General features: G+C 39.6%; 1 pseudogene; it reads left to right on the plus strand.

The window, feature by feature from the left end:
* The first annotated feature begins 334 nt into the window (after positions 1-334).
* On the plus strand, positions 335-32,034 carry LOC141546337 (RNA polymerase-associated protein RTF1 homolog pseudogene; annotated as a pseudogene).
* Positions 32,035-55,421: the final 23,387 nt, after the last annotated feature.

Below are 55,421 nucleotides of genomic sequence, written 5' to 3' on the forward strand. Positions count from 1 at the left end.
CCCCCGCCGCCTTGTAGAGCCCCTCAAGCTCCTCATCCCCCTCAGACGTTCTGGCCCCTTCCCTCTCACATCGGCCTGGGCTGCCCAGGGACAGCGGTGTCCGCGCTGCTCCGCCGGAAGGCCCGCCACCTCTAGAGCGCATGACTGGCGTCCCCCGCGTCCCTACTCCGGCTTCCCCCTTTCAGGTCCCGCTGAAATTTTCCCTTCTACCAAAAATCTGCTCCCACTCCTCAAAGCTCATGCTACTGATTGTATCCCACTTATCCCGTGCGGGCGCGCGCGCGCGCACACACACACACACACACACGGGATATGCGTGTGTGTCACTCAGGAGATGCGCCAGTTTTCCTGTTGTCTCCGCCTCTTTTTGAGGTTCCCCCCATCTCACCCCAGCACCCCCACAGCGGCCCTCGGCGGAGCCGGCTCCCCCCCTCTGGAGCCCGTGGGCGAGTGTGGCTCCTGCCAGATGGCCCGGGTGCAAGTTTCCTCTCTTTGGGCCCTTCTTTCCCGCGGGCAGCGCCAGTCACTTCCTCTTCTGTCCAGGAGCCAACAGAAAGCTAAGGGGGGCGTGGATAAGGGTCTTCCCGCCGCCATTCAGAGTCACGCGGGCCGCAGGATCCCCCTGGTGCCCGGGGACAATAACTCAGTGCGGAAATTCGGCTCCTGTCGCCACCCTCACAAACCAGTGGTCGCCACCGGGCCACTTGCCACGCCGGCCCCTCCGTTTGGTTTTGGGCTTTCCCTGGGAAATCATATTTGTGCGTGTGTGATTTTTAAAAATCAACTTAAAAAATAAACGAACACCTCCAGAATCGCCTGCTGCAGGGAGGGACTGTCACAGGAGAAGCCGCTGCTTGTGCCTAACCTACGGGCGACGCGAATGAACGTAAAAGCCAGACGCTCTCAGGAGATGCCGAGACTCCTGTTTCCGGCGCAGAAGATGGCAGGATGGAAGGGACAAATGCTCTTGGCAGCAAAGTCTCAACTGAAGGCTGACTTAAAAGTGCAGCATTCGCTGGGGGACCCTGGGCAAGAGAAAAAAAAAGTGCAGCCTTCACCCCAACCCAAAGCACTAAAACCCAAGACTGGGAAGAGCAAAAGCCCGCAGTCCTCCGCATTAGTCACTTTAATAATAATAATAAATAATTAGATCGCACCTTTCTTCCGTGTGGCTGCAAGCTCTTCATAAATGCCCTCTCATTTAGGCTCCTAATCTCCCTGGAAGGCAGACGCCAGGGGGTCTGAGCTCTGTGCTTCCCAGGGGAAAACAGCCAAGTGTCAGAGCTCTTCCGGCGAGGGTCTTTGCTCAATCGCTATTGCTCTCACTCAGGTGGACTCGGGCTCTTCTTCTCTGTCCTGGGCGTGTGATTATCCCCACTTTACAGGTGGAACAAACAAGGCTCGGAGGGTTTAAGAAATTTCCCCAGATTTAGGAGTGCAGGACTTGAAGCCAAGTCTTTTGACTGTTAGTCAAGCTACCCCTTATCACCACCTTCTAGTTATATTAACAATCCCCTCAATTTACAGGTGAGACCGAAGGGGAGGGACTCAGAGCCCTAGGCCACCCTGATAATAAGTACTAGAGATAATAAGTATTCTGAGATGTGGCCCCAGGTGCTTAGGTAACAGTGCTCATTCCACTGCTCCCCCAGTCCAGCTTCTCCCCTGGACCTGGAAGCCATCCCCGGCCTCCCTCCTGAGCCCCTGGACACCCGGACATTAGGAACCGGAAGCCCCAGGAGCATCTTTGCCTGTGTGAGTGGGAGAGGCTCCTCCTTGGAAAGACAGAATGGGGCACAATTTGGGAGCATGGATTTCTCATACATACAAAACTCTGAGATTCCAGGAGATGCCAAGTGATGCTCCCACAGCCATACACCAGGTACCCAAGGCAGAGTTCAGAGCAGGTCTCCTGACTTGGAGTAGGGGCCTCTTGGGTGTCCAGAGCCACTTGCAGGCTATTTCCCCATAACAACTTTTTTTTTTTTTTTTAATAACTTTCTTTTTTTTTTGGCAGTACATATGCATGGGTAATTTTACCCCATAACAACCTAACAAAAGGTTTCTCCATATTTCCAATGCATAGTCCTCGGCATGCAGTAAGTGCTTAATACATGCTCACTGCTGATGATGGTGATGGTAAGGGAGCTGAGCTCCTAAGCTCTGTCTGGAGCCCCTCTTTTCTCTCCCTTGTTTGCAATTTCCGAGCACTCATCTCTATGTAGTTGCTGCCCAGGTGGGAATCTAGCTCCAGCTTCCCTCCTGAGATCCGGGCCTTCATCTCTAACAGACAACTGTATGTTTTGAACTCGGAGATAAAGGTATACGAGTGTGAGGGACTTGACCTTGGCAAAGGAGAGCAGGGCTTGACAAAGATATTGTGCATCACAATAAAGTCTTGTTGGGCCAGATTGTGATCCCAGAAATGCACACAAATCTATGGCCTTTTGGGAATCGCAGGTCCACCTCCCTTGCTCTGAAAGTGCTTCCCTGTGCCATTGTTCAGCGCCAGTAGCAAAGGGCCAAGATGAGTGCCCCGTTAACCCTCCCCAGGAACAGCCGAGAAAAGTGGTGCAGTACAGTAGGGAGAACAGCAGCCTGAAAATCCACAAATACGGATTCGATGCTGCACTTGGACACTAGCTCTGAGACTCATTAACTTCTTTGGACCTCAGTCTCCTCATCTGTAAATCCAACCCAGTACATGTTCCCTATGGCACCACAGACTGCTCACACAAAGACTAGAACAACCAGCTCCTTCCTTCCAGGTGCTTGCATTCTAAAGGCAGCCACAACAGTGATCCAGATCCACAAAACATCTGTGATCTGGTCAGCCCCAGGAACTTCCCATACCGGAACTACTCCCCCCCCCCCCACAGCAGATTTCATTCTTTCGGACTTGGGAGAAGAGGTGGAAGAGGGGGAAAAAGCCCAGTAACTTACTCAGAATTGTGCAGTTGATAGGTATCAAAGGTATGATATAAGGCGCAGTAATAACATATACAAAGAGAAGATAATACAGGAGAAATTGGGGAGGGAGGGAACACTCATAATCAAGGGAGATGGGGAAAAGCTTCCTGTGAGAAGTGTCACATGAGAGTCCCAGGGGAAGAGAGAGGAAGCATTTTAGCCACAAGGGGTGGAGACCAGAGGCACAATTCCTTCCTGCTCTGACAATCAATTCTCCACTGGCTGAGAATAAAATGCGATTCTTCCAATGACTTCTTAGTTGTTCCTTGGTTTTCAAATCAATCAGAACTTCCTTAAACAATTTAATTTAGAAATGTCTTCAGAGGGTCAGGGAAGGTGGCACTATAGTGGACAGAGCGCTGGCCCTGGAGTCAGGAGGGCCTGAATTCAAAGATACTTTCCCATGACAGAACAGAAGTAGAAAGTCCTTAAAGGCAATGACTGTTTTTGTTTTTTCCACATATAACTAGCACGGAACAGTGCTTGGAGGGTGGTGGTTAATCAATGTTTGGTAAAATTGCTTAGAATAACATGGCTAATATCTAGCAGTGTTAAGACTCAACCTCAGGGCTTCCAACTTCAAATCCAGGACTCACTTTTCAATACTCTATTGCAGCACCCGTAAGGTATAGTGAATTGGAGTAATAACTGTCTCAATATTCACACTGGGCAATGATTCAGGGAAGTAGCTGGAGGACCAGTAGGACTTGGGACTAACTGATTCATGTAATTTAAAAAAAAATTTAATTTTTAAAAAGACCTGAAGCCTCTATTTTCAATAAACCAATAAACACACACACACACACACACACACACACACACACACACACACACACACACACATACACAGAGTGCAGAGTTTTCCTCATGGCATTAGACCAGCCTTTTCTGGAAAGCAATGTGGAACTATGGCCCAAAAGTCACTGAACTGTATATACCCTTTGACCCAGCAATATCACTACTACATTTATGCTCCAAAGAGATCACAGAAAGAAGAAAAGAAGTCATTTGTACAAAAATATTTCCGACAGTTCTTTTTTGTAATGGCAAAGAACTGAAAGTGGATGGCCATCATTTGGAGAATTGCGACAAATTCTGGAACATAAATGTCATGACATATCCTTAAACTATAAGAAATGATAAACTGGACATTTTCACAGAAAACTAGAAAAACTTTATGAACTGAGGCAGAGTAAAGTGGCAGGACCAAGAGAACAACTTTTACAATGACATTATAGATTAAAAATAACTTTAAAAGATTTAAGAATTCTGATCACTTCATAGGAGAAGGATTGAAGATAAAGACTTCCTCTCAGAGACATGATAGAGTCAAGATGCAGAATGAGAACCACATTTTGGGGCATGGCCAATGTGGGAAATTGCTTTACATGGATATACCTATTTTTTAGGAGGATTTTATTTTTCTTTTCATGTTGATTTCATTGGAGAAATGAGGAAATAAAATAAATTCTGAGCTTGGAATCGTGTAGACCTGAATTCAAATCCAGTGTCAGACCCATACTAGCTATGTGATCTGGGGCAAACCAGTTGTCCTCCATTTGCCTCAGTCTCCTCATCTGTATAATGGAGATATTAATGGCATCCACCTCCTAGCGTTGTTATGAAAAGCAAATAAGCTAAAAATTATAACATTCTTATCTCAGTGCTTGGCCCATAGTAAATGTTAGCTCTCATCATCATCATTATTATTATTAAAGTTGGTTACCTTCTTGGTAGTTTCATTGGGACGAGCACCAATTTTCCTGGTTTTAACTCCGTCAAAGTTTTGGTTCTTGACATTTCTCTCTCTTTAGACAAAAAAGGGAAGCCTCTAGCTTTCTTGTGAGAGCCTCATTTAAGTATGAGCCATTTAGAAACATTCAGCAGAGCTATAACAAGGGCAGGGCAAGCGTGGCACTTGCCTTGGGTACACCCAAGTGAGGGGCACAGAAAAACATCTGAAAGTTGCACTTACTATCGGAAGCAGTCGATGGCTTTAGGCCAGAAGGCAAAGAGGATGCAATTTTAGAATTCTTACCTTGGGTACCAAATTAGCTAGTAACTGTCTCTGAATCCTGGACACCAGCTACGGGGCTTAGGCCATTTTTATCAAATTACCTAAAGCCAGATAAAAATCATGCATTACAGTGGGTCATGATTGGGCTCGGCTTTTTCCTGAGTTTTATTTGTCCCTTCCTGTAAAGGGCTAGAACTGAGCAATGCACTTGGATAATGAAGCAGGTGAGACTAATTGCCAATTGGACGTTCCCTATTAACTTGTTTAAGGTTGACCCTCCCCAGCTGTTCTGTGCTGACTTGATTGGTGGGACAAAGAGAAGGAAGTGACTTGTGTGGGAGGAGTAAGAAAAACTTGGGTGGTGGAACTCAAGCTCACTTGCACTCATGACCTGGCGTTGGAGGTGAAGGTAAAGATCTGGAATAAAGACATTTAGTGATCCTGACTCCCGCTGATTTCTGGAAAGATAGAGTTCCAGCTTTTGGCGTCCAACGTGTGGCTGGCACCCTACTTCCACCGAAGTCCTCCTGTGACCAGGAGATTAGGTGAGTATTCTAATAGAAATAAGGAACTTACCTTGTTAAGGACTAAATCAGCAATCTCTAGTAACTGAGATGGGGCAGATGTTAGGTAAATCCTGGGCCTCAGCTGACCCTGCTCCAACCCCAGCCCCTGCCTCATCTAGCAATGCTATAGAGGATATAATTAAGATAATTGATGAGAAAAGTTTACTTGTTCCCATCCCACAAATGAATAATCTCTTACACTCATTGAGTCCCCTTGGTTCTTAAATGAAGAAAAACTACGTATAGATAAATGGAAGCAAGTGGGACTTGAAAGAATTTTATTCAAAAAATGGGATTTGTCAAAATTTCCCCGAGGTATTTTATCTATACAACTTGATTCTATTAGACTTTAGCTATGGAGAAGAGTTTAGAAGAAGGAAAAGTTCTAAAAAGGCACAGAGGAGGAAGCATGAGGAACTAAAGATAGAAGATAGGCAAACTCAGGACATTGCCAGAGGGCAAGGGGATTTGAATGAGGAATCTGAGGGTGTAGACTCTGATTGTCTGGAAGAAATTTCAACCCCACCTAGAGAGCAGATTATTGATCAACCCACTTCCACTCCACCTTCAGGGAGGGAGGGAGGAGGAGTAGTGGGAGGGGCGGTGACATCATCAGCACCCCCCCTCCCACACAGAGCCCCCCCCCAACAACTGCCCACTCCTGTAACTAGATTAGAAAGAGGGTTTATTGAAGCAATTGAAAATGGAAAAGAAGTAGATAATGATTTCAAACTTCAAATTTTTCCCGTGATTCAACAGTATAATTCTGCAGGTCAAGAGAGTAGAAGATATGCTCCTTTTAATATGGATGTGCTTAAAAACCTGAAAAAATCTTGCACTGTCTTTGGGGCTACATCAGATTATGTTAAGATGTTAATACACAATTTGGCTTATGAAACCTTAACCCCTAGTGACTGGAAAGTCATTGCAAAAGTGTGCTTAGAACCTGGACAAAATTTGTTGTGGCTTTCTGAATTTACTGAGCTCTGTAGAATTCAAGCCCAACAAAATAGTCAAAGTGCAGCTAATACTTCCATCACCTATGACCTACTAATAGGTGTAGGTTCTTATGCAGACGCTTCGGTATAGATTAATTACTCCATAACAGCATTTGAGCAAATTTCTGCTGCTGCTATCAAAGCATGGGCTTCTCTCCCCAGTAAAAACTACAAGGGTGAGACCTACACAAAAATTGTACAGGGACCAAATGAACCTTTTGCCGATTTTGTGGCACGTTTGCAGACAGCTGTCATACAGGCTAATGGTGAAAATGAAGTAACAGACACTTTGGTGAGGCAACTTGCTAGAGACAATGCCAATGAGGTTTGTAGAAGGATTATACTAGGACTACGTAAGGATGCTCCTTTAGAGGAGATCATAAGACGCTGTGCCACAATGGGCACAAATACCTTTTATAGCCAGGCTATGATGCAGACTTCCCAAGATCCCAACATGGGGAGACAGGGTCCCTTTTGGCAAGGGGTTTCCAGAGAGACTCGTCAATGCTTTCAATGCGGTAAAGTAGGCCATTTGAAAGCTCCATGTTGGCATAGAGACAGAGTGAGAAGACAGGCTGGGAGAACAAGACCCAAAACCCCATGTCCAAAATGCAACAGAGGACTCCATTGGGCACTGATTCAGGGAAAGGGGATGAGGGGCCCAGCTCCAGGGCCCCAAGCAAAAAACACTTGGGGCATGATGGCAGCCGATGCCACACCCAGAGAGTGCCTCCAAGTCCAATACCCAGACATGACCAATCAGCCAGGAAGCCATCTGAAGGGAGAAAGGGATTACACAATCAGTCAGCCAGGAAGCAACATGATGGGAGAAAGGGACTACAATTAGGGAGGATAGAGTTGTATGCAGCTGGGACAATTGAGATACCCCCTGGAGAGGTGAAATCTGTTCCTCTCCAACCTATGGATCCCTTGCCTCCAGGCACAGTAGGCTTGACCATTTCACCTCCTGAGAGGACTTACAAGACAGTGTTCATTCATACACTGATGTGGGAAACTGGGGAATGTGTAGATAATATCCCAGTCACTAACACAGGGAGACAATGTGTGACTTATCAACCAGGGGAAGTAGTAGCATCAGGTTTATTGATACAGACTCCTAATAAGCAACCTGGTGACAGTCACCCATGTTCGAACTCCAAGCAGAAAAACCCAGGAATATATTGGACAGCAGCTGTGACAGCTGACCGACCTATGCTCACCATCTATATAAATGGCATAGCATTAGAAGGACTGGTGGACACAGGTGCAGATCGCACAGTCATTAGAGGTGCCAACTGGCCCAATCACTGGCCAAAGAAAAAGGCAGACACCTACATGTCTGGGGTAGGAGGATCAATAGCAGCTGAAGTTAGTGCTACCCCTTTAAGATGGGTATTTGAAGGTGAAACAGGAGTTTTTACTCCTTTTATAGTTGAAAAAATCCCCATCAATCTGTGGGGAAGAGACATTTTACAACAATTAGGGTTAAAAATGAGTACTTCGGTTTTTTAGGCAGGGCTGCTGTTGAAGGCCTGCCAACACTTTCACCTGTTCCTATCCAGTGGAAAACTGATACACCAGTGTGGATAGAACAGTGGCCCTTAGATAACAATAAAATTCAGGTCTTACTAGATATAGTACAGGAACAACTTGACCAAGGACACTTACAACCTTCTCTAAGTCCTTGGAATTCCCCAGTATTTGTTGTAAAAAAGAAATCTGGAAAATGGAGGATGTTGACTGATTTAAGAAAGGTAAATGAACAGATGGAAACTATGGGAACTCTTCAACCTGGACTTCCATCTCCTACTCAGTTGCCTAGAGAATGGCCTCTGTGGGTTATAGACATTAAGGATTGTTTCTATTCTATCCCTCTAGATAAGGAGGATATGAAAAGATTTGCCTTTTCAGTGCCCAGCGTTAACTTAGCTGAGCCTTATAAAAGATATGAATGGACAGTTTTGCCACAGGGAATGAAAAACAGCCCTACTATGTGTCAAATGTATGTTGCTGCTGCTCTTAGTCCAGTAAGAAAAGCATTTCCAAAAGTAATGTTATTACATTACATGGATGATATATTGGGATGTGCACCTGAGGAACAAATGTTAGAAGCATGTCTACAAAAAAACCATAGAAATACTAAGGAATTATAAATTGCACATAGCTTCAGAAAAGATTCAAAGACATGCTCCTTTTCAATATTTAGGATATGAAGTATATCCTAAGGTGCTTACAGTACAAAAACTCTCCTTAAGAACAGAGAAGCTAGAAGGGAGGGCGGAGCCAAGATGGCGGAGAAGAAACACACGACTCAGTGAACGTCCTCACTCCCTCACAACCAATTAGATAAATTAAGTCTCAAAATTAGCTCAGGACTGATAGATACCACAAGGACTGGAAGCACGACTTACCAGCTGAAGAGAATCTGGAGTTTCAACAGGAAAGGTCAGTTCTCAGGGGAGGAATAAGAAAGACCAGCACAGACGGTGGGGTAGGGGCACACTGCGCCCATTGCGCTGGGAAGGGCTCTGGGATCAGAGAAGCCACTGAGGTAAAGGAATCTGGCACAGGCTGTTAGCTCTTCTCTGCTAATTATTTAGCAGTTCAGAAGAGAAAGCCAAAATATTTTAAAACTCAGATTAGATTTTCCCCGATCCTGGGGGGTGACTCAGCAGAGAATCGGCACCAGGGGGTGTGGCCTCAGCTACCTCCTGAGAATAGTTAAGAGACTGACAAGTGGTTGGATACGGCCCAAGGCAACACACACTGCCTAGCTTAGCTGGAGGGAGTGGAACTCAGCTCCAGGAAGTCCCAGAGAAGCGGAACCTTTGAACTAGGGACCGCGGTTTCTGGCAGACACTTCCAGTTTGAGCGCAGGGGCTTCTCACGTCACCTGCTGCAGACATCCACTCCCCACCCGGACACATAGGCTGGGCTTCGTGCTGTCTTCACTATTCTACGCCCTCGAAGCACAGTAGTGCTAATCACCTCTGAGGCACTTCCAGGGAGGGGGTGGGGAACTCTCTCCCAGAGCTCTCTCTTAGCATGGGCGCAGGGGCCGCTGCATCCATCCGGTCTGGGAGGAAGCTGGTAAAGAAGTAAATAATTTCCTACCCCAGGGACAGACCCCAAAACATTTTTTAAGTATGAGCAAAAAAGCTAGAAAAACTATAGATTCCTTCTATACAGAGAAAGAGCGGGTATCCAACCCCGAGGAAGTTAACAGCAAAGATTCAGAAGATAACAACCTAAAGGGGAACGATTCCTGCCCCCCATCACATAACTCTCTCCTAGAAGAAGCTCTTAAAAAATTGAGGGAGATCGAAGAAAAATGGGGAAAAGAAAGGGAAGTTATGATAGAGAATAACAACGTCCTGAAATTGGAGTTGGAAAAAATAAAGAATTCACAGGAGATGCAGGGAAACAAAATTAGTGAATTAGAAAAGGTTAAAAAAACACAGGAAAGTAGGATTTCTGAATTGGAAAAGATAAAAAAGTCTCAAGAAAATAGAATTTCTGAATTGGAAAAAGAAAATAATTCTCAAAAAAAAAAAAATTAGGGAAATGGAAAAAAATTCAATAGAGCAAAATAATTCATTTAAAAACGAAATTGGGCATTTACAAAAAGAACTAAAAACTGTGAAAGAAGAAAATAACTCCTTAAAAGTCAGGATGGAACAAATAGAAATGAATGATTCACAGAGAACCCAAGAATCAGTCAAACAAAACAAAAAAAATGAGAAGCTGGAGAACAACGTCAAATACTTACTGGGAAAATCTATAGACCTGGAAAATAGATCTAGGAGAGATAATCTGCAGATTATTGGACTTCCAGAAAACTATGACCAAAAAAAGAGCCTAGATTCTATTTTACAGGAAATTATTAAACAGAACTGTCCAGAGATAATAGAAACAGAAGGGAAAGTAGATGTGGAAAGAATTCATCGAACTCCTTCTGAAATAGACCCTAAAAAAAGAACACCACGGAATATTGTGGCTAAGCTGCAGAATTACCACACAAAGGAGAAAATCCTGCAAGCAGCTAGAAAAAAACAATTTAAATACCAAGGTGCCACAATAAGGGTCACCCAAGATCTGGCTGCCTCCACATTAAAAGATAGAAGGGCCTGGAACCTGATATTCCGTAAGGCAAAAGATCAAGGACTGCAACCAAGAATGAACTACCCAGCTAAGTTTAGCATCTTTTTCCATGGAAGAAGATGGTCATTCAATGAAACAGAGGAATTCTATATGTTTCTAAGAAAAAAACCAGACTTAAACAAAAAATTTGATCTACATCCACAAGACTGAAGAGAAACAGAAAAAGGTACACAGAACCCTTGAGAACTGTAACTCTGTTGTGGGTATATAAAAAATACTCAAGGATAATTTGATTTTACTGATATAAAAGAAAAAAAGGGGGGTGTAGTAAAGGGAAGGAGGTCGGTTCAGAAAAAGGGGAAGGAGTGATAAAAAGAGGGAAACTACATCCCAGGAAGAGACATAGAAAATACACCATATCTGAGGGAACTTAGTGAGGGGGAGAATCATTGTGTGAATCTTACTCTCATCAGAAGAGGCTCAAAGAGTAAATAATTAACATATTTGTTTTTCAGAGAATTTTCTCTCACCTCATTAAAAGGGGGGAGAGGAAAAGGGAAAAGGAAAAGGAGAATAAGTGAAGGGACTTGGAGGGAGGGGGGAGGGATCCTAAAAAAAAAAAAAAAAAAGAGGGAGGGTTGCGCGTCACAAGGGGGGTCTGTAAATTAAATATCGGGGAGGGGGATCAGGGGGGTCAAGGGAAAAAAGCATAATCTGGGGATAATACGATGGCAGGAAATACAGAATTAGTAATTTTAACTGTAAATGTAAATGGGATGAACGATCCCATCAAACGGAGACGGATAGTAGATTGGATCAAAAAGCAGAACCCTACAATATGTTGCCTACAGGAAACACACTTAAAGCAGGGAGATACATACAGAGTAAAGGTAAAAGGTTGGAACAGAGCCTATTATGCTTCAGGTAAAGCCAAAAAAGCAGGGGTAGCTATCCTTATCTCAGATCAAGCAAAAGCAGAAGTAGATCTCGTTAAAAAAGATAAGGAAGGAAACTATATCCTGCTGAAAGGTAGCATAAATAATGAAGCCATATCAATACTAAACATATATGCACCAAGTGGTATAGCATCTAACTTTCTAAAGGAAAAGTTAAGAGAACTGCAAGAAGAAATAGACAGTAAAACTATAATAGTGGGAGATCTCAACCTTGCACTCTCAGATTTAGACAAATCAAACCACAAAACAAACAAGAAAGAAATTAAAAAAGTAAATAGAACATTAGAAAAACTAGGTATGATAGACCTTTGGAGAAAACTGAATGGCAATAGGAAGGAATATACTTTCTTCTCAGCAGTTCATGGATCCTATACAAAAATTGACCATATACTAGGACATAAAGATCTCAAAATTAAATGTAGGAAGGCAGAAATAATAAATGCCTTCTTCTCAGATCACAATGCAATAAAAGCTACATTCAGTAAAAAGTTAGGGGTAAATAGACCAAAAAGTAATTGGAAACTGAATAATCTCATCTTAAAGAATGACTGGGTGAAAGAGCAAATTATAGAAACAATTAACAATTTCACCCAAGATAATGATAATGATGAGACATCATATCAAAATCTTTGGGATGCAGCTAAAGCGGTAATAAGGGGAAATTTTATATCTTTAGAGGCTTATTTGAAGAAAATTGAGAAAGAGAAGATTAACGAATTGGGCTTACAACTTAAAAGGCTAGAAAAAGACCAAATTATAAACCCCCAACCAAAAATTAAACTCGAAATACAAAAATTAAAAGGAGAAATCAATAAAATTGAAAGTAAAAAAACTATTGAATTAATAAATAAAACCAAGAGTTGGTTTTATGAAAAAGCCAATAAAATAGATAAACCTTTGGTAAATTTGATCAAAAAAAAGAAAGAGGAAAATCAAATTGATAGTCTTACAAATGAAAAGGGGGATCTTTCCACCAATGAAGAGGAAATTAGAGAAATAATAAGGAGTTACTTTGCCCAACTTTATGCCAATAAATTTGATAACTTAAGTGAAATGGATGACTTCCTCCAAAAATATAGGCTCCCTAGATTAACAGAGGAAGAGATAAATTGCTTAAATAGTCCCATTTCAGAAAAAGAAATAGAACAAGCTATTAATCAACTCCCCAGGAAAAAATCCCCAGGGCCAGATGGATTCACATGTGAATTCTACCAAACATTTAAAGAACAATTAGCCCCAATGTTATATAAATTATTTGAAAAAATAGGGGATGAAGGAGTCCTACCAAATTCCTTTTATGACACAGACATGGTACTGATACCTAAACCTGGTAGACCGAAAACTGAGAAAGAAAATTATAGACCAATCTCCTTAATGAATATTGATGCTAAAATCTTAAATAAGATATTAGCAAAAAGACTTCAGAAAATCATCTCCAAGATAATACACTATGATCAAGTAGGATTTATTCCAGGAATGCAGGGCTGGTTTAATATTAGGAAAACTATTAATATAATTGACCATATTAATAATCAAATTAATAAGAACCATATGATCATCTCAATAGATGCAGAAAAAGCATTTGACAAAATCCAACATCCATTCCTACTAAAAACTCTTGAGAGTATAGGAATAAACGGATTATTCCTTAGAATAATCAGGAGTATATTTTTAAGACCGTCAGTAAGCATAATATGCAATAGAAATAAACTGCAACCTTTCCCAGTAAGATCAGGAGTGAAACAAGGTTGCCCACTATCACCATTACTATTCAATATAGTACTAGAAACGCTAGCCTCGGCAATAAGAGCCGAGAAAGAGATTCAAGGAATTAGAGTAGGAAATGAGGAAATTAAACTATCACTTTTTGCAGATGACATGATGGTATACTTAGAGAACCCCAAAGACTCTGCTAAAAAGCTACTAGAAATAATTCAAAATTTCAGCAAAGTGGCAGGATACAAAATAAATCCACATAAATCCTCGGCATTTTTATATATCACTAACAAAATGCAACAGCAAGAGATACAAAGAGAAATTCCATTCCAAACAAATGTTGAGAGTATAAAATATTTGGGAATCCATCTACCAAAGAAAAGTCAGGAATTATATGAGAAAAATTACAAAACACTTGCCACAAAAATAAAATCAGATTTAAATAATTGGAAAGACATTCAGTGCTCTTGGATAGGCCGAGCGAATATAATAAAGATGACAATACTCCCCAAACTAATCTATTTATTTAGTGCTATACAAATCAGACTCCCAAGAAACTATTTTAATGACCTAGAAAAAATAACAACAAAATTCATATGGAAGAATAAAAGGTCAAGAATTGCAAGGGAACTAATGAAAAAAAAACTCAGAGGAAGGTGGTCTAAGTGTACCTGATCTAAAGCTATATTATATAGCAGCAGTCACCAAAACCATTTGGTATTGGCTAAGAAATAGACCGGTAGATCAGTGGAACAGATTAGATACAAAGGACAAAAAAGGGTACATCTATAGCAATCTAATCTTTGACAAACCCAAAGATTCCAACATTAGGGATAAAAATTCATTATTCGGAAAAAACTGTTGGGAAAACTGGAAATTAGTATGGCAGAAATTAGATATGGATCCACACTTAACACCATATACCAAGATAAGATCAAAATGGGTCCATGATTTAGGCATAAAGAGGGAGATAATAAATAGATTAGAGGAACAGAGGATAATCTACCTCTCAGACTTGTGGAGGAGGAAGGAATTTATGACCAGAGGAGAACTAGAGATCATTATTGATCACAAAATAGAAGATTTTGATTACATCAAACTAAAAAGTTTCTGTACAAATAATACTAATGCAAACAAGATTAGAAGGGAAGTAACAAATTGGGAAAATATTTTTAAAAACAAAGGTTCTGACAAAGGTCTCATTTCCAAAATATATAGAGAACTGACCCTAATTTATAAGAAACCAAACCATTCTCCAATTGATAAATGGTCAAAGGATATGAACAGACAATTCTCAGAGGAAGAAATTGAAACTATATCCACTCACATGAAAGAGTGTTCCAAATCACTACTGATCAGAGAAATGCAAATTAAGACCACTCTGAGATACCACTACACACCTGTCAGATTGGCTAAGATGACAGGAACAAATAATGACAAATGTTGGAGGGGATGTGGGGAAACTGGGACACTAATACATTGCTGGTGGAGTTGTGAAAGAATCCAGCCATTCTGGAGAGCAATCTGGAATTATGCCCAAAAAGTTATCAAACTGTGCATACCCTTTGACCCAGCAGCGCTACTACTGGGATTATATCCCAAAGAAATACTAAAGAGCGGAAAGAGACATATATGTGCCAAAATGTTTGTGGCAGCTCTTTTTGTTGTAGCTAGAAACTGGAAGATGAATGGATGTCCATCAGTTGGAGAATGGTTGGGTAAATTGTGGTATATGAAAGTTATGGAATATTATTGCTCAGTAAGAAATGACCAGCAGGAGGAATACAGAGAGGGTTGGAGAGACTTAAATCAACTGATGCTGAGTGAAATGAGCAGAACCAGAAGATCACTGTATACTTCAACAACGATACTGTATGAGGATGTATTCTGATGGAAGTGGAAATCTTCAACATAAAGAAGATCCAACTCACTTCCAGTTGATCAATGATGGACAGAGGTAGATACACCCAGAGAAGAAACACAGGGAGGGAATGTAAATTGTTAGCACTAATATCTGTCTGCCCAGGTTGCATGTACCTTCGGATTCTAATGTTTGTTGTGCAACAAGAAAATGATATTCACACACATGTATTGTACTTAGACTATATTGTAACACATGTAAAATGTATGGTATTGCCTGTTGTCGGGGGGAGGGAATAAGGGAGGGGGGGTAATTTGGAAAAATGAATACAAGGGATAATATTATAAAATATATATATATATATATATATAATAAAAAAAATTAAAAAAAAAAAAAAAAAAAAGAAAATTTAAGCTCATGAAATCAGAAGAAAAACAGATTTTGTTTTACCTATTAAATTATATTGTTTTAGTTGCTTTTAGAGGAAAAGAATGGGTAAAAGTAGAGAATAAGAAATTATAATTATTTTGATTTATTTACTATGGTAACAAACCACTATCATATTAATAAGCTTTTACTTCATGAAAGTCACAAAGAGACACTCCATATTATTTATGTTCTCATAATATATATATGGCCTTTTATATCCTTATTGATATATTTCTGTATTTGTCTTTCCTGAACTGCATTGTAAACATCTCAAGGGCATGGTGCCCCTTAATAAATATTCATTGTTAAAAAAAAAAAAAAAAAAAAAGAATTGCAAGGGAACTAATGAAAAAAAACTCAGAGGAAGGTGGTCTAAGTGTACCTGATCTAAAGCTATATTATATAGCAGCAGTCACCAAAACCATTTGGTATTGGCTAAGAAATAGACCGGTAGATCAGTGGAACAGATTAGATACAAAGGACAAAAAAGGGTACATCTATAGCAATCTAATCTTTGACAAACCCAAAGATTCCAACATTAGGGATAAAAATTCATTATTCGGAAAAAACTGTTGGGAAAACTGGAAATTAGTATGGCAGAAATTAGATATGGATCCACACTTAACACCATATACCAAGATAAGATCAAAATGGGTCCATGATTTAGGCATAAAGAGGGAGATAATAAATAGATTAGAGGAACAGAGGATAATCTACCTCTCAGACTTGTGGAGGAGGAAGGAATTTATGACCAGAGGAGAACTAGAGATCATTATTGATCACAAAATAGAAGATTTTGATTACATCAAACTAAAAAGTTTCTGTACAAATAATACTAATGCAAACAAGATTAGAAGGGAAGTAACAAATTGGGAAAATATTTTTAAAAACAAAGGTTCTGACAAAGGTCTCATTTCCAAAATATATAGAGAACTGACCCTAATTTATAAGAAACCAAACCATTCTCCAATTGATAAATGGTCAAAGGATATGAACAGACAATTCTCAGAGGAAGAAATTGAAACTATATCCACTCACATGAAAGAGTGTTCCAAATCACTACTGATCAGAGAAATGCAAATTAAGACCACTCTGAGATACCACTACACACCTGTCAGATTGGCTAAGATGACAGGAACAAATAATGACAAATGTTGGAGGGGATGTGGGGAAATTGGGACACTAATACATTGCTGGTGGAGTTGTGAAAGAATCCAGCCATTCTGGAGAGCAATCTGGAATTATGCCCAAAAAGTTATCAAACTGTGCATACCCTTTGACCCAGCAGCGCTACTACTGGGATTATATCCCAAAGAAATACTAAAGAGCGGAAAGAGACATATATGTGCCAAAATGTTTGTGGCAGCTCTTTTTGTTGTAGCTAGAAACTGGAAGATGAATGGATGTCCATCAGTTGGAGAATGGTTGGGTAAATTGTGGTATATGAAAGTTATGGAATATTATTGCTCAGTAAGAAATGACCAGCAGGAGGAATACAAAGAGGGTTGGAGAGACTTAAATCAACTGATGCTGAGTGAAATGAGCAGAACCAGAAGATCACTGTATACTTCAACAACAATACTGTATGAGGATGTATTCTGATGGAAGTGGAAATCTTCAACATAAAGAAGAGCCAACTCACTTCCAGTTGATCAATGATGGACAGAGGTAGATACACCCAGAGAAGAAACACTGGGAGGGGAATGTAAATTGTTAGCACTAATATCTGTCTGCCCAGGTTGCATGTACCTTCGGATTCTAATGTTTATTGTGCAACAAGAAAATGATATTCACACACATGTATTGTACTTAGACTATATTGTAACACATGTAAAATGTATGGTATTGCCTGTCGTCGGGGGGAGGGAATAGAGGGAGGGGGGGTAATTTGGAAAAATGAATACAAGGGATAATATTATAAAATATATATATATATAATAAAAAAAAAAAAAAAAGAACAGAGAAGCTAAACACCTTAAATGACTTCCAGAAATTGATAGGAAATATCCAATGGATGCGTCCCGTGCTAGGCTTGACTACCTGTCAATTGCAACCATTATATGACATTTTAAGGGGAGACAGGGCTTTAAATTCACCACGCCAACTTACAAAAGAAGCTCAAGAGGCTTTGAGACAAGTTGAACTGGCTTTATCCAATGTGGTTGAAAGAGTCACTCAAAAACCCTTGGAAATATCAGTTTTTGCTACACAAGAGGCCCCCACAGCAGTCCTTCATCAAGGAGACAGTGTGATAGAGTGGGTGAACCTCCCAGCACAACCAGAACAAAGCCTTATTCCTCACCCAGTGCTTGTGGCTAGAATTTTATTAAAGGCCATTAAACGAGCAGTACAGTTATCTGGGACAAGACCTGACAAGATATATACCTTTTATACTAATGCACAAGTTAATGTGTGCTGCGAAACCATCCCAGAGTGGCAAATTTTATTAACCATGGCTCCAAAATTTTGTACACGGGTCTCCATTAAAGATAACCAGACTGCTACATAATTGGCAATGGATTCTTGAAGAAAAGGTTTCTAAAGTTCCTCTTAAAGGACCAACTATCTTTACAGATGCATCCAAACATAATATTTGCGCTGTGTATTCTCGTGACTTAACTATAAAGAAAGTAATCAGAACCCCTTTTCAGTCCACTCAGCAGAATGAATTGTATGCAATCATTCTTGCTCTTGCTTATTATCCGGGAGACATAAATATAATATCTGATTCAGCCTATTCAGTAGGTGTGGTACAAAGAATTGCCACAGCCCAAATAAAATTTGTAGCCTCCAATATATATCAGCTCTTTAAAGAGCTTCAAGAGCAAGTGAGAAAGCATCCAGGTAAGATTTATATTTTGCATGTCCACTCCCATAGTGGACTTCCAGGTCCTATTTTTGATGGTAATTCAAAGGCAGATAGCCTTCTAACCATGCTGGCTAGTACTCCTTTATTTCAAGAAGCACAAGAGTCTCATTCTCAATATCATCAGGCTGCCCGAGCTTTACGTTTGCAGTTTGGAATAACAAGAGAAGAAGCTAGGAGCAGAGTAAAAGCCTGTACAGCTTGCCTTCCTTTCCATGCTCCTACACTCCCTCCAGGGAAGAACCCTCGTGGTTTGAGACCTAATGAAATTTGGCAAATGGATGTGACCCATTATAAATCTTTTGGTCGTCTATCTTTTATCCATGTCGTGGTAGACACCTTTTCAGGATTCACATTTGCAATGCCAGCAGCAAAAGAGACAGCCCGAGTGGTCACTGAATTCCTTATACAAGCATTTGCAATTATGGGTGTTCCACAAGCAATAAAAACAGACAATGGACCTACATATACATCTAAACATTTTAGACACTTTTGTGCACAGTACAAGATTTTACATACCACGGGCATACCCTTTAATCCTCAAGGGCAGGCAATAGTAGAGAGAAGAAACAGAGATATTAAGACACTCCTCCAAAAACAAAAGAAAGGGGGAGCCACAGGTAGCCCTAGGGAACTTCTAAATTTAGTTCTCTATACCATTAATTTTCTAATTTTTGACAAAGATGCACTGGCTCCGGCAGACAGGTTTTATAACCCACCAGAAGGGCAGTGTCCAGTGCGAGCATCTCCACTGTCCTTAGATAATCGCCAGGTGATGTGGAGAGATCCAGAAAGTGGTGAATGGAAGGGACCAGATAGGTTAACTGCCTGGGGGAGAGGGTTTGCTTGTATCTCTACAGATGGAGAAGGAATCAGATGGGTGCCAACGAGCCGTATTCGCCTTGTCCATCGGAGAGAGACAGAGCAGACCCTTGAAACGAAGGAGAAGGCCCAAGAAACATCGGGTGGTTCTGTTGCTGACTGTGCCCACCACTGAAAGAACCTGGCAGTTATGGCGTTTGACCCATGGACATCAAAAACTGTTGGACTTGAAAATCCTCAGGAATCATTGGATTCTCTGAGACATCATAAGACTATTGTAGGACTGAAAGTCCTCAGGAATCATTGCATTCTCTGAGACATCATAAGACTATTGTAGGACTTGAAAATCCTCAGGAATTATTGGATTCTCTGAGGCATCATAAGACTGTTGCTGGACTTCAAAAACTTGTGGGGATCATTGGATTCCCTAACAGTGAAGCAATGGACAATAGATTGGTTTTGGACTATCTCTTGGTTGCTGAAGAAGGGGTATGTGTGTCTGGTGTTCACATACCCTCCTTCTAGGACTTCTGGAAATCTCTTACAATACCATGTTAATTTATATTGTTTGTTATATCACTCCTTGCATGTACAATTCCTGTTTGTTACACCACATCGAGTCTGCACTGACTGTAGGGAGAGTCACCACTAATAGCCTCTGCGTTATTGCTATGTGCTTGTGTAATAACTCCCATGCTGATGGGTTTGTGCATACTTGTCTCTAATAAGGCCCTTCAATCCAGAAACCCGCTAGCAAATCCCCACTTCTCTTTGGTGCTTTTCATCTCCCTTCCTGAGATGTCAGGGAGGGTGTGATTATCTCCTTTTTAGTGCTTTCATCTCCACTCCTGAGAAGTCAGGGGGGGGCGTGATCACCTCCTTTTTGGGGTTCTCATCTCCCTGAAAAGTCAGGGATGGCGCAACCTCCTGTGGTCTAAAACAAAAGAAAGCCGGAGATGTAAAGGGCTAGAACTGAGCAATGCACTTGGATAATGAAGCACGTGAGACTAATTGCCAATTGGACGGTTCCCTATTAACTTGTTTAAGGTTGACCCTCCCCAGCTGTTCTGTGCTGACTTGATTGGTGGGACAAAGAGAAGGAAGTGACTTGTGTGGGAGGAGTAAGAAAAACTTGGGTGGTGGAACTCACTCTCACTTGCACTCGTGACCTGGCCTTGGAGGTGACGGTAAAGATCTAGAATAAAGACATTTAGTGATCCCGACTCCTGCTGATTTATGGAAAGATAGAGTTCCAGCTCCTTCCTGAAGAAGTCTCGGAAGCAGAGCAAAAGTCTCCCGAATTAACTTGCATTTTCCTAAGGAAGAACCACTTAATAAAATAACCTCTTACAACTGTCACTGTTGTCTGAGTGCTGGTTCCTGGAAGGCGCACTGAACAAAAGGGAGAGGAGGGAGAAGTATTTGCATGAGGAGCACCTCCACACCAGTGCTCATGGCTGACTCCAGTCACTGGTAGATGAGAGGAAAGGTAGAAAGATGATAAACTGGACAAAAATCTAATCACATTCCATGCAAGCCGAACCTTTCACCTCACTTTTCTTGGGGAAAAATGGGGTGGGGGGAGGGAGCAGGAATGCTTTTTTGGATCCTGTTATTGCCAAGTTTGAATCACTACCTCCCCTGTCAGCTCTGAGTTGTGTCTATTAGGTTAGAAGCCTTCGAGGGACTTCTCAGATCATTTATCCCAGTCCTCCGCACCTAGCAAAAAATGCTCTGAACTCCCCCTGTCATAAAGTTATCTGGCCTGATCCTGAATATGCCTAATGATCAGATCATAACTATCTCACCCACAAAGAGGATTCCTTTGGTTGTGTGAATAAAGATTGCTTCCCAACACACAAGCACACACATACACACACACATAACACACATATACACACCCCTTCCATTCAATTTCACCATCTTTTATTCTCAGCTTTAGCATGTCTATGTTAATAATTAATTCCCTTCTCTGCTTTGTATCACTGTTCTTTGGATATATAGCATCATCAAGGGCACTTCAGGGTTCAACAATCAATGCTTTCTCGGTGATGACAAGAATGCTTTTTAGCAGGTGGAATTCTCAGCAGACATTCCCCTTGAGATCAACAGGTAGATGATAAAGTATATAGATAGAACCCTGGCCTCTGAGTCCAGAAGAGCCGACTTCAAATCCTCCCTCGGACTTGACATTAACTAGCTGACACAGACACTGACATTGACTAGCTGACACAGACACTGACTAGCTATGACACACTGACACTGACTAACTATGACAGGTGCTGATATTGACTAGCTGTGACTGACATTGATATTGACATAGCTGTGGTTGACATTGACTAGCTATGACAGGCACTGACATTGACTAGCTGAGACAGACACTGACTAGCTATGATAGACATTGACATTAACTCTGACAGATGCTGATATTGACTAGCTGTGACTGACATTGACATTGACATAGCTGTGATTGACACTGACATTGACATCACTGTGATAGACACTAACATTGAATTGTGTGGCTCCAAGTAAATTACTTAATCTTTTCCACCCTCAATTTCCTCATCTGTAAAATAGGATGATAACATCATATAACTTCACAAGGCTAGGAGGTATGTTGAAGTACTATTATGTTAATTACTATTATATATATTATATAATATATATTAGTTATTATTATATTTTCCCCCTAGTCCTCTCCCTGACATCCAACTCTCACTGATATCCTGGGGAATAATATTCCTCTCTCACCTTTAAGGCTGCATAACAGGAAATGGGAGCAGGAACTTCACCTCTGACCTCATTGTGGTAGAGGGAGAAAGAAAGGGGGAAGAGAACAAACATTTATTAGGCACCTACTATGTGCCAGGTACTGTGCTAAGCACTTTACAAATATCATCTCATATAATCTTCACAACAACCCTCTAAGTGGGTATTATTATTATCCTATTTTACAGATAAAGACACACAGGGAACAAGACTAACACTATGGCAATAGATTTCTTAACTGCTCTTTTTTGCTAAAAATAGAAAATACTGGATTTGTTACCAGAAGAACTGAGTTCAAAATACCAATCTACTTGCTTTTAGGCAGGTCGCTTAACTTTTCGATCTTCAATCTCTTCATCTGTCACTAAGAGCAAAGTTAGATGGGATGACTTGTAAGATTTCATCCAATTACAAATCAATGATACTATGACCTTTTTTTTCCTATGAACTTCCATAAGATAAAGAAAATATGTCTAACAAACAGAGCCGAATCCAGAGCCTTGGACTGAGAGCAAGGAGATGAAGTGGAAAAGGGAGGAGGCATCCAGTCAGGTGGAAGTTTCAAAAGCCTAAAGAAAAAGAAGGATCCTAAGCAGTTTGCCATGTGCACCATCTTATGGCATGTGCCTCTTTTTATAACCATGAGTCTGAAGTTAAACCTCCCCTTCATGAGTTTAGGAGGGACAGCTGCCCACCATTTGCCTTGGTTGGTCATTATCTTTAAAGGAAACTATAGGCTCCCTGTGTGATATTTTTTTTTTTTTTTTTTTTTTTACTATTAGAAACTTCTTTATCTGAAAAACAAAACATACCAGGGATGAAAGAAATAAGTGTGCTTAAAGGATGTCAAGTCCTTCATTAGAAAAGCCATCTTTGTAAAAGAACATGATGGACAAAATTGTTTTAAAAAATTTTTTTATGGATAGGCAAACAATTTAAGAATAAATAAGAAGGAACAGAGTGATGTGTAAGGCAGATAACTTCCATGACATTAACTTAAAAATATTTTTGTACAAGCAAAACATATGTAGCCAAGATCAGAAGGAAACCAGAAAATTGGGGGAAGGGGGATATTTATAGATAGTTTCTCAGGTAATGTTTGTTATCTCAGAAACTTTTGTCTCATATCTCAAATGCAAAATATTTTATCAAATTTATAAAAATATGAATCATTCTTCAATTGATAAATTGTTAAAAGATAGGAACGGGCAGTTTTTAGATAAAGAAATCAAAACAATTTATAGTCATGTGAAAAATGCTCTAAAACATTAATTAGAGAAATGCAAATTAAAACAATCTTGAGATATCTCATTTTACCCCTATCAGAAAATGAAAATGAAATGACTGAAAGGCAAAGTGACAAATCCTAGAGGAGATTGAGACACTAATTGTTAGTGGAATTAAGAACTAATCCAACCATTGTGGAACTTGAGTTATGTGCAGAGTTATTAAATTGACTATAACCTTTGACCAATGCACCATAAGGTCTATTTTCAAAGATAATTGTGGAAAAAGGAAAAAACCTATACATTCTAAAATATTTATAGTAGCTTTCTTTGTAGTGGCAAAGAATTAGAAATTGCAGGGATGCCCATAAGTTGGGAAATGGCTGAACAAGTTGTGGTATATGATTGTGATGGAATACTACCATACTATATGAAATGAGGAGCTCAATGATTTCAGAATGATTTTGAACAAAATAATGAAGAATGAAATGAGCAGAAACAAGAGAAGACTGTATACGCTAACAACAATATTATGGTAAGAATGGTTTTAAGCAAATAAACCATTTTGACTATTATAAATATTGAACTTAACCACAAAGGACGTAGGAAGGAAGATAATATCTGCATCCAGAGAAAGAAATGATAAGTAAATATATAGAGTGATATATATATATATATATATATATATATATAATATTTGTATATAATGGTAGCCATGTATAGGGTAGGGAAGGGATGAAGGAAAGAAAAAAAGGGAAAAAAAATTTCCATGATAACTCTTATATGTTTATAAAGAATAACAAGATGTACATAATAGATTTGTAATTTTATGAAACCAATTTTTATACTACGTAATGGAATTGCTTGTTTCACAAATTTAATTTTTTTAAATTAAAAAGTATTTAAAAGATGACATGAGGGAAAGGGGAGAGCAAGGGAGCACTGAATCAGAAGCCTCTCCAATCCAATCCAAATCAATGCTTCCCCAATATTTTTATGACAGGAAGAAGAGTACAGAGAACACTTCCCTGAACCCTTTAATTCTCTTTCCACACATGATTGATCACTCCCAACATGGAAAAGGTGGAGACTACCACTAAACTAGAATGCTTTGCTCTCATATTTCCTGCTGTTTAAAAAAAGACTTCTTTTAAAAACCTTAAAAAACAAATAAGCATACAACATTCTGAACTTCATAGAATTAAATGTAATTTGTATTTTTCCCAATCCTGTGTGAAAATATATGGAAATGGTTGTTTTGCTATATAAAGTAAAAGTTAAATAAATTTTAATAAAAAATATATATTTATATATATATAATATCAAATAATATATGTAATTATATATTTATATATATAATAATACTTTGACAATAAGAACTGAAAAAAAATTTGAAAATTTTAAAACACTAATACCCAGATCCTAAAACAGAGACAAAAGGGAAACTAGCATTCGAAGCATTTCCAGCAGATTTTATCTTGGCCACTCCCCGATTGATGCCTCCAAGCTAGATGACTTTGGACTCGTCACTCCGGCTCCCCTAGCCCAGTTTCCTTATGTGTTAGCTCGAGTGATTGGAGAACAAGGCTGGGGGTGGAGCTCACTAGGAAGAAGATGGATGGGGGGGTGCCACGAGAGGAAAAGATGAACCTTGTGGTGCTGATGATCAATAATTTATTTACTGATCGCCGAATGAGAAGCTATGTCTACTGACCATGAACCCAGAGTCCTTTGTGTGATGTTACCCCCTTAGGCAACGAGCTTGAGGTCAGCCAGTTAACAATTTTAGTTCATTTCATGCAGTATGGTTTGTGTCACTTCACTTATAAATAAATTAATTACAGAGACTTGAAAAGCTTTTTCTAGTTGGAATCTCATTACAAACAACAATTGACGCCTCATTCATTTTTACACAGTGGGTAAAAGAGGAAAAGGACCAATTTTTCTCTACCATTTTCCACCTGTTATTTTAACATCTTCAGCCCTGCTCTTGTTAGAGTCTTTCACACTGAAGATGGTGAGCGGCTTCTAAGGAATTCACATTTTGATCAGTTTCTGATCCAAAAAAAGTGTATGTAACATACTTTTAAATTTAATCTGCTTTATTAATATTTTATCCATCATTTTCTTAAATTTGGGCAATTAACAAAATCATAAATCAAGATCTGAATCATGATGCTTACCAATTTTTGAGGCATAAACGTTCACACTGAAATTTAACAATTGCTTCTCCTAGGAGCAGGTGTAAACTAGCTCCGAAGCACTTCGGCCCTCCTACTTCAGCCTCTTTGCTCCCCTCCAGGATGCTTTTTCAGGATCAGCTCTCTATCCCCACCCACATGTGGCTCATTCCAAACAAGAGTGCTTATTTACCTAATTATAACCAATCATCTCATACGGACTCACACAGCCATTCGTTCTTATGCCCATAACACTGTATCCAGCCACATATATCTGTGGTTTATCCCCAATACGATGTACTATAACTTACTTGAACATTGTTTTCATTTTTAATATATGTTACACAATATATCTCATTATGGACAGTGCCTCGAAAGCGTCTTACAGCTTTGGAATCAAAGTTGGTAATAGCTGGTACTTGAGATTTATGTCCATTCTTACACTCAATTAACCTGCATAATTCTAACTAACTTTATAACTAACCTTTTGTATCCATATCTAAACCCTTAAGACTTACTGAATCCTTACATTTGGCTTCTAACTAACTGGTTTCGTTAGCTATTTGTCATAATAATATCAGTTGTGAAAATTTTCCTTCTGCTGCCTGGGTTATGATCCTCTACTTGCTCTGAACACCAGTATCCACAAGTCCCCTAGATTAGGACTCATTGTTTTAGCTGACCTTTGACTTGTATGTCCTCTTGTACTCTTGAACTTATGTCTGGTCGCTGCCCCACTGACTACTGGGAGGGTTTTGTTGAGCTGTGGCTCTCTTGGGGACAGCTTCCGAACTCGATTGCCATCTATAAGTTTGGCACGTTTTCACATGTAAAATGTATGGGATTACGTGCCATCGGGGGCAGGGAGTGCAGGGAGGGAGGGGATAATTTGGAAAAATGAATAAATAAATAAAAAAAAAAAAAGAAAAAGAAAAAAGAAATATCCATTATAGCCAAGGCTTCTATTAGATAATGTAGAAAACAGAAAACAGGATTCCCAATTCCTGCTTCCAAAGACCTTTCAGTCTAAAGAAAGCAGAACTGAACCAAGAGACTAAACTTTCATTATGCTACACAGAGAGCCATGAAGGGGTTGTTCCTAGTGTTTTAAATCAGTGAAGGAGAGAGATGATCAACTAAGAAGAACTGCTTTCAGGACTAATCTTATAAAAGTGGTTATTAATAAGAAAAAAGAATAATTAAAAAGAAAACAATAATGAATGCAAAAAGGCCAAAAATACTATGGAAGCTAATGCCTTCATATCAAAGGAATCATGACAAAAATTTGAAGATTAAACAGGGGGCAGCTAGGTGGCGCAGTGGAAAGAGCACCAGCCCTGAATTCAAGAGGACCCGAGTTCAAATGTGGTCTCAGACACTTAACACTTTCTAACTGTGTGACCCTGAGCAAGTCAATTAACCCCAGCCTGGGGGGGGGGGGCGAAGATCAATCAAACAATAAATATTTATTAAGCACCAACTATAAGATAGGCACTATGCTAAGCTCTGGGGATACAAAAAAAAAAAAAAAAAGGTAAAAGACATTTCCTGCCCTCAATGAGCTTACAAATGAGTAAAGAACAAATACAGGGAGAGTAAGATACATGCAAAATAAATAGGAAAGAGTTAAAAGGAAGAGCACAAAAGTGGAAGAATAAAAATCAGACAAGAGAGAGGGAGAACTTAGAGGTGGTATTCTGAATATTGAGTATTTCAGTAGGAGTTTAGATTATAAATTCATAGATCTTTTAACTAGAAATACATAAGTATAATCCCATCATTTTACTCATAAAATAAAGTTAAGGTTCATGGGGGTTACAAAATTTGCTCAATACTCATCCCTTGTTGGTGGAGTTGTGAATCGTCCCAATCACTCTAGAGAACAATGTAGAACTATGCTTAAAGGACTATAGAACTGTGCATACTCTTTAATTCAACAATACCACTAACTCCAAAAGGTCAGAGAAAAGAGGAAAGGACCTATGTGTATAAAAATATTTATAGCAGGTCTTTTTTGTGGTTGCAAAAAGTTGAAAATGGAAGGACTGTCCATCAATTGAGGAATGGCTGAATAAAATGTGTTGTGTGGCTATGATGGAATACTTTAGTGCTATAAGAGATTATGAACAGGATAGTTCAGGAAGGAGGAAGAAAGGAAGGGAGAGAGGGAGGAAAATTGACTAAGATCACACAGAAAGTATGAAAGCAAGGGGAATAGGAAGGTGGACTATCGGAATCTAAAACCAATTTTTTGTTTCCCACCCGTATCACCTTGTCTTCCATTCTAGCATAGAACTAAGACACAAAAAGCGTTAAATAAAATTTGTTTTCTTACCCTATCCCCTTACTCACTGCAGCTGATGGCTTTGCCCATTACCCAATAGCAATTGCCCATTGTTCTTAAATGTCCCTTGGGCAGGCTGTGAACCCCTTCTCAGAATCACATTTTAAATGCATAAAATATAATGCACATGATTATAAGGGAAAACAATTTTACTAAAATACAGCCATCAAAAAATGGAGTCCAGATGAAGAATCTTTATTCTGGGTTAAAAGGGAAGGGAAAGTGATTAGCAGAACAGAAATAAGGATTTTCTTATTTGCAGATATCTCAAATACGCACACACCAATGAGATGGTGTTTCGTCAGGCTTGGGGAAAGGCCAGAAGTGAAGTGGATCCAGACTTCAGCTCAAGGGAAAAGCGAATTTCTCAGTGACCGAAGCTGCCCACCGAGGGCCAGGGGAAAGAACTCTGAGCTTGGAGCCAGAGGGTCTGCTCTCCCCTGTTTGCTACTTGCAAACCTTAACCTCTCAAGCCTCTTTCATCACCTGAAAAGCAAGAGGGTCCACCCAGTAATAAATAAGTAGCCACTTTTGTACCTCAGGCAAAAAACACCGAAGGGCCTCTCCAATCAACTCAAATCAACCAATGTTTGGGTGGCTGTCAGGATGCTGGGAAGATGCCCCTGGGAAGGGGGCCTCCCATGGGATTAGCACAGAGAAGGCCCGGGGAGAAGCTCACAGGGAGCTTGCCAACTTCCTATGTTCACTAATTATCCTCAAAAGTGTTAAGCTCAGAGGTTTCCTTGTTGCTAAAAAACAACTTTTGCTTTCTGAATTTCAGCTGTTTGGAGGAGAATCCCCTCTAGTGGGGCCTTGCTCTAGATACATGAAGGAAGGGGAATGAAAAAAGCTGATTAAACACAGGTGTTGATGAAGCCCCAAACAGAACACAAGCTCCTTGAGGGCAGGGATGGCCTTATTTTTGTGTTTCCATCCCTGTTCCATCCCAGATAGTGTCCCTGGTATAATAAGAAAATGGATGATAAATGTGTGTTGCTTCAACAAGTGATTGAACAGAAGCATTCTTTGGAAAGGAGTTGGTCTTCCTGGCCTTCCCATCCAACCCTGAAAAGCCAGGGGCTCAAATTCTGTGACAACACTGCTCCATGGGGGGTTACAAAGTTGTGTTAGAGGCAGGTCTTCCAGCCCACCCCTGTTAAAAGAAAAAGCCGCCCTTTGCCACTGTTCCCAGATTCTCCTAAAGCCATTGGTGAAGGACCAGTCCCTCCCCAGAGAACCTTTTGATTTAGACTGCAATCCTGGTTACATCGGTGTGAAGAGGAAATGTTTTTCCTGTTGAAAACTGTTTGCATTTTTGTTTTTCTTCCCAGGTTCTTTTTACCTTCTGAATCCAATTCTCCCTATACAACAAGAGAACTGTTCGGTTCTGCACACATATATTGTATCTAAGATAGACTATAACATATTTAACATGTATAAGACTATATGCCATTTAAGGGAGGGAGTGGAGGGAGGGGAAAATTCAGAACAGAAGTGAATACAAGGGATAATGTTGTGAAATTACCCATGCATATGTACTGTCAATAAAAAAGTTATCAAAAGAAAAAAAAAAAAAGAAAGAAAAAAAGGAAAGTGATAAATGTTGGGAAATCAAAGTAAATATATGCACAAATAAGAAAGCATGTTAATGGTTACATAGGAGAAAGAACTTCCCTGAATGCCATGAAGAAAACTGGTTCACTAGAGTTCTATTACACAGGACATACTTCCCCTTTAAAGGAGTTTACACCTTTAGTCTTCTGAAAGGAGTTTACACCTTTAGTCTTCTGAAAGGAGTTTACACCTTTAAAGGAGTTTACACCATTCTCTGGGAGGATAAAAGGAGCCAGGATTCAGGAAGAAGAGGATTCGAGATTCTACCTTCTCTCTGGCTGGAGGTTCCAGAAACCTGCTCACAGAGAAAAGGATTTACAGAAAAGAAACCTTCTCCCAGAGAAGGATCGCAATTGACAGACAACAGGACACTACATTTTGGCTCCAACTCGAGGCAAGGACTGTTGCTTACCCTGACTCTGGCTGATTCGGAGCCCTTCAGAGGGGGCAAGCTTGGACTTTACATTTTGGCACCGGAACAGGGCGTCCGGCGTGGGAGCTGGGGTACCATCATGGACAAGAAGCGGAAAAGCCGCGTTGTGATCCACTCTGACATGGAGGACAGCAGCAGTGATGAGAACCTGGATCAGGAGCTCTTGCCCCTAGCCAAACGGAAACGGAGTGACTCCAAGGAGGAGGAGCAACCTGTTAGTCAGCCTGCCGCTTCTTCAGACTCTAAAACATCAGACAGTGATGATGAGTGCACAGTTGGAGGTGCAACAAATAAGAAAAAAGGAAAAACTAGGAAGATAGAGAAGAAGGGAACCATGAAAAAACAGACAAACAAAGCTGCTTCCTCAGACAGCTCTGACAAAGACATCTCAGCTGAGAGTTCAGCCCCTGAAGAAGGTGAAGTGTCTGACTCCAACAGTAACCGTTCCTCCTCCAGCTCAGATTCAGATTCTTCTTCTGAGGATGAGGAATTCCATCATGGGTATGGAGAAGACCTCACGGGAGATGAAGAAGATAGGGCCCGTTTAGAACAAATGACGGAGAAGGAGAGAGAACAGGAATTGTTTCACAGGATAGAAAAGAGAGAGGTGCTGAAGAGAAGGTCTGAAATGAAGAAGAAATTAAAAATAGCCAAGAAGAAAGAGGAAAAGAAAAAACAAGAAGAACGAGAGAAGAAAAAACTTACACAGATTCAAGAGTCCCAGCTCATGTCCCATAATAAGGAGCGGCATTCCAAGCAGGATAACAAACTAGACAAAAAATCTCAGGCCATGGAAGCAGAGAGAGAAAAGCGGAAGAATAGAACAGCTGAGCTGCTTGCCAAAAAACAACCATTAAAAACAAGTGAAGTTTACTCTGATGAGGACGATAAGTCCAGTGAGAAGACAGATGGTTCATCTAGGATGACATCATCTGATGAAGAAGAGGAAAAGGAAGAGGTTCCTCCCAAATCCCAGCCAGTTTCTCTGCCTGAAGAGTTGAACCGAGCGCGGTTATCCCGGCACAAGCTGGAACAGTGGTGTCACATGCCTTTCTTTGCTAAGGCAGTCCCAGGATGTTTTGTGCGGGTTGGCATCGGGAACCACAACAGTAAACCTGTCTATCGGGTTGCTGAAATCACCGGCGTGGTAGAAACACCCAAGGCTTATCAGTTGGGTGGCACTAGGACAAATAAAGGATTGCAGTTGAGGCATGGCAACGACCAGCGAGTAATCCGCTTGGAGTTTGTCTCAAACCAAGAGTTCACAGAAAGTGAATTTAGGAAATGGAAAGAGGCGATGCTTTCTGCTGGCCTGCAGCTCCCTACCTTGGATGAAATCAACAAGAAGGAAGTGTCCATTCAAGAAACTTTGAATTATCAATTCAATGATCGGGATATCGAAGAGATTGTAAAAGAGAAAGCGAGATTCCGAAAAGCTCCACCCAACTATGCCATGAAAAAAATGCAGCTTCTGAAGGAGAAGGCCATAGCAGAAGATTTGGGAGACCAAGCCAAGGCGAAACACATCCAAGATCAACTGATTGAGTTGGAGAAAAGGGCAGAGGCCCTAGATCGGCAACGAACAAAGAATATTTCTGCCATCAGTGACATCAACCAACGAAATCGGGAGTGGAACATTGTTGAGGCTGAGAAAGCCCGTGTGGCTGAAAGTCACAACATGAAAAATCAACAGATGGACCCCTTCACTAGGCGGCACTGCAAACCGACTATCGTCTCCAATTCCAGAGACCCTGCTGTTCAAGCTGCCATCGTGGCTCAGCTGAACGCACAATATGGCTCGGGGGCATTACCAGATGCTCCTAAGGAGATGAACGAGCACAAAGACATCGACTCTAAGTCAGCCAGTGACCTCTCAGAGGACCTGTTCAAAGCGCATGATTTTGATGTGAACATCGACTTGCAAATTCCCAGTTGGGAATTAAAGACACTGGCCATCACTCCAAAGGCTCCCCCAGCCAACGGTGGTGCCCCCAAAAGATCTCTGAATTTAGAAGATTATAAGAAACAACGAGGACTTATTTGAGCAAGCCCAGCCTGCTGCTTCGGACCCTGCATGCGCCACGAGGATGTTCCTCTTCTCCTCTTCTCCCTCGGTTTGCCCTCTTTGGGCTGGAGCGGCAGGGGTGCTGGGAAGGACTTAGGAACATGTATTAAAGTCCCATTTTGTGATGATTTGAGCGTGTTCTTTGTTACCTACTTCTAACATGTATTAGGATACTATGTCTTTATGGAATCGTGTCATTATGTGTAATATCTAAATCAAAAGAAAGGGGGGATGTTGGGGTCTTACTAGGTGGTAATAATCAAAAAGGCAGCTCTTGATGTTGAGTTGTTGGGTAAGCCACCACTTGTGGCTCAATGGCTAGAAGGCGAGTGGGAAAGACTCATGCTCCTGAGCTCACACGTGGCCCCACACACTTCCCAGAGGCCCCTGGTAATGGGGAACGCTTTCATATTAAACTAGACAAAAAGTCAGCAAAGTAGATAAAAAAAAAACAAAAAACAAAAAAAACAAAAAACAAAAAACAAAAAAAACCAATCGCCCCCAACTAGAGTCTGCGACAGTGCCGTGGGCTAGAAGTCAGCGCTCCCGCGGTGGCCGGGCCAGTGTCACACTTGTATCACAAATGGATCGGACGCTTCGCCTTCGGAACCAAACACAAGCTCTGGGAGACAACGGAAGTCGGAGGGACCGTTAGCAGAAGCGCCGATCGCCCCCTTTCCCCAAACTGTGCCGGAGGCTCAGGGAGCAGCCTGAAACCGCGCTCCAGGCCGCGCGCTTCATTCAGGCTCTCCTCTCGGAGGAGGAGGCCCCGGCGCGGAGCCCGGGTAACCTCCCTCGGGCACGCGGCGGGCAGGCTCAACCCCGGTCCCCCGCCTCGGACCGAGCCGCCTCGATTCTCCGGGAGGAGGCGGAGAGCGCTGGGCCCCGCCCGGCCGCGCGTGGCTGCCCGTCCTGCTTCCGCCTCCTCCAACCTAGGTGGGAGAGAACAGTGTCGGAAGGGCTCGGGATGTAACACCTGGGGACATCCTACAGCCATCTTCCCCGCCATGGGGGAGGGGGGAGATCTGTGGAATCCCGTCGGAAACCTGAGGGCCGCCCGCGCTTTCGCGGGCCGCGAGCCCAGGAAGAGACCGGGCCCAGCCCCTCGGGCGCCCTCTCGGGACGCGTGCGCCGTTATTCCCGGGAGAGAGGTACGGAGCGCTGCCGAGCGCGGCCGGGAGGAAGGAGCGGCGCTCCCGGGCCTTCTCCGGGCCTTCTCCCTCAGCCGAGAAAGGGAGGTCCGTGTCCGGTGCCGGTTAAAATTGCTTAGAATAACATGGCTAATATCTAGCAGTGTTAAGACTCAACCTCAGGGCTTCCAACTTCAAATCCAGGACTCACTTTTCAGTACTCTATTGCAGCACCCGTAAGGTATAGTGAATTGGAGTAATAACTGTCTCAATATTCACGCTGGGCAATGATTCAGGGAAGTAGCTGGAAGACCAGTAGGACTTGGGACTAACTGATTCATGTAATTTTTAAAAAATTTAAATTTTACCCCCAACCAAAAATTAAACTTGAAATACAAAAATTAAAAGGAGAAATCAATAATATTGAAAGTAAAAAAAACTATTGAATTAATAAAGAAAACCAAGAGTTGGTTTTATGAAAAAGCCAATAAAATAGATAAACCTTTGATAAATCTGATCAGAAAAAGAAAGAGGAAAATCAAATTGTTAGTCTTACAGATGAAAAGGGGGATCTTTCCACCAATGAAGAGGAAATTAGAGAAATAATAAGGAGTTACTTTGCCCAACTTTATGCCAATAAATTTGATAACTTAAGTGAAATGGATGACTTCCTCCAAAAATATAGGCTTCCTAGATTAACAGAGGAGGAAATAAATTGCTTAAATAGTCCCATTTCAGAAAAAGAAATAGAACAAGCTATTAATCAACTCCCCAGGAAAAAATCCCCTGGACCAGATGGATTTACATGTGAATTCTTCCAAACATTTAAAGAACAATTAGCCCCAATGCTATATAAACTATTTGAAAAAATAAGGAATGAAGGAGTCCTACCAAACTCCTTTTATGACACAGACATGGTACTGATACCTAAAACAGGTCGATCGAAAACTGAGAAAGAAAATTATAGACCAATTTCCTTAATGAATATTGATGCTAAAATCTTAAATAAGATATTAGCAAAAAGACTTCAGAAAATCATCCCCAGGATAATACACTATGATCAAGTAGGATTCATACCAGGAATGCAGGGCTGGTTTAATATTAGGAAAACGATTAGTATAATTGACCATATTAATAATCAAATTAATAGGAACCATATGATCATCTCCATAGATGCAGAAAAAGCATCTGACAAAATCCAACATCCATTCCTTCTAAAAACTCTTGAGAGTATAGGAATAAATGAATTATTCCTTAGAATAATCAGGAGCATATATTGAAGACCTTCAGTAAGCATCATATGCAATAGAAATAAACTGCAACCTTTCCCAGAAAGATCAGGAGTGAAACAAGGTTGCCCACTATCACCATAACTATTCAATATAGTACTAGAAACTCTAGCCTCAGCAATAAGAGCCGAGAAAGAGATTCAAGGAAGTAGAGTAGGAAATGAGGAAATCAAACCATCACTCTTTGCAGATGACATGATGGTATACTTAGAGAACCCCAAAGACTCTGCTAAAAAGCTCATACCAAAATGTGTGGGATACAGCCAAAGCAGTAATAAGGGGAAGTTTTATATCTCTACAGGCCTACTTGCATAAAATAGAGAAAGAGAGGGCCAACGAATTGGCCTTACAACTAAAATTGCTAGAAAAGGAACAAATTAAAAAACCCCAGACAAACACAAAACTTGAAATTCAAAAAATAAAAGGTGAGATTAATAAAATTGAAAGTAAAAAAACTATTGAATTAATTAATAAAACTAAGAGTTGGTTTTATGAAAAAACCAACAAAATAGACAAACCCTTACTAAACCTGATTAAAAAAAGGAAAGAGAAAAAGCAAATTGATAGTCTTGAAAATGAAAAGGGTGAACTCACCACTAATGAAGTGGAAATTAGAACAATAGTTAGGAGCTACTTTGCTCAACTTTATGCCGATAAATTTGATAACTTAAATGAAATGGAAGAATACCTTCAAAACTATAGCTTGCCCAGATTAACAGAGGAAGAAGTAAGTAGTCTAAATAGTCCCATCTCAGAAAAAGAAATAGACCAAGCTATTAACCAACTTCCTAAGAAAAAGTCCCCAGGACCAGATGGATTTACAGGTGAATTCTACCAAACATTTAAAGAACAACTAACTCCAATGCTATGTAAACTATTTGAAAAAATAGGGATTGAAAGAGTCCTACCAAATTCCTTCTATGACACAGACATGGTACTGATACCTAAACCAGGTAGATCGAAAACTGAGAAAGAAAACTATAGACCAATTTCGTTAATGAATATTGATGCTAAAATCTTAAATAAGATATTAGCAAAAAGACTTCAGAAACTCATCCCCAGGATAATACACTATAACCAAGTGGGATTTATACCAGGAATGCAGGGCTGGTTTAATATTAGGAAAACTATTAGTATAATTGACCATATTAATAATCAAATTAATAAAAACCATATGATCATCTCCATAGATTCAGAAAAAGCATTTGATAAAATCCAACATCCATTCCTACTAAAAACGCTTGAGAGTATAGGAATAAATGGACTATTCCTTAAAATAATAAGGAGCATATATTTAAAACCTTCAGTGAACATCATATGTAATGGTGATAAACTAGAACCTTTCCCTGTGAGATCAGGAGTGAAACAAGGTTGCCCACTATCACCATTACTATTCAATATAGTACTAGAAACTCTAGCCTCGGCAATAAGAGCCGAGAAAGAGATTCAAGGAATTAGAGTAGGAAATGAAGAAATCAAATTGTCACTTTTCGCAGATGACATGATGGTATACTTAGAGAACCCCAAAGACTCTGCTAAAAAGCTATTAGAAATAATTCAGAATTTTAGCAAAGTCGCAGGATACAAAATAAATCCACATAAATCCTCAGCATTCCTCTATATCACCAACAAAATGCAACAGCAAGAGATACAAAGAGAAATTCCATTCCAAACAAATGTTGAGAATATAAAGTTTTGGGGAATCCATCTACCAAAGAATAGTCAGGAATTATAGGAGAAAAATTACAAAACACTTGCCACAAAAATAAAGTCAGATTTAAATAATTGGAAAGACATTCAGTGCTCTTGGATTGGCCGAGTGAATATAATAAAGGTGACAATACTCCCCAAACTAATCTATTTATTTAGTGCTATACCAATCAGACTCCCAAGAAACTATTGTAATGACCTAGAAAAAATAACAACAAAATTCATATGGAAGAATAAAAGGTCGAGAATTGCAAGGGAACTAATGAAAAAAAAAAAGTCAGAGGAAGGTGGTCTAAGTGTACCTGACCTAAAGCTATATTATAAAGCAACAGTCACCAAAACCATTTGGTATTGGCTAAGAAATAGACTAGTTGATCAGTGGCATAGGTTAGGTTCACAGGGCAAGATAGTGAATAAAAATAGAAATCTAATCTTTGACAAACCCAAAGATCCCAACTTTTGGGATAAGAATTCATTATTTGACAAAAACTGCTGGGAAAACTGGAAATTAGCATGGCAGAAACTAGGCATGGACCCACATTTAACACCACATACTAAGATTAGATCAAAATGGGTCCAAGATTTAGACATAAAGAACGAAATCATAAATAAATTGGAGGAACATGGGATGGTTTACCTCTCAGACTTGTGGAGGAGGAAGGAGTTTGTGTCCAAGGGAGAACTAGAGACCATTATTGATCACAAAATAGAACATTTTGATTATGCCAAATTAAAAAGTTTCTGCACAAACAAAACTAATGCAAACAAGATTAGAAGGGAAGTAGCAAATTGGGAAAAAATTTTTACAGTTAAAGGTTCTGATAAAGGCCTCATCTCCAAAATATACAGAGAATTGACTTTTATTTATAAGAAATCAAGCCATTCTCCAATTGATAAATGATCAAAGATATGAACAGACAATTTTCAGATGATGAAATTAAAACTATTTCCACTCATATGAAAGAGTGTTCCAAATCACTATTGATCAGAGAAATGCAAATTAAGACAACTCTGAGGTATCATTACACACCTGTCAGATTGGCTAAGATGACAGGAACAAATAACGATGAATGTTGGAGGGGCTGTGGGAAAACTGGGACACTGATGCATTGTTGGTGGAGTTGTGAAAGAATCCAACCATTCTGGAGAGCAATCTGGAATTATGCCCGAAAAGTTATCAAAATGTGCATACCCTTTGACCCAGCCATACTACTACTGGGCTTATAACCCAAGGAACTACTAAAGAAGGGAAAGGGACCTGTATGTGCCAAAATGTTGGTGGCAGCCCTTTTCATAGTGGCTAGAAGCTGGAAGATGAATGGATGTCCATCCATTGGAGAATGGTTGGGTAAACTATGGTATACGAATGTTATGGAATATTATTGTTCTATAAGAAATGATCAACAGGAGAAATACAGAGAGGCTTGGAGAGACTTACATCAACTGATGCTGAGTGAAACGAGCAGAACCAGAAGATCATTATACACTTCAACAATGATACTGTACGAGGATGTATGCTGATGGAAGTGGATTTCTTCACCATAGAGAAGAGCTAATCCAATTCCAATTGATTAATGATGGACAGAACCAGCCACATCCAGAAAAGGAACACTGGGAAATGAATGTAAACTGTTATTTTTACCTCTGAATCCAATTCTTCCTGTGCAACAAAAAATTCGGTTCTACACACATATATTGTATCTAGAATATACTGTAATATATTTAACATATATAAGACTGCTTGCCATATGGGGGAGGGGGTTGGGGGAGGAAGGGGAAAAATCTGAATAGAAGTAAGTGCAAGGGATAATGTTGTAAAAAATTACCCATGCATATGTACTGTCAAAATAATGTTATACTTATAAAATAAAAAAAAAAAGACTCCGCTAAAAAGCTCTTAGAAATACTTCAGAATTTTAGCAAAGTGGCAGGATACAAAATAAATCCACATAAATCCTCAGCATTCTGATATATCACCAACAAAATGCAACAGCAAGAGATACAAAGAGAAATTCCATTCCAAACAAATGTTGAGAATATAAAGTTTTGGGGAATCCATCTACCAAAGAATAGTCAGGAATTATAGGAGAAAAATTACAAAACACTTGCCACAAAAATAAAGTCAGATTTAAATAATTGGAAAGACATTCAGTGCTCTTGGATAGGCCGAGCGAATATAATAAAGATGACAATACTCCCCAAACTAATCTATTTATTTAGCGCTATACCAATCAGACTCCCAAGAAACTATTGTTATGACCTAGAAAAAATAACAACAAAATTCATATGGAAGAATAAAAGGTCGAGAATTACAAGGGAACTAATGAAAAAAAAGTCAGAGGAAGGTGGTCTAAGTGTACCTGACCTAAAGCTATATTACATAGTAGCAGTCACCAAAACCATTTGGTACTGGCTAAGAAATAGAACGGTAGATCAGTGGAACAGATTAGATACAAAGGACAAAAAAAGGGTACATCTATAGCAATCTAATCTTTGACAGACCCAAAGATACCAACATTAGGGACAAAAATTCATTATTCGGAAGAAACTGTTGGGAAAACTGGAAATTAGTATGGCAGAAATTAGATATGGACCCACACTTAACACCATATACCAAGATAAGATCAAAATGGGTCCATGATTTAGGCATAAAGAATGAGATCATAAATAGATTAGAGGAACAGAGAATAGTCTACCTCTCACACCTGTGGAGGAGGAAGGAATTTATGACCAGAGGAGAATTAGAGATCATTATTGACCACAAAATAGAAGATGTTGATTACATCAAACTAAAAAGTTTCTGTACAAACAATACTAATGCAAACAAGATTAGAAAGGAAGTAACAAATTGGGAACATATTTTTAAAAGGAAAGGTTCTGACAAAGGTCTCATTTCTAAAATATATAGAGAACTAACCCTGATTTACAGGAAACCAAACCATTCTCCAATGGATAAATGGTCAAGGGATATGAACAGACAATTCTCAGATGATGAAATTGAAACTATTTCCACTCATATGAAAGAGTGTTCCAAATCACTACTGATCAGAAAATTAAGACAACTCTGAGATACCACTACACACCTGTCAGATTGGCTAAAATGACAGGAACAAATAATGATGAATGTTGGAGGGGATGTGGGAAAACTGGGACACTGATACATTGTTGGTGGAGTTGTGAAAGAATCCGGCCATTCTGGAGAGCAATTTGGAACTATGCCCAAAAGGTTGTCAAACTGTGCATACCCTTTGACCCAGCATTGCTATTATTGGGATTATATCCCAAAGAAATACTAAAGAGTGGAAAGGGACCTGTATGTGCCAAAATGTTTGTGGCAGCTCTTTTGGTTGTAGCTAGAAACTGGAAGTTGAATGGATGTCCATCCATTGGAGAATGGTTGGGTAAATTGTGGTATATGAAGGTTATGGGATATTATTGCTCTGTAAGAAATGACCAGCAGGAGGCATACAGAAAGGCTTGGAGAGACTTAAATCAACTGTTGCTGAGTGAAATGAGCAGAACCAGAAGATCACTATACACTTCAACAACAATACTGTATGAGGATGTATTCTGATGGAAGTGGAAATCTTCAACATAAAGAAGAGCCAACTCACTTCCAGCTGATCAATGATGGACAGAAATAACTATACCCAGAGAAGGAACACTGGGATGCGAATGTAAATTGTTAGCACTACTGTCTATCTACCCAGGTTACTTAGACCTTCGGAAGCTAATAATTAATGTGCAACAAGAAAATGGTATTTACACTCATATATTGTATCTAGGTTATATTGTAACACATGTAAAATGTATGGGATTACCTGCCATCGGGGGCAGGGAGTGGAGGGAGGGAGGGGATAATTTGGAAAAATGAATAAATAAAAAAAAAAGAAAAAGAAAAAGAAAAAAGAAATATCCATTATAGCCAAGGCTTCTATTAGATAATGTAGAAAACAGAAAACAGGATTCCCAATTCCTGCTTCCAAAGAGCTTTCAGTCTAAAGAAAGCAGAACTGAACCAAGAGACTAAACTTTCATTATGCTACACAGAGAGCCAGGAAGGGGTTGTTCCTAGTGTTTTAAATCAGTGAAGGAGAGAGATGGTCAACTAAGAAGAACTGCTTTCAGGACTAATCTTATAAAAGTGGTTATTAATAAGAAAAAAGAATAATTAAAAAGAAAATAATAATGAATGCAAAAAGGCCAAAAATACTATGGAAGCTAATGCCTTCATATCAAAGGAATCATGACAAAAATTTGAAGATCAAACAGGGGGCAGCTAGGTGGTGCAGTGTATAGAGCACCAGCCCTGAATTCAAGAGGACCCGAGTTCAAATCTAGTCTCAGACACTTAACACTTCCTAGCTGTGTGACCCTGGGCAAGTCAATTAACCCCAGCCTGGGGGCGGGGGGAGATCAATCAAACAATAAATATTTATTAAGCACCAACTATAAGATAGGCACTATGCTAAGCTCTGGGGATACAAAAAAAAAAAAAAAAAAAAAAAAAAAGGTAAAAGACATTTCCTGCCCTCAATGAGCTTACAAATGAATAAAGAACAAATACAGGGAGAGTAAGATACATGCAAAATAAATAGGAAAGAGTTAAAAGGAAGAGCACAACAGTGGAAGAATAAAAATCAGACAAGAGAGAGGGAGAACTTAGAGGTGGTATTCTGAATATTGAGTATTTCAGTAGGAGTTTAGATTATAAATTCATAGATCTTTTAACTAGAAATACATAAGTATAATCCCATCATTTTACTCATAAAATAAAGTTAAGGTTCATGGGGGTTACAAAATTTGCTCAATACTCATCCCTTGTTGGTGGAGTTGTGAATCGTCCCAATCACTCTAGAGAACAATGTAGAACTATGCTTAAAGGACTATAGAACTGTGCATACTCTTTAATTCAACAATACCACTACTAGGTCTAACTCCAAAAGGTCAGAGAAAAGAGGAAAGGACCTATGTGTATAAAAATATTTATAGCAGGTCTTTTTTGTGGTTGCAAAAAGTTGAAAATTGAAGGACTGTCCATCAATTGAGGAATGGCTGAATAAAATGTGTTGTGTGGCTATGATGGAATACTTTAGTGCTATAAGAGATTATGAACAGGATAGTTCAGGAGGGAGGAAGAAAGGAAGGGAGAGAGGGAGGAAAATTGACTAAGATCACACAGAAAGTATGAAAGCAAGGGGAATAGGAAGGTGGACTATCGGAATCTAAAACCAATTTTTTGTTTCCCACCCGTATCACCTTGTCTTCCATTCTAGCATAGAACTAAGACACAAAAAGCGTTAAATAAAATTTGTTTTCTTACCCTATCCCCTTACTCACTGCAGCTGATGGCTTTGCCCATTACCCAATAGCAATTGCCCATTGTTCTTAAATGTCCCTTGGGCAGGCTGTGAACCCCTTCTCAGAATCACATTTTAAATGCATAAAATATAATGCACACGATTATAAGGGAAAACAATTTTACTAAAATACAGCCATCAAAAAATGGAGTCCAGATGAAGAATCTTTATTCTGGGTTAAAAGGGAAGGGAAAGTTATTAGCAGAACAGAAATAAGGATTTTCTTCTTTGCAGATATCTCAAACACGCACACACCAATGAGATGGTGTTTCGTCAGGCTTGGGGAAAGGCCAGAAGTGAAGTGGATCCAGACTTCAGCTCAAGGGAAAAGCGAATTTCTCAGTGACCGAAGCTGCCCACCGAGGGCCAGGGGAAAGAACTCTGAGCTTGGAGCCAGAGGGTCTGCTCTCCCCTGTTTGCTACTTGCAAACCTTAACCTCTCAAGCCTCTTTCATCACCTGAAAAGCAAGAGGGTCCACCCAGTAATAAATAAGTAGCCACTTTTGTACCTCAGGCAAAAAACGCCGAAGGGCCTCTCCAATCAACTCAAATCAACCAATGTTTGGGTGGCTGTCAGGATGCTGGGAAGATGCCCCTGGGGAGGGGGCCTCCCATGGGATTAGCACAGAGAAGGCCCGGGGAGAAGCTCACAGGGAGCTTGCCAACTTCCTATGTTCACTAATTATCCTCAAAAGTGTTAAGCTCAGAGGTTTCCTTGTTGCTAAAAAACAACTTTTGCTTTCTGAATTTCAGCTGTTTGGAGGAGAATCCCCTCTAGTGGGGCCTTGCTCTAGATACATGAAGGAAGGGGAATGAAAAAAGCTGATTAAACACAGGTGTTGATGAAGCCCCAAACAGAACACAAGCTCCTTGAGGGCAGGGATGGCCTTATTTTTGTGTTTCCATCCCTGTTCCATCCCAGATAGTGTCCCTGGTATAATAAGAAAATGGATGATAAATGTGTGTTGCTTCAACAAGTGATTGAACAGAAGCATTCTTTGGAAAGGAGTTGGTCTTCCTGGCCTTCCCATCCAACCCTGAAAAGCCAGGGGCTCAAATTCTGTGACAACACTGCTCCATGGGGGGTTACAAAGTTGTGTTAGAGGCAGGTCTTCCAGCCCACCCCTGTTAAAAGAAAAAGCCGCCCTTTGCCACTGTTCCCAGATTCTCCTAAAGCCATTGGTGAAGGACCAGTCCCTCCCCAGAGAACCTTTTGATTTAGACTGCAATCCTGGTTACATCGGTGTGAAGAGGAAATGTTTTTCCTGTTGAAAACTGTTTGCATTTTTGTTTTTCTTCCCAGGTTATTTTTACCTTCTGAATCCAATTCTCCCTATACAACAAGAGAACTGTTCGGTTCTGCACACATATATTGTATCTAAGATAGACTATAACATATTTAACATGTATAAGACTATATGCCATTTAAGGGAGGGAGTGGAGGGAGGGGAAAATTCAGAACAGAAGTGAATACAAGGGATAATGTTGTGAAATTACCCATGCATATGTACTGTCAATAAAAAGTTATCAAAAAAAAAAAAAAAAAGAAAGAAAGAAAAAAAGGAAAGTGATAAATGTTGGGAAATCAAAGAAAATACATGCACCAATAAGAAAGCATGTTAATGGTTACATAGCTAAGCAAATCAACTTCTTCACACCTCAGTTTCTCCACCTACAAAATGGGGTGATAGTAATGCCTCTGTACAGGCACTCAAGTCCCCACAGAGCTGAGCAATGCTGCCAGCCCGTTGGATGAGGATATACATAACAAAGCCGGAGCCTCCAGAGCCAGACACAGCCCCGGTTTGCCACTTCAACAGCTGAGTCTGTTTTCCTAAAAGTCTTTGTATATAAAACTTGTTGAGTGAGGCTTCTTGTCATCTGAACAGCCTTTCTGCTGCCCCCTGCTTAACAGCTCTTCATCTCATCCTGAATTTCAACCCAAAATGCATCTTTTCTCCTTTCCCAGCACCTCTTAATTCTTTCTTCCTTTGCTATTATTTGTCTCTGAGAAAGTATTCCGAAAGGCAATTTTTATGAAAGCCGGCCACACAATGAAGTTATATTGTATACAGCTTTTTTTTTTACAGTATTTTATTCAGGACTATTCAAAGGGACTGTCTATGCTATTTTTGTGCCTACTTTTCCTCCTAGTTTTAAGCAAAAAGCTTGAAGTAAGTTAATATGTAGTTAAGGTTCCATTTTTCAGGAAACAAAAAATGATTGCCTCTTGATACCAGGCCATCACTTGGGGCAAACATCTCAGACTGATTTTTTTGCTTCTGCAAAAAGTTCACCGGTGATGACCAATTATTCTCTCTTTTGATGAGCCGTCTGACAGATAATCTCTGGCAGAAATGTAGGCACGAGTATCTCCAACACATACTGATTGGATGCTTCTTATTAGCCAGATCCTTGGGCTGAGTCAGTCACACATGTTTCATTCTAACATCCTTTTGAGATGTTAGATAGAGAGACAGAGACATTCAATAGCCAGACTGACATCCAGGCGAATCCTGAGCATTACATTTGAGATGTATGGTGCAAACCTTCATTATTCTTGTACCCCTGTCCACAAGGTTCAAGGCACACTCAAAACCACAAATCACAAGCCCCCACCACTGTTTCTTTTATCAATTATCCAGAGCACACATCATTAGTTCAAAGCAAAATACATTTAATTAAACAGAAAATTAAATGACAGATTTTCTACAGTTGATATCTGACTTATGGTTATAAAAATGCCTAATAATAACAGTATGAAAATATTATAATAATGACTCCCATAGTACATTAAGGTCTTTGAAGAAATGTACATCCATTATACATTTGTTCAATCATCATCATGCCCCTCACACTCTACACAACTCACCTACAGAACCTGACTTAGCACGAAAGGAACTGGGTGAATGCAGCTTATGGAAACTTGTGTTTTCCAACCAGCAATAAAATTAATACTCTCTCGACAAGCAGTTAAAACAAGATTATTATCACACCAGGTACTGGTGACTAGGTAATCCTGAGGAAAACCCGTCCATCTGACCTCTCCACCCGCAGGAGAAAGATGAAGAGAGTCCAAAACGGTATCTAAATCATCATACGGCAGAAGCTGGACAAGTTAAGAGCCAAGGTTTTTCCCAAGGCCAAAAATCAGGGTAAAAAATAGAAGTGGGAAAGGCAAGAACCAGGAAGATCTGCCAGCTACACCACTACAAATGTCACCATTTCTCTGACTTAATTTACTTTTCCATACATCACCCTTCTCTGGCAATGCTAGTCTGTCTCATGGCACCCATTTGGATGGATGCATTCAACAAAATACATGATTTTTGCTTAATTCAAATTGAATATATAGTCCCTACCCTTAAGCAATTTCAACTCTAGCTGAGAAGACAAAAGAAACAGAAGTTAAGAGCTATCACAAGATAATATATGATTAATTGCAGAGTGGCTGATAGAGATGCTAAATGCTCTTAATCAATTAATTCTATTGAAGGAAAATAATTCTTACCATTGAGTTAGGAAATAACAGCATAGTCAGGTAGAGATTTATAGATAAAAAAGCAAATGGTTTATGAGACACATATGAAATGTTAGAACTGAAAACTCCATAAGAAACCCAAAAATATAGACATTGAATTCATTGAAAGCACCACAAGGCTAGAGTCTGTTTCTTTTCTTTATTATGTGAAGATAGTCTATAACACTTTTTTTTTAAAAATAAAAATAAGACAATATTTATATCTTTCTCTCAAATTAACCACAGCAAATTATTGTTAGGAAATTAGCTTAGATTTGCTAAGCAAAATTAACTTATAACTTATTTAGACTGGATAATTTGAAATTAGCAGTTAATGAAAATGGTGTTAAAATCAAATGAATCATCTACATTCTCACCCCTTTTACCCCCCAAACATTCTCAAAACACATATGGGAGAAAATTTTCCATATGTCATACCTGAAATAGAAGCAAATTATCCCACTCCCATATAACTTGCTAAGGTTGTTTATGCGATCCTAGTTTTTAGTTCATGGAATTAACTAGAATGTAATTTTATATTCTTCATGCATTCGATAAACATTTAAGTGCCTAAATTACACTAAGTTGGGGGGGGGGGAAAGAGATGAAGGAGGGAAGATGCAGAAAAGGAGAAATATAAAATTAAATAAGACAAGGTTCCTCCTCTCAAGAAGCTCAAAATCTAGTTGAAAAATAAAATAGATACAGATAAATGTCTTGAAAATCGCTTGATAGACTCTGATGGGCAAAAGAGGTTGTGTTGAAGACCTTATCAAAAAAGTAAAGAGAAGTGGTTTAGGCTCCAATAAGAATTCAGGGGCTCCAGCCAAAAAGTCTGGGGGTAAATAAACAGGGAAAGAGAAAGTGAGAACAAGCTGAGACACCAACCTGGGACCTGGCAATTAGTTGCTCTTAATAGCAGCAGTATTCTTACCCAGCGGCAAGAGAGGTGGCCCATGGATAGAACACTGAGGCTGAAGTGAGAAAGACAAAAGTTTAAATCTGGCCTCTGGCATTTACTAGTTGTGTTACTTAACCTTATTTACCTCGATATCCTCATTTGCAAAAAAAAAAAAAAAAAATTGGAGATGAAAATGGCAAACTACTCCAGCTTGAAAACCCCAAATGGGGTCACAGAGAGTCAGACATGATTGAAATGAATGATCAGCAAAACTCTATTACCCAATGTTTTAGCAATTCTGTGTCACCTTTGACTTCATTTAATAAAAATGACAAAATTTCAGCTCCAACTATAGCACTACTAAATAGTCTCCGACCTCAAGAAGTTCACAATCTAATAATAGAGAAACAAGGCAATATGTACAAACAAGCCATGTGCAGGATAGATCAGAAATAAATAAGAGAAGGCAGACTCTAGAATTAGGAGGTGTTGGAAAACTGGAGGCTAACAACAATGAGAAGGAGAAGAACTAGAACTGGCATTCATTTATCACTTTAAAGTATGAAAAAGTCTTTACATCTATTATTTCATTTGAACTTCACAACACCCTAGGTTGGATCAGGTTATTCACTTACTCAAGAGTCTTCCGTAGCTTCTCACTGCTTTTAGGATAATATTGAACTCCATCTAGCATTTCCTGACTGATTTCACATTACTCTGCCCTACATTCTAGACATCCCTTTGGCTTCTTCTCCTACACAACATTCCCCTCACAGATCTCCATCTGCCATCTTTTTGGGTATTACATTAGTTGTTTCCCATACTTAGAATGTACCCCTTTATCTCTGCTTCTTGGAATCACCAGCTCCCTCCAAGCTTCAGCTTCAATCTCACTCCCCCATACAAGACTTTTCCTAATAAAAATTAATTAATGGAAAAACCATTTAAGTTTTACAAAATACAAAAAGAAAAAAAAGTAATCTGCTTTCAGGAAGCTGAAACTCCAATAGACAAAAACATGGAAGGGGCAGCGGTCAGAGAGCAGAGTTTGGACCTTTCTTAATTACTATTATCAAGAGCAAGAGAAGTGGGGAAGGTTGAGGGAGAAAGTAGCATAGTGGGGAGATAATCCAAATACAATAGGGTAGGTACCAAAATGCCTCCATATGTGATCACTCACCAAAGAACAACTTGATCTGACTACAGGAGATGGAGTTTACAGGTCAGCAACACTGGAGGAATATAGTCCAAGTGGAGGAGGGTGGTGAGATTCCAATAGGAGGAAAACAATAGATATATGGACTGGGAGCCAGGGACACTTATTTTGGTTTGCTCAGTTACAGGCATTAGCCATGAAGCTACAGAATCACATCCCAGAAGGTTGATTTGGAAAAATCAAATGCATCCTATTGGGTCCAGGCAGCACAACAGCTATTAGAAAAATGGCAATCAAGGGAACTAATGAAAAAAAACTCAGAGGAAGGTGGTCTAAGTGTACCTGATCTAAAGCTATATTATATAGCAGCAGTCACCAAAACCATTTGGTACTGGCTACGAAATAGACCGGTAGATCAGTGGAACAGATTAGATACAAAGGACAAAAAAGGGTACATCTATAGCAATCTAATCTTTGACAAACCCAAAGATTCCAACATTAGGGATAAAAATTCATTATTCGGAAAAAACTGTTGGGAAAACTGGAAATTAGTATGGCAGAAATTAGATATGGATCCACACTTAACACCATATACCAAGATAAGATCAAAATGGGTCCATGATTTAGGCATAAAGAGGGAGATAATAAATAGATTAGAGGAACAGAGGATAATCTACCTCTCAGACTTGTGGAGGAGGAAGGAATTTATGACCAGAGGAGAACTAGAGATCATTATTGATCACAAAATAGAAGATTTTGATTACATCAAACTAAAAAGTTTCTGTACAAATAATACTAATGCAAACAAGATTAGAAGGGAAGTAACAAATTGGGAACATATTTTTAAAAGGAAAGGTTCTGACAAAGGTCTCATTTCCAAAATATATAGAGAACTGACCCTAATTTATAAGAAACCGAACCATTCTCCAATTGATAAATGGTCAAAGGATATGAACAGACAATTCTCAGAGGAAGAAATTGAAACTATATCCACTCACATGAAAGAGTGTTCCAAATCACTACTGATCAGAGAAATGCAAATTAAGACCACTCTGAGATACCACTACACACCTGTCAGATTGGCTAAGATGACAGGAACAAATAATGACAAATGTTGGAGGGGATGTGGGGAAACTGGGACACTAATACATTGCTGGTGGAGTTGTGAAAGAATCCAGCCATTCTGGAGAGCAATCTGGAATTATGCCCAAAAAGTTATCAAACTGTGCATACCCTTTGACCCAGCAGCGCTACTACTGGGATTATATCCCAAAGAAATACTAAAGAGCGGAAAGAGACATATATGTGCCAAAATGTTTGTGGCAGCTCTTTTTGTTGTAGCTAGAAACTGGAGGATGAATGGATGTCCATCAGTTGGAGAATGGTTGGGTAAATTGTGGTATATGAAGGTTATGGAATATTATTGCTCGGTAAGAAATGACCAGCAGGAGGAACATAGAGAGGCCTGGAGAGACTTAAATCAACTGATGCTGAGTGAAATGAGCAGAACCAGAAGATCACTGTATACTTCAACAACAATACTGTATGAGGATGTATTCTGATGGAAGTGGAAATCTTCAACATAAAGAAGATCCAACTCACTTCCAGTTGATCAATGATGGACAGAGGTAGCTGCACCCAGAGAAGAAACACTGGGAGGGGAATGAAAATTGTTAGCACTAATAGCTGTCTGCCCAGGTTGCATGTACCTTCGGATTCTAATGTTTATTGTGCAACAAGAAAATGATATTCGCACACATGTATTGTACCTAGACTATATTGTAACACATGTAAAATGTATGGTATTGCCTGTCGTCGGGGGGAGGGAATAGAGGGAGGGGGGGTAAATTGGAAAAATGAATACAAGGGATAATATTATAAAATATATATATATATATATATAATAAAAAAAAATAAAAAAAAATAAAGAAAGAAAAATGGCAATCTATAAGAAATGATGAGCACGCAGATTTCAGAAAAACCTGGAAAGATTGACATGAACTGATGCTGAGTGAAGTGAGCAGAAGAGTTATAGCGTGCTTTGTTATCAGTTTTGGTAGACTTGGATTTCTCAGCAATACAGTGATCCAAGACAATGCCAAAAAAAAACAATGATGGAAAAAGCTACCTACATCCAGAGAAAGAACTATGGAGTCTGACTGCAGATTGAAGCATACTATTTTCACTTTTTAATTTTTGTTTCTTTTCTTCTTTCTCATGGTTTTTCCCTTTTGTTCTGATACTTCTTTTATAGCACACCTAATGTACAATTGTGTTTAACATGATTGTACATGCATAATCTATATCAAATTACTTGCTGTCTTGGGGAGGAGAGAGGGAGAAAAAAATTGAAAATTAAAATCTTATAAAAATAAATGTTGAAAACTTTAAAAATGAAAATAAAAATGGCTAGAACTGGCCTAGGTAAGCCACATGAGGCACTCAAGTGATCAGAACAGCTTGGGCCAGAGTTGCAAAGTTGAAAAGGTTTAATCTTTCCTTCATATAGGTGCAGTATATTTGAGTATGATTTCTTTTAATGTTGTCAGTAATATGAAAAGGTTGACTGATTTCCATGAACTTATTTTATATAATACAATATTTCTCAAGCTAATAACATTCGCCTTTGGTTGTCTGTTTTCTGCTTCTCCAGGGTTTTCTATCATCTTTGGGTAAGTGGGACAATTTTGTCCCCTCTTTGACAATATTAACAGATTTAATCTTTTCAAAGTTCTTTTCATAATACATTATTTCATCTGATCTGATAAAATGCTATTTATTTAGGTAGGTCAGATGCTACTTCTCATTTTAAGTTCAGGAAACTGAAGCATAGAAATGCTGAGTTTTTTTGGGGGGGTTGCCCCAAGTTCACACAGCTAGCAAGTAGAAGAACATATTGTAACTGCTAATTTAGGGTTTTCTGCCTTAAAACATGTTGTCTTGTCTGTCTCACAGCCAATAAAGTTTTCAGAATGACAAAATAAAAAAACTGACCATACTGAGCCTCCTAGTCAAAAGTACCAAGTCTATAACAAGCCTTCTAACCAGCCAGACTTCTACAACAGCTCCACATGGGGAAAGAGCCAAAAGCAAATATGTTTGGTAACAAAGAAGCAGACCTTCAGAGCATCCAACAACAACAGCAACAAAAACATGACTGAGAAGAGCCTGAGGTACAAAGTTAGACCCAAGGTCCTCTGACTGGTGCTGAGCAGAACTAATAAAGGCTTGCCAAATGACCCATGATTTCTACTTTTCCTGGCAAAATGGAAGGATGTAGAAAAATGACAGCAACAAAGAAAAAAGGGAAAGGAATGGAAAGGAGAAGGGAAGAAGAAAGTAGAGGACAGGAGAGTAGCAGAGATTTTAAGTGATGTTAACAGGGACTAAAGATGAAAAGGATAGCTTATAGACACTGATAAGTTGAAATGAATGTCCAGTAATAGGGAGACACAGAGAAGACCTCTATCCATCCATAAAGCTGAGGTATGGGACACTCCAGCCTGATGCATGGACCTACAACATCCTCAAGTAATACCCCAACCAGATTAAATTGTCATTGGGAAATTTATGTAATGAAATAAAGAAAATACAATAGAACATAGATAATATTACATTTTAAAACTAAATCAATAGGTAGCCTGCTGATATCCTTATATACAATTTAGTGGCCCTGTCTCTATGTGAGTTTGTCACCATTGTTTTAGAATAGTGCAGACCCATGAATAATAAAAAAATTAAGGTGTGATGTTATTTATTAAGCAGAACCACCTCCAGAAAAAGGAATAGGATTTATATGGAAAACTTTCTGAGTTGAAATCAAAGACAACTCACTTGGTTTTTTGTTTTGACATCACACAGGGAGAATATCTACACACAGAGAAACTTAAGTCCTGCTGAAAAGCTGTTGAATTTGCTTTTTGTTAATGATATTATTAAAGGTTTGAAAACTTTCTGAGTTGAGATCAAAGACAACTCATTTGGCTTTTTGTTTTGACGTTGCACAGGGAGAATATCTACCCACAGAAAAACTTGAGTCCTGCTGAAAAGCTGTTGAATTTGCTTTTTGTTAATGATATTATTAAAGGTTTATTGTGCTTCTTTCAGTAATATAAAAAATTCCTCAAAAAATTCATCTGCTTGGCTAGCTACAGTGATCATTAATTAAGAAAATTATTATTTATATCCATGAAGGACAACTATCCAGAGACTTAAAAAAAAATAAGGAAGCCTATTCACTCATATTGCTCTGAAGAGCAAAAAGGATTTTTGTATTTTAAATAAATATTATTTTTCAATGTTAAAATATTGTTAATTTCATCTTTTGCTCATCTATTTTATTTCTCTTTGTATGCATTTTATAATGTGCACCAAACATTAGTTGGATAACAGGATGGAGACTGGACTTGTGATTTTTGTCAGCATAGGAACAATGCATGTCAGCTTCTTCTCAAGCTTAAGAGAACTGCCCAGAATTCCCAAGACCAAGGGGCCTGCTCAAAGCCATATAGCCAATAAGTGTGAAAGAGAGGGCTTGTCACCAGGTCCGCTGGGCTCTGAGCTGCTCTCTTATAGTCTTTATAACCATCCTGCTTCTCAATAGTACAAGCATGAGACTGTATAACTTTGGGACAGGGTGGGGTATTGGAATATTTTTTTCTGATCTGCAGAGGCAATCTAAAGGAGCAAAAAGCTTATGTTCCTGAAACTCCCTGAGAAGCATCATGGTGGAATACAGGTCTGGTCCTCTCCAGGTGCTGACCCTTAATCTCTAGGAGCCTCAGTCATCGGTAAAATAAAGATAAAGAATACTTAAGCCTGTCTTTTTTTTTTTTTTTTAGGCTGGGGTTAAGTGACTTGCCCAGGGTCCCACATCTAGGAAGTGTTAAGTGTCTGAGACCAGATTTGAACTCAGATCCTCCTGAATTCAAGGCTGGTGCTCTATCCACTGCGCCACCTAGCTGCCCCCTTGAGCCTGTATTTCTATGACACTTCAAAGTGCACAAAGTTTCTCCCCACAATAGCCGTGGGATGTAGAATTAGGATATAAAGCTTGAGGCCTTGATTCCAAGACGATTACTCATTCCTCGCAGGCTTGTTTTCAGGCTTAAATGAAATCATATTTGAAAAAACCATTTGCAAACTACAAAACAATCTGCAAATGTGAGGTGCTCTGTATTCTGCTTACTATGGCTCCTGAAGGCTACAGAGTGCAAAGCCAAACATGCGCCATCTTGGAGTACCATTTGTCAGTCACCAAGGGATGCAGAGGGGGGAAGGAGAGAGAAAATCAGGTCTGGGACCCATGCTACATATCACAATATAAGAACAAGCAAAGACATTCATCCCTGTGTCCCTCAGCCACATCAAAACATTTTTTAGGATGGAGAGAAGTATACAATACATTCTAGAAAGACTTCCATTGTTTAAAGAGAGTTAAAATAAGTTGGCTGCAATCCGCAGTCCTTTAGCTATCTGCAACATTCACTGATCCAGCACTACTTATTCCCCAAAGCCTGGAGATAGCCAGAGTTGTATTGTATGTAGCAATCAGTGCATGCTGAAATTGTTTTCTTGTTAGTACCGTGCTCCTGAGAGTTTATGCAAACTGCAAATATGCCTAATTTACCTGCAGGATGTAATTTATGAGCCAAAATCACCTGAGATGTGTGAACGTCTTGGAAGACGTGGGATGTCAATCAGGAAATTGTAATATTTTTATTTCATTTGCATTTTCAAGAAGTATCAGGTTCTTTATTGGTAGTAGCAATACAATAAAGAGATTGGTAGTAAAGAAAATTGTGGTAGAATTTGCATGAATTTATTCCTACAATTACCTCATTTGTGTCTGATTTTGTCCTCTTAGAAGGAAAAGATTTTAATATTGCAAGATGATAGATTTAATCCAAGGTAATCCAATATCATTTTGGAGAGGAAGGAACTGATGCTCAGAGGAGTAAGTGTTTTTTCTGAAGTCATATTGGCAGTTACAGAAGTAGGATCCCCTAATTGTAAAGGCTGAGCTCTTTCCACTGGGTTACAGTCCTTTTCAAATAAAGAGACATACCAGAATCCCCGAATTTCAGAGTTGGGAAGGCCCTCCTAAGACCATCGAGTCTAATTCCCATCTGATTAAGAATCCCTTCTCTGGTATCCCTTTAGTGGGAGGGAAATAAGCATTTACTAAATGACCACGCTATGTCAGTTCTTTTGTTCAGTTCTTTTTCAGTTGGATCTTGACTCTTCATGACCCAGTTGAGATTTTCTTGGCAGAGAAACTGGGGTACTTTGCCATTTCCTTTTCCAATTCATTTACAGATGAGGAAACTGAGATAAATAGGAATAAGTGACTTGCTCAGGGTTTACACAGTTGGAAGTCTCAGCCTAGATTCAAACTCATGAAGATGAGTCCTCCTGACTCTAATCCCAGTTTTCTATCCACTGCTTAGCTTACCTGCCCCAAAACAACAACAAAGATATCTTAGAGGGATCTCCTGAGAGTTTTTGTGACCCAAGCCTCCCAGCTCTTCCTTCTCCTCCCTACTCCTCACATACACTTTTCTTCTCCTCATAATCCATTTACCTTCTTGAATATCTCGACCTCCAGCTGAATATTTCTAAATCCTTCCTTGCAACATGGAAGAAACCACTTAATACCAACATGCTCCCAAGCCACAAGCCTTCCAGCATCTGGTCTTTTGTCAAACACGTGAGGTTCTTGGAAGTAAAGAGAAAAAAAAAGTGTAGGTGTCTCAGTTGTCCCAAGAGAATCCCCTCAGCAAAGACCCCATTTTCACTTATTTCCCTACTTCACCTAGAATCAGATCGCCTGGGGACAAATTAAAAGCTTTACTAACGAAAGGTTCTATTCCCCACCTCTGAAAAAGTGGAATCTGGAAGAAGAGCTAGCCAAGGTCCTGATTCTTCATCCTAAAGAGATGATGGCCTGCGTCCAGGCACTGTGGCAGCAGGATGGGGATAATATATTTGGGGAGAGGAGCCTTCCCGGTGCTCCTCAAAGCACAGTTCCTATTATCTCACAGCTTGAAAGTTTGCAGAGAGCTTTACATGGTTAGACACCAACTAGCTGTGTGACCCTGAGCAAGTCACAGAACTGCCTCCACCTGTCTGGACCTTTAACCCTATTAGTCCAAGATCTCTCATTAGTGCAGCTGATTCACACACAAGTCAGTTATCGGACTAATAAAAACACACATTTTTAGAACATTTCCAGTCTTAAAAACCCTTTTACTCAGGACAACTCTTCATGATAGCAAATTCAAGTACTATAATCCCCATTTTACAAGTATGGATTATTAGCTACCTAAAAGGTATATAATATATGTGGTATACATAAATACATATTACATTTAACAGGATTACTAATATGATTATATACTATATAATTGTGTAATATAATTAGTAACCTAATGGTATAATAATCAGAGAATCTCAGAACCAGAAAGAAACTATGTAGTCTAACTCTATCAGTTTACAGATAACTAAACTGAGACCCAGAGAAGAGAACATAATGTATTGTGTGGCGAAAATTAGCCAGTAAATTAATAACAGAACAAGAACTTGTTTATTCTTCCCTCTCTCACCTCACACAGGATGTTATTGGATATTACCGACTTGCCTCCTTCGATATCTCTCCCTTCCCTTATGCTTCATAAGCATTCCCCTCAGCTGCCCTGAGATTGCTTGACAAGTCTGAACTGCTTGTACTAGAGTGACAGGCTGAGCCTACAGTAACACCAGCCCCCACTGAACGGTGACACTCCGTTGCATATGATGGCTGTCAACCATGACTTCAAATTCAGAGTTAAATCTGCTGTGTTCCTTCCCCAGTTTCCTGGGCACAAAATGTGGGACAAGCCTTCAGGGAAACAGCAAGGGGATAAAGCAATACGTTTTTCCCTTTTTTTGCCCTTCCTCTAGAAAAATGGTGTAATGGAAATCACACTGTTCCACAGGGTCAGAAAACTGGGGTCCGAGAGCCAGTTTTTACCAGAAGACTGGGTGATCTCGAGTAAGTTTCCTAAAATAGTAATAACGTTGTTATTCACCGTCATTTTCAGAGAGGACAGAGAGGGGTGTCTTGACTCACCCGTGAATTGGATTTAATTGAGGCAGCATTAAGCAAAGTCATCAAGCTCACTCTCTTTAAGTCTTTGAAGAGTATATTCTTCCAGCATGGAGTTTAATGGGTAAAGGCAGGGATTTGGGGGCTTGTGAAAGGTTAAAAAAAAAAAAAGGCCCCTCCCATGGGTATTTACAATAACCTTCCTACAAGTATTATTTCATTGATCTCATCTGATGAACCAGCAAAGAAGGTAAGTGAGCTACATTATCCTCTGAGGACAGCGAAGGGGGAGACTGAGTCGTTTGGATATTTAGAGGATAAGAGATAAAGAACCAC

The sequence above is a fragment of the Sminthopsis crassicaudata genome, chromosome 6 (genome assembly GCF_048593235.1).
Source record: "Sminthopsis crassicaudata isolate SCR6 chromosome 6, ASM4859323v1, whole genome shotgun sequence".
In the NCBI taxonomy this organism is placed as follows: Eukaryota; Metazoa; Chordata; class Mammalia; order Dasyuromorphia; family Dasyuridae; genus Sminthopsis; species Sminthopsis crassicaudata.